This window comes from Danaus plexippus, assembly GCF_018135715.1.
Source record: "Danaus plexippus chromosome 3 unlocalized genomic scaffold, MEX_DaPlex mxdp_25, whole genome shotgun sequence".
Classification (NCBI taxonomy): Eukaryota; Metazoa; Arthropoda; class Insecta; order Lepidoptera; family Nymphalidae; genus Danaus; species Danaus plexippus.
In genome coordinates this window covers 3,195,366-3,267,454 of record NW_026869844.1, presented here as the reverse complement: position 1 = coordinate 3,267,454, position 72,089 = coordinate 3,195,366, and the positions used below count along the sequence as shown (strand labels likewise).

General features: G+C 29.5%; 1 protein-coding gene across 2 annotated transcripts; it reads right to left on the bottom strand.

The window, feature by feature from the left end:
* Positions 1-13,777: 13,777 nt before the first annotated feature.
* Positions 13,778-57,546, bottom strand: LOC116766438 (neuroligin-4, Y-linked-like). Of its 2 annotated transcripts, none has more exons than XM_032656281.2 (11): positions 57,332-57,546; positions 22,031-22,689; positions 21,682-21,899; positions 21,394-21,543; positions 18,961-19,161; positions 17,864-18,356; positions 17,486-17,576; positions 16,544-16,738; positions 15,309-15,460; positions 15,059-15,177; positions 13,778-14,865 (listed from the first exon to the last, which is right to left on the bottom strand). In XM_032656281.2, exons 2-11 carry the CDS (start codon positions 22,618-22,620, stop codon positions 13,907-13,909), a joined length of 3,168 nt encoding a protein of 1,055 aa, XP_032512172.2. In that variant the 5' UTR covers positions 22,621-22,689; positions 57,332-57,546; the 3' UTR covers positions 13,778-13,906. The 2 variants fall into 2 exon arrangements, with proteins under 2 accessions (XP_032512172.2, XP_032512179.2); XM_032656288.2 differs by having other exon boundaries at positions 17,492-17,576.
* Between the last annotated feature and the right edge of the window lie 14,543 nt (positions 57,547-72,089).

Sequence of the window (72,089 nt, the reverse complement as noted above, 5' to 3'; positions counted from 1 at the left end):
ATCCACGCAGAGATGGTTTCGTTGATAACGAATTTTTTGAATTTTTAATTTAATACAATAAGATGTATGGTTGCTTTAGTACGAGTATTTTAAATAGGCTGTCAGTAACACAATAATGACTGATGATATCGTGTCTTTCACTGTAGCGTTACGATAACCCTACTAATATATTAAATGCGAAAGCTTGTGATGATGTATGTTTGGGTGTTTCTTGCTTTTTGAACCAAAAATTATAAACAGATTTTGACGAAACTTTACAAGTATTGTAGTTTAGATATGGAAATAAGACATAGGATATCATTTACCCGAAAATTCCGTTTAGTTCCTATTATTATAACTGTTGTATCGTGCAAGAAGTCACTTGACACATGCTATATCTGGTTATAATAGGTATGATTAATTACCATTTCTATTGTTTCAACAAGGTTTTTTTATTTTCTGTCTGATCCTAATTTCGAAGTACATGAGATGAAATTATAAACAAGAATTTGTTTATGTGTGTTTATTTGTAAAATGTATTTTAAATACATTATCTCAAACGTAAAATGCGAATCGTACAGAAAGGATTCTGTTTAAATCTAGTTAGGTTTACACAATTTTATTAAATAATATACTTTTTTTATATAGTCATTGGTTTAAATTGGAAAAATAAATTCTAAAATTTGTAGTATTTGGTCTACAAATATTTGTTTTTATTTATACAAAAGCGCGATTTTATTATTAAACTTGAAATGGAATAGCTAATTTTATGTGAAAGCTTTCATGCTCCATAGGGAGTATTTTTGAATTTTAAAAGCGAAACACTTACATTAACAAAAAAATTGTTAGTGCATAATTGTTGACAGGTGTGGCAACTGTTACTATTTCATAAATTACTTAAACATTAATATGTTCTCTAACATTTCCGGTTGTAAGAAATATATGCATATTAAAACCTGCAGTTCGCATGGTGCCTGCTTCTTTCACTTATCTTATATTCCAGTTATATAATTTTACTTTAATATGAGAGTCAATATTTAGATTGTTTATCGTTTTTTCGTTCTAGCAAGTTAAGTTCATTGTGCCGTATAAATGATTTCAAAATTCGTTTGAAAATTGCTCAAATTAACTTAACAATTGCTCGAATTAACACAATGTATTTTGTCTATGATACCTTTGGGGATCATATTTCAATAGAAATACAGACAAATAGTCAGATAATGAGATCTAAGAGTTTTGTGAGTGTTCATTGTAATGAAATTAATATTTTTCGGATTACTACTCATATCATAAAACGTACGCGTAGTAATCCGAAATTTTTTCTTTAATTTCAAGTAGTGAGATAATTAAATGGTTATTTGAGATTTCATCTTTTCTTTTATGAGGTATAATTCTATCAGCTGACTGTCATCCTCTCTTTTTTAAAAGTACCTACTGGTAGAACATTTTTTTTTATTTTCATTGCATTGCATTGCATGTTCCAAGGGCTTCGAAAGTATTATTTGTGCAAATACTAAAAAACTTGCTTCCTACACTTATCAGGAAAAAATATTTACATCCACGATAAAATTTTGCTTTCAAAATTTGACAATAATGATTGTAGTTGCTTAAACCGTAAATCTAGTTAAAAAGCAATTTGTTAATATGAGCTTATGTTGGCAGATTACCATTTACCTTATCTCAGGATTAGGTTCGCAAATAAAATACTGAAAAGTGATTTAGTAAATTTCAATTTATCCTTAGGCGGGTTATATTTTATTGTTACCATTAACATCGTAAGTAATTTTACAATATCAAATTAATTCTAATAATACAATAAAAGTATATAAAAGAATAAGCCAATTAATAAAGTATATAAAAATAGACGTGATTGGGACACGAATTGTGAAAAAGTAGAAATAATTATTCACAGACATGAAGAGACACTAAAACGGTTTTTAAAATGATGTCTTATGTCTTTACTTGCTTTATCCATTTGAAACTAAAGTAAAATGATAATGCTAAGGGGCTTCTATCACTTTTATTTATGTTACTAATCGGATTTGTCTTTACTTGTAACTCGTATAAAATATATTTTTGAAGATGAAAGCTGTGTAAGATTAGAATTTGATTGGGAGCTACTTCGTTTCGGAATTTAGAGCTTATAAATATTAATATAGTTGTCTTCGAGCTTCTATAAACCTTAGAAACTCAAAAGTTATTTTTGCTTAAATGCGAAAATCAATACTCATGAACTCTTCAAAGGCTTTAAACCTTTCAGCCTTAATATAAAATGTAAATAAGTATAGCTATATATATTGTTTACTCTAAATTACTATTATTTTAAATTTTGCATATTCCCATACCTTGTTTTCGCATACATACCTAAAGGTAGCTGGTAGAGCAAGTAACTAAACCAGGTGTTAAATAAATGCTAGAAATGCTTTTTGTTAAAAAAAATATAACGAACTTTAAAGTTGGTTGATTTTATTTAGCATGAATTAATTTTGTTTTACACATCAGTTAAAGTGGTCATGCTATTTTTAATATGGCTCGAGTGAGGGCGATGTATGTCAGGTCACTATTTCCTTCAAATGGTGGTTGAATGTGGTGCGGCGTAGCTGGCATATACAGTATAAATTCGACCGTCTGTCACTTCTGAAATTCATTAACTCTTGTTCAAATTTGTAATTTTGATATTTTTATTATGCTGATATCATTAACACAATAACTAAACGATGCTATATATGTAAGATGAAAATTCATTCGTAATTTCTATTTTGAAATGATATTTATTAAGGTAGAATCCGCATTGTCAAAGGATTGTATGTTAAGATTATGCTTTAACTTTTATATTGAATATGAAGATTATTTCATAACTAGTCTGACTGAGTAACTAATTGTAAAGTTCAACAAAAGATTATTTTAGAGATACTTGATTTTTTAATGTCTGAAAAGTTTCATAAAATATATTCTATTTGTAGTAACTCACAGATTGAAATTATTAAATTTAGTCAGTTGTGTAATTTCTTGTTTCTAGGAAAACTATGAAAATTTACTTTAACGGATATTATAAAATAACTACTAACTAACATTCGTAACATATTTGAGTATTTGACTACTTCAATGTTAGGATAACGATGACTTAATATTTCTTATGTGATTCGGGAGTCGTTGATTCTCACCGCCAGGCTATGGTTTAAGCGCCGTCAAACGTAAATGATTTTTAAGCCAAACAATCATGGTAGCCCGGCGAAATTAGTTTCGTTTTATAACAATTTTTTCACTTACATAAATAAATCAAGATCGGCAACGCATCAGCAACATTTCTTATGTTGAGATGTCCATGGGCGACAGTGGCTACCTTCCACCAATTAGGCCGTCAGCTCGTTTGGCGTCTTTGATACAAATAAAAATAATGTAAAATAAAAGAAGTAGTAAAAAATACTTTACTTTACTTTTTACTTCTGCTTTAATGTAAGGCTTAATATAAATTCATTTTCGTGATTCACAACACATTTCGTTACTTACCATATTTTTTTCATATTAACAAAGTCATTCTTCATCGAAGTTCAATAGACATAAAAGTCAATCTTTAAAACATTTACTTTCTGTGTAATAATAATATTGTAATGTTTAAAATCATCCAAAACAACAGATTAGGAAGTGGGTCGAAAAATCCCATTAACCCGTTACAAATTGCTACTCTTAGTATGAGAGGTTTCGATATTCGACATATTCCATTCAAATTCGGACCAACATTAATGTATTGCTATTATCTTTGTAAGCGCTGCCTTGTCCCTGTACAATAAAAATTGTCGATACACTTTATACGTAAACTGATCCACAAAAAAGAGAGGTAGGCAATCATTGCCTACTTCTCTTTTTTGTCTGAATACAAAAATATTGAGACTAATATAATTTTCCTTTTTATACAGCTAGGATTAAGTAAAATGTATGTCTATACAAATGCAAATTCTTCACGCAGGTTAGCTTCTAGCAAAAGATTTTTAGAACCGATTATTACATGTGAGGAATAAACCTTATCTTGTCCTGGGTACTTTCACTGTCTACATAGCGTTTAATAGTAGTTACCCAACACACAATGGTCCTTTATTAACGAAAAGTTTTTAAGAAATTGCAAATTCAACCACTCTAGCTCAAAACCAATTTCTATCAGAATTCTAAAAGTTTACAGAATATGAAACAAAACTAGGAACTAATATCAGGTAATAGTTGATCTTTTAAATAATTTTCCATTGAAACCATATTTTTTCTTTTGCTTCAATAAGATATTGAAGTTGGAGCTGATATTCATTGACCTATTTTTATTGCGACCCATTTAAATTGTTCGCATGTGTACACTGTACATATATTTATCTTATTGTTTGTAGAAGATTGACAGAGAGAAATCCCTTTGTTTTACGTGTTCATACAATAATGTATTTGTTTGACTTACAAAATTTTAAAACCGGATAAATAAATCCAAAAAAGTTTAGTGTAAGTTTTATTTCAGACGTATATTGCTGCTAAAATTTTTTGTAGTTATATGAAAATATATTTCAAATACCAGAATTACTTTATACCTAAAGAACTAATTGAAATAAAGCAGAAAATCTAGATATATGTCATTGCTACTTTGGATCCGAGCTTGCGTATTCCGTTTTGACTAAATGAGTTATTTTTGTGAAATTATTTTAAGTAAAAAATAAAGTTTTTAAACTAAAATGTATATTAAAACACCACAATTAAGAGTAGCTTAACACACGTATAAACTTATACGATGTTTCCTAAATATTCGCATGTATTAAACAAGCAAAACAAAGGGCGCATTACGCGCGCCACGTGAGTAAATGTATGCAGTAATACGAAGCTGGGTTAATCACCAAGCGAGATGAGATCCTTTATCCGAGATATAACAAAGAAAAACTTTTTTAGCAAATATTGTTTTTAAAAAAAAGCTTGCATTGTATAAAAAATTTTGTTCTTCTTGTTATTATTATAAATTTTCATTACTAAGCATAATTTGCTTGTTATTATTACAAAATAATGTAATGCAAATCTTTCTCATCAAATCATTGGCGGTACATAATAAGTACCAAATTCCATCATAAGGAAATATAATTTTCTATCAGGTTAACAATGAAAATGAATATTAATTTTAATTTAAATATTTCAAATTGTTATACTGTTTATTGCATATATTAATTTGTTTTTAAAAATCACAACTAAAGCATTAAGATTCTTTTACAAAAACTTGTTCGTATAACAAATTATGTTTGAGTATTGATTACAAATTTAAATTGGAAAAATAGTTTTGAAGTAACATAATCTCAATGGTAATGGAACAAATGAAAATAGAGTAATTAGTGAACAGAATAAAAAGATTTTTTATTTATATGAAATTTAAATAAAATATATTTTACGATTAACCAAGCTTTTAGTAGTTTAAACTTTGAAGTGTATTTGTCAAACAATTCAAAAATCCTTCAGAGATTATATTCTTAGCCTTTCTCATAATACTACATTGTTGACGAGTAAGGTATACTTTCATAAAATAAATTTTCAAGCAGCATCTTTAATACATAATGAGCTGTCTGATCCGGAGCTAATGGCAACATTACTTCACGAAAGCCGCTGAGACTGCAATTTCATAGGAATTGCTAACATAGTACGAAGTTTTTGCTATCAAAGTCGTTATCATTAATATATAATCACTGAAGAAAAAAAAATATTTTGTTCACAGGTCTGACTTAAGAACAAAATAAATGGAGAAGGTCAACAATTTAAAGAAAAACTTAGAAACAAAATCTTTTCAAATTTGGTCACATATTGATAAGAGCTATATTTGCACAGGACTAGACTTTATCTACTCATTCAAGCATGAAGAAATATTTATTTTAAAATAAGTTAAGCTCAGTCTTTATTTCTTTCAATAAATTAATTTACAAGACTGAGTATAAAACATAACACTATTTAAATTTATGTTGAGAATAAGTGCAGAAAGATAGATTTTTCCATAATGATCCATAAGAATGAAATGAATGTAATGAAAAACCTACACAATCGTGTTACTTTTAGTTTTGCACATACTTTTTTCCCATTGAATCTGTCAGTGACTTATCGGATGATAAAAATGTCATTTGAAATCAAATTTTAAATATAAAACGAATGATTAAATGTGGCGTTTCGAACGGTCGATAATTTACGATACTCTTTATTACGATGAGAACCTCTCTCCCGGATTGGTTAAAGTCTTCTATAGAACACAAAAAATCAATATATAATAAACTCCGAGCTTATAATTATTTCGGATTTCCATTCACTTCATCCATATAAAGTAATGGTACAATAGAATGGAAAACTTCAAATACATATTTAAGAAATAACTTTCGACTTATTTTTTTTTATATTATTTCAAACGTGGCAAACGAGCAGATGACCTAATTGATGGAAGGTAGTCACTGTCGCCCATGGACATCCACAACATAAAGAATGTTGCAGATGCGTTCCTGACCTTGATTGTGGGAGAGGAAGAGGAAAGAATGGGAAAACTGAAAGGGCAGGAAAGGTTTGGAAGGAGGAAAGGGCAACCGGCTCTCTCACCCGTCGGACGAAAGTAGCTATTACAGACTACTTTAAACCGATTTTCGGTGAGAGGTGGGTATTCCCTCGGTCGAGCCAGCCCATGTTCGAGCTGTAATTACTTGACCACGTCTAGCCGTTATCACCTACAATAACCTTCTGTGCTATCGTATATCAAGAATTCAAAAAGGATTCAAAGTATAACAAAAAATATGGTTTGGACGAAATATTTATACATACATTAAGATTCGTAAATCAGGAAACAATTTTTTTATATTAGAATTGGTGGGTTTAATTTGATTGGTATTATTTTTCATTCTGTAACATGGATCTAAAAAATTAAAATTCAATTCATTTGACCATTAAGAGTCTGACATGCTTTGTTGTTGTTGTTTGACATGCTTAAAACACTTTAGTAGAAAAACAGCTAACCACAACTCACTCAGAATAATAAAACTTTAAATGTTAAGCAACAAAAACCCACAGCTCAGAATAATTTATATCTTGCCAAGTTTCAAACATTAGATTTCCAAATTAATGTAAATATTTAATTTATTATATTTTTGAACATAGAAAAATGTAACTAACAAACTTGTAACAGAAAATTTCATTTCTGATTCTGTTGTTTCTAAGAAGCGCATTCATTTCTCATTCATTGTATTGAAATTTTAAATCGATCTATGGTATGAACAATACTTCGAACGAGTTCTAACGAGCTTACAACGAACCATTCCTATGACGTCAATAGACTTTTGTCCTTCAGTTAATGTCTAGAAATGAGGTGCTCATTAACATTATCCGAATGATTACAATATTCAACTACAAATAAAATTCGACCTTCAGACCGCATGATGATGGAAATATAGAATTATTCAATCGCAACTCTTCGCTTTTAATGTACAATCACCATAAAGCTATAATTTAAAAAAGAGGTTGAAGGTTGTAGTGATTACAGAAATTACGAATTAAATCCTGTCGAAATATAAAAGATTAATTTGAAATGTACCAATAAGTTATGATTTTCAAATGAGCATTTTGTTTTATTAAATCATAACAAATGAAAGCGTGCTATAGTATAAATTTTGCTTGAGAAATATAAGAAATCTTATTTAGAATTTAAACTTTTGACCGGATCATAATAAATTAAACATTAATAAGAAATTGGCCTGCTGCTCGTTTTTATCAAAACGCCGGTTTTATTGAATTATCCCCAGCTGAATAATAATTAAACAGGAAGATATCTTTTCCTTAAATTTTTTTCGTCTGCGAATTATTCAATAAGAAAAGAGGCCTCGTAATTTATTTCATACAAATACTTTTAAAAAATTTCTTCATAATTTAAATTACAACATTTCTTTTTTCTTTCACATTCTAGTTGGTAGGAGTTCTTTAAGTCAAAGAAAAGTATAACGCTTAATATTGTTGAATAAAAAATCTTATAAACTTGTATCATTTCAGCAGTTTGTTACAGCAACAACAACAATGAATAAGTTCAAGCTCTATAAAGAAAACTTCCTTTATATTTTGTAAAAATATCAAATTGAACGGCCTTTTGTAAAATCAACTGTATATGCAAATGAAGAAGAACCAAAACCGCCTATGTGTATGTTACAAAATAGCTTTTAGGAATAAAAGCATACTGGCTACATTGCATACGTTATCTTGTTGACAGAAAAAGGTCCTTTATTAACGAAGATATAAGGACCAAGTCAGTAAATCAGTTTGTACATATAACAAGTTTTTAAGAGTAAGTATGTCGGTAACATTATTTTACTTAGTTCAACGGTTTCTTTAAATTTTCAACAAAGCTGCCAACTATTACGCTCTCAGAGAAAGTTTAAATACTCTGTGCACTTTAATAAACAGTGAATACTTCGCGATGTATTTGAATATAAGCATTTAATCTTTCCTCTAAAACAAAGCATGCGTTTTTAAATAAGATTTTTTTAAATTAATATTATATATAGTAATAAATATAATTATTACAAAAATATTTAAATAACTTCAATCTTAGAGTTTACTGATACGTATATGATAGGGTGTTAAATTATTTTTAATATTTTACTTAAAGGTACAGAGTAGATATTTAAATATATGACATCATACAATGGCAATATATTTGATATTGAGCTTTTAGTAATTACTTCTAACTTTGCTTATTAATATAAACTGATTTTATTTATATCACCTGTTATCTTATTGTGATGTGATGTGATGTGTGATGATGCGATGCTCATATTAAAAAAAAAAAAACATCTAAATTAAAATAATTTAGACCATCATTATGTCAATAAAAACTAAAATTAACTTTTAACTTTTAAGAACAATAACATTCACAAATATAAACATTATTAATAATGTGAAATCGAAGGTTCTATATTTCTGTATATTACTTCATAATCTACAGTTAGTGGTTCTATAAATTTTAGTTGCTATATACTCAACAGATTAATTTCCTGTTGTAACTTATATGAATATAAGCTAAAGTTTTAATCAAATAAGCCGTCTCATCCGAGGATGTTCTCGCTTCACATCAGATTCATATTCAGGGAAGCTGCTCGATTATCAATTTTATTTGAATTGCTAAGACAGAAAAATTTTCATTTTTGATATCTCGATCACTGTTATAATATTTTCAAATTAGTTATTATAAAAAAAAAACTACTTTTGACCGGAAACTATATTGTTACAATCAGCACAGTAATTGAATTAAAAAATTTATTATTTTGTAATAAGGATTATTTTTTTTCACTTTTTAGTTTCCTGTTTGAAATTATGTTTTAATACTGCACGAATGCGGATCAGGTTGAAATTCGGCATGGAGATAATTTGAAATCCAGAGAACGGGAAGAAGTGGTAACACAGAGGAGAGCTACTGAAATTATTCGACAATTTTAACTACAATTTTTAAAAGTTCTCATTTATTTGGGATGTAATCTTCAGACCCTGGTGTCCCTTTCTTGGAACCATCCTTTCAAATTCTCCGTTAAAACAAAAAAATCCTCAAACTAAGGTAATAAAGATCGGAGCTATCCGCGAAAAAACTATAAATAATGTTATACGCTTGAATGGAAAAACCTTCTCTAGGTTTGAAATCGGTTAACAATCATAAAGGACCGTCGCTATAGAAACAAAACAAATCCAAATGTATTTGAAATAATATTGTCTCGGTGTCTGTTTAGTCATATGTCTTTCCATCATTTTTATGTTATTTCTGCACAAATTCTTGTTATGATTTTTGTGTCAATAGTAGGATTTTAAACATCTAGCTGAAATGTTTAATTCCATGGTGACAAGTGAAAATGACTTCGCACGTAGTTTTTGCTTTAGAGATTAGAAACATTGTCAAACACAGAAATTTCAGTGTTTGATTTGGAATAGTATTGCATTGAACTTCTTACTTTGAAATAATAAAGTTATTTTTTTTTTAAATAATTTTTTTAAGAATTTATAAAGGACATGAATCAATGTGTTACAAAAATAGCTAGTTTTATTTTAATAAAATTAATAAAAACGTTTTAAATTTAATGAAAACGACATAAAAAATCTTTTTATTAATCTATTTTTAAAAATCTTTATTTATTATAGTTATTAAATTTTTATTTATACCTTTAGTTATTATAAATGCAACATAAAAATCGATTATTACTTTAAAATAAAAAATCAAAATCACGATCTATCGACAAGGTACTAGAATGACTCGGAAAATACTCTTGTCTAAGCCGAATTTATGGAAACCAAATATCATAATTATTTTGTTTCATAAAACTAACTCAATAAAAAAAAATAAGTATCTCCCTTATATAAAATCAATATAACGCATATTATAAATGATTATAATAAATATTTAATGAAGCTGTTAGTGATAAATTCGGTCATTATAAAATATTTATTATGGAAAATAAATTACTGTCTGATTTAAATCAGTGTACCAAATTGACATCAATGAATATGAGATAATTAATGATTATATGGCTTTAGTTGAAACTAATCAGTACGAATGCATAAATATGCTTTAAATCGTAACAATGAGGTTCAAATTTTTAATTATTACACGACCATTAACTTTCTAAATCTCACACAAAAAAAAAATTAATGGCTTGTTATACTATACTCTCTTTTTAGTAAAGTAAAAACCACAATGAAGCAAGTATTTTTTACTTTATAAAAATGTATTTTTCATATAAACTTTTTATGGATTCCGCAGTTAGTTTCTTCAACAACAACAATCACGTTGAACAAGTTGAATGTTTATACAGAAAGATCCTTTATATTTTCTTAGAATAAAAAAACACCTTTTTGTGATGTCAACTATATACGCAAAATGAGGAAAAGCCAAAACCGCTTACATGCACAATAAAAGCATCTAAGATACATATCACAGGTACTCTCGTTGGCGGAAAAATTATTTTTATAATTTAAGATACAGGATCTAAATTAGAGTGCAAATATCAATCTTTTGTAAACATGTCGGTAATAATACTTTATTCAGTCTAAGGCTTCTTTTAATTTTCATCAAGTCTAACAACTATTTTGTACATTGGAAATGTTAAAATATTTTGAGGTCCTTAGTGAAAGGAAACTTTAAATAAAAATGTATATTTCTAAATCTTTTATCTAAAAACAGTCTACAATTATGACTAACTCATTATCTAAAATACACAGACAAATACATAACATGAAATTTCTGTAATAAAATTCTGAAACTTACAGAGTCCTTTGTAAGCAATAATTGGTATGTTCGTCTGTTTTATTAAAAACTAAACGTGTATTAATGCATTTTTTAATATTATTTGTAACTCAAAAACACTAATACTTTCATAGTACAATACGTTAGTTTTATAATACAAGTAATAGTTTTCTCATGTCCATATAAATGTCTTATAATTATAATTTAAAACTCTTGAATGTCAGTCTTGCTCAGTGAGCCTAAAAGCAACAATAACGAACGAGCACTTTAGTGTGAGTGAAGAGGAATGCGACAGGATTTCAGTGCGCCTTACATTTTTAAAACGTTTAGTTATGTTGTGAGAGTGCAATAAAATTTCTTTTACGTAAATACATTTTACATTTTGTTTAAGTTTCTATGGTTGCTATTCATATATGGTAACATTGTTTTTTAATTAAAAATGTTATTTTAAAATTCATGTATTCAAGTACTTAAGTAAATATATTTACAATTCTGAGTGACAAAAAAAAAGTAATATTTTCTTATTGCATATAATAATATTCCTTTTATGAGTTATACTAAAAATAAAATTTTGAAACTTGCAAAAAAAGTTATTCAGACAGTTTTCAACACTTTATTCTTACAATATTATAATTACTCTATTTTTTATATATAATAGTGGGTACATAGATTCTAAATGGCATATAACATAAAGATGTTCAATGTGTTTAACATTTATAACTTCAAGAAAATAAGTTCCATTGTGAGTCCTTCATGAAAACTCTTTAGAAAACTTTCTATATACTCTTAAATGAAATTTCAGCCAGTTCATCGCAAAATGAGCTCTATCTGTATACGTTTAGAAGACATAACCGCATATGAGTTATCAAGTTATTTTAAGGAGCGAAACCATATTGGTTGTGTATAGATAACATTCTCAGGGTGATAAAGGTGTGGGAATATAAACCTTATCTGTTACAGTATAAGAATAAGAGTTCTTTGCTAATAAAAAGCAACTTTAGCGTAAACAAATACGTCAGTAAACATATTTTATTTAGATCAACGACAATCTTAATTTGAACATATACGCGAATGTTACCAGTGTTATAGTAAATTTAAATTCTTTGCTTGAAGATTTTAATGGAGAATGTTTATATGACATGCATATATGGATTCTTCATATATTATACCTCCAATGCAAATATAATGTAAACAGTTACTTTTGTCGTTTAATAAATTAACAAAAATAACTGATGTTGTTTTAAACAAAATGTCGTTGGTTGATAAAGAAATGAAAGGCGAAGTTTTGAATTGACCTTCTTTTCCTATAAAAATTTCATTTCGCTAAAGCCTGGAGCAAAAACAAGTTAGTAGATCCTCCTAAAGTCGCAAAAATAGATAAAACTTAGCAGCTGTCACTAGTTTGCACTTTTTGTTACGAAGGCTTTTCTAGAAACGGGGGCATAGCGATCGTTTTAGCTTCTTTTATTCCACTTGATTTTTCATCTATTCTTACATATGAAGCTTAAATATTACGAGGTTTTTTTATTAGTTTTTAGTTAGTATTTATTATTAGTTTAAACAGACGAAGTAAAATTTTGATATATTTTTAATTTAATCAAAAAAGTATTTATGCGAACCGGATGGTAAATATAAAAATTCTAAAGATCTTACATGCTGCTTTAAAAAATTTAATAACAGTTTCTTATTTCTCTTTATGAAGAATATTTATAAACATTGTTTTATACTTTACCTAGTGCATCTTTTTGTATTTTATGTTACATTATGTAATAAAGAAATAAAACTTTATTAACATATTATGCAGTAGACAAAAGAGTTTTACTTTAATGTTAAGTATGATAGGATCGTCTGTATATATATATCGTAAGTTATTACAATTTAGGTACGATATTATGACATGCGTCGACAGCTATCTTCTATCTTGTTTAAAGACCCAAATAAATTTGTGAAAGAAAATATTGTTATTAAAAACGATACATTTACATAAAAAACCTAACTTTTGTGAGAAAGTTTATATTACAATGTTTGTCATGAAATAGTACAAGTACCAACCTATAAACAGTTCTATCGCAACATAAAAGCCGACGTCTATAGTTGTTTATGACATCTATCGATTCGATAAACTCGTGCTTACCTCGATACCAGTTGATTTGACATCACTTCACCATATTATGTATGTGTGCCGGAAACCAAACAAAGGGTCTTTACTATCTTGTTTATCGCCGACCGCAAGCGGGTTAAGTAAAATATGTTGTCCGTATCCCATCCTCACTATACTTGTTATCAAGTAAATTTCTCATAATAGTTCAATTGCTTTCAACATGATATAGTCCCTGAGCTCTTTAAATGTGTTGCCACATGACCTCTTTAGTACTATATAGGTCGTTGCCAAAATAGCTGGCAAGCACTTGATGCTTACAACAGTTTTGTGAATGTTAATAGATGTAAAGTATACAAATAAAATCGATTTATTAATATTATATTTTAAGGAAAAAAGTTCCATACGCATAGCAGTATTTATCTAGCTACAAATAAAAGACAGTGTCACGTTTGAATTTTAATAGATAACCATTTACATCGAATGAGATAAACATTACGTTCATTTCTAAAACAAAAGAAAACGTTAGACATATATTTACACTTCACATTACGTATACATTGTCTTTTAACTCATCAAACTCTCATTTCATCTATCGCCGCCTGTGGGAGATTTGAAGGATGTAATGATTTTCCACGTCTTAAAGTTGCGTGTGGTATTCGAGTATCTTCTCTTCCTGGGGAATCGGCGGAACCATTTAGAGGATATTTTTGTCTCAAATCTTGTATTGGTGGTGAACTGTTAAGTTGGTTTAAATTTTTTGGCAGTGTTGCGTATCCGCCAACTTGAGGATAGCTAACATTTGGCAGCCTAAAACTACTGTTTCGGCTGCCCAATTTACTTGGCAACATCATGTTATCAATGCTCAATGTTGGACTAGGCGATTTTGGACCATCAAGCGGGCCCTTAAAGTTCAGATTCGTTAAATTTGGATCACCCATCATTTTCTTTCTATTTTGCCGCTCGATGTCCACAACTAAGCTCGGGGCGAGGTTAGGGTCAATATGATAATGGGAGTGTTTCCCCGAAATTGTTTCAAAGTGTTTTTCATTGAATCGCGTCTGTTTCCCGCGAGACCGAGACTTATCCCTTTGGTAATACACTCCGGCAAATATTAAAACGTTTAAAATGAGAAGTGAACAACCGATGGCTATTGTGACGCTTAGAGCAGTTGAATATGCAGCATAACCTGCAGCTTCTAAATTTGCTAAAGTATTATCGGTAGTATTAAAAGGCTGGAGATCTCTTCCACTTGGCATAATTGTGACGCAAGTTGCTAATATAGTGTCAACTGTAGTTAAAGCTGTATCCGAATATACAGAACCATTGCGCCGTATCTGATCATTCTCAATACTTCGTGCTAAAGGATCTGGTCTTATTACACCTTCATAAAGATCCGGCTCATTATGATTTTTAAACAAATTGTGGCGAGAAGCAACATCCTCCATACCAGCTCGATGTAACTCTGGGATTAGTCTAAGCCAAACTGAAAGTTGATGTGCTCGAAAGTGATTTTTTAATCTTGATTTCAAACCTATAAAAAAATATTACATTTTATTTAGACTTACCATTTTTTTTAAAGTTATGGCCTAGAATGTTCAGATAAAATAAACTATACCTATAATAAGACGATATTTGAATTTATTAGTTTAGCGATAAGACATGTTCTGTCGATAGAAAGTTTTCAGAAAAATCGTATCTTTTTCATAACCCTTAAGTGTACTGACCTATTTCGAGATACTTTTGGTGTGTCGAATCGTACTCCTCCCAATTTATGCCACGGAACTTGTTTCTTTCCCTCGAAGCCGGGAGGAAAGCTTCTTGTCGGGCGTTGTCATTGGGATTACTGAAATATATTGGTTATAAACAACGATCATAAGTACAAACAAAACAAGGTTTAAGATCTGTTTTTCTCTTATAACTTTGATAAAAGTATAAAAAATTTATAAGGGAATTAAAAAGTGTCAAAATATTTACCCAGTTCTTGCAAAATTTGAAATAAAAAGCATTATTGACTCCGATAACGCAGTTTCAAATTTTGTGTAGTTTTCAGGAAAATGTCCAAAACCATCAACAAGCGGTGCCCCAAAAATATATGGCAATTCTTCCCCGTGAATTGCTCCCATTCTCTAAAACAAATTTATGTATTTTATTTCACAGTTTTAAGGTTTATAGCTAGTGTTAAATATTTTGGTTCATTTTTAAACAGCGATACGATAACTTTGTGACGTTTATTATTTCTATATTAAAATTATTATTGGTTTAAATGAAACTAGTATTATTCGGATTTACTACGTGGATTTTATTATTTAAAAACTACATAATCCCGACGTTACGGTTGCTTTGCAGCAACCGTGATCACGGGCAGACGAGGTCACCTCGTAATAAAATCCGCGTAGTAAATCCGAATAATACTAGTTTCATTTAAATGAATACTCGCGAAAATCTTAGATCTCATTATTATTGGTTTTCGTTATTACTACGATTATAAATGCAATAATTGTATGTTTTGACAATGCTTATTAATTTGAATATTTAATTTCTTTATATTTTATTTCTCCACGTTGTGAAACAATAAAGTATGGATGTTAGTAGTGTTTACATCTTCAGTAACGTAATTTAGATTATCAATAAATCTGTTGAACAAAATAAGAATAATTAGTATGAATTCATATGTTTTTAGAATATTGTTGAACTGTATTTGTTACTTTTTTAATTATTTTTCACAGTTCTTTTAATTTCCACTTTGCATACTCATCACTCGATTAATGAAAGTAAATGAAGAAATATCCGGTGAAATATATTTTGAATAAACCTTTAGATTGCTATAAAAGTTTACAACCAATTTCAAAATTTAACAATACAGCCACTCAAGGCGTTTAATGCCAGTTTCCAGAACAAAATTATCTCATTACATGAAAATGAATCCCTACACATACTTCTGGAAAACAATGAAGATGTTTTATTAAATTCCATACAAAGTTTATGGCATAAGGATCGTGAGATAAATTGTTACCATTTTTTAGTAAATAATAATTACAAAAATGTATTAAGTACCTTTGGGTCACGAAATTATATATAAGACGATGGTTTTTTAATTAAGTAAGTTATAATACTGACTTCATAGTTTTCCTGTTAAAAAAGTTTTTAAGATTAAAGCAAATAGTCTTTATACATTTATAGTATTTATATATTTTGTGTATTTAGCATACCTGTGGATAATATCCATTTTTAGTCTGATAGTCGAATACATAAAAGAAAGTTTTTGTGGGTCTCCCAGGCCCATCGTCATCGGATGGTGTTATTTTTGGACCACCACTTAGCAAATCTCCACTTTGTATTAAAGGAGCTACATATTGGGCGTCAGATAATGCGGACACAGTTGCGTCTCTTGTGTTTATAGGATTCTGAAACAACACAGAAATGTTAGCGAGACTCGAATAAAAGCTTTCTTTTCAATTTATTAAGTAGAATTGAATAGAAAGTGAAAGTTTACGGCATTTTAACCTTAATGGTGGTAATATTTTATGGATGCGGCTAAATTTGTAATAAGAATACATCTTAAAGTGTACTTATACGTTAATTTCTTTTAAGACAAAAATTATTATTATTTATTATTTAATATTTATTTATTTTATTGAACTGATATTTACCTAAAAATATAGAAAATGGATAACCCTTCTCAGAGAATCACAAGCTATTTGAGTAACTTAAATTACTCCACGTCCAGAAGAAAGGCAGATAAATGTTGATAGCACCGATAAATAACCATAATTCACCTGACGCTTGATAAAGTTCCGGGCCAATATAAACTAATACTGACAATAAGAAATGGAATACATTTCTCATCATGTCTATCTGCTTTCAATTTCATCCGTTTACAAATGGTTATAATATAATGACCACAAATCTTTTTCGCAAAAAGTTCAAGAAAGTAATATGGATCGTATGACAATTTTTTGGTATGAAGTTCATTGTCTTAAGTCTATTGGAGACTAATTCAAAACGTAATGAATAATTGCCAGCAACAATCCAAGCCTTATGTAAGTAGTACAGTAATATTTTACTTATTGTAATAACATAATATTTTATTTAATTATTTATAGTCTTTCGTAACTTCCTTAATTCCTAACCAACCAAATTATAAAACAAACCTCTACCGTTCTTTCCCAGTCCGTATATTCATTGACAATTGTATAGAATATTTCACTCAGATGATACGTATAGGAATTCCTTACGTAGGTCCTGCAAAAAAGTTTGTGTCCTTTTAGAAATGACGGTAAATAAAACATTCTCATGGATGGAATAATTGTATACGTCAAATAAAAGTTACATAAAATACGATTTCCCCCAAATTATCTTATGCGCATTCGACCTCCTACTGTTTTACTATCTCTGACTTTTATGAGGTATAATAAAAATTGAATAATGCGAATAACACTTCCCCTCAACACGTGTTACGTAATAAAACAATTTCGTCTATTTCAGAGACAACAAAATGTCAGTATCTCATCCAATATAATGATATTTACCTTAACATACGATCTCGTTTTTCTGGTTCAATCCCATTTTGAACATCGTGAGCTGAGAATTTCCAAAGCGCTTCACATGTAACGACGCCGAAAAGCAAATCGTATTTATTTTGAAATAGACGTCTACCGCTGTCGCTCCTTTTTATGTGCAAGTTATTCTGATTCATATTATTTAAGGGGCCAAAACTAGGAAAATCAGACATTGAGTGCATCGTCAAAAAGTCTTTAGCAAAATCAGTTTTTATTACAACGCCGTCTACGGAAGGTCCAAAAGCAGTCATAAAATTAGGAGGGGATAAGTCAAATGATAACAGCTCTTCTATAGTTGCATCTCGTAAGCAGTCTACAATGATTTCATGGTCTTTTGCAAGGTCTTCTGGGATAGAACAATTCATATGTTTTGCAAGTTTCAAAGAATAATAAACGGGATCGTCTACTATTGCCCAAGAACTTAAAGCTGATCCTGACAACAGTATGGCTCTATGAAAAAGACCTGAAAACAAAATATTAAATGTAATACTCTTTTGTCTAAAAGCAGTTAAAATGACCTCATACTTATATTTCACAAAAAGCCAAGCAAATGATTTCATGTCGTATCGACCATAATATTGAGAGGTTAGGATTTATTTTAATAAAATATAGTAAAGTCAAAATATGATTAAGTAAATTCCTAAATAAGAGACATGGACAATTTAATTTAATTATTTAAGGAAAACTCTCTCATAATTTAAAGAACCAATTAACTTATACGTTAAAATTGACTCGGAAAGTTAATTTCTTGATGAATTTTCAGTAATTAGATAAACAAAGTATCTAAAGTAGATGGGATAAAGAAAATTTAATAAAGGAACGCTGAGAAGATCTGTTGTTTAACCTAATAACACCACTTAATTTAAGAGATTAAACACTCCATATTTAATAGACGTCTAGTTCTCACTCCAGTGTATCTCTCAAGATTAATTAACTTTAATGAATAGGGACGATGTAATTATTTCAGCGAAGTACATAGTCGAATATTACGAAATAGCACAATAATTAGTTTCAGTAAAAATTAAACCGAAATATTTTGAAAGTTTATAGAAAGTGTAAGAACGAACCTGGCATTACGGTTGGTGATATCATTAAGAAATTTATACAAGCTGCGCCCGAACCGTGACCCATCAGTGTGATGTTGGTTGGATCTCCTCCAAATAAGGCAATATTTTGTTGTACCCAATGTAATGCGGCTATTTGATCCATTAATCCATAATTTGCAACCCTAGCCTTTAAGTGTGGAGCAGGATTTGCGTTAAGAAAACCTGCAAGAAAATCATAATTTTAGTTTAGGCAGCAAGAAATTATAGGCCAAGAAACGAATTTCTCAGTTTCTCGTTTTCCAGAGAATTCGATTTCGTGTTTGGTATGCGATCGTTACAACGAAATATTACTCCATCTTTATTATTGTGGGATCCGAATATCGAATCTGGTAAATTGTTGGCAATTTGTATGCAATGAAATGTGATTTACATTACAAAAGTTATAGTAACAAAAAATCTAAAATATTTTATTATTATATATATAGAAAAAATATATATACATCTTTTTTTATTGTAGTATACATATTACAAATATTTTATGTTAATTTTTGTGAACTAGTGTTTGTACAATTTTATATAGTCGGTTTCATGTTTTCTTCAAATCTTACAATATTTAGTATATATATATATGTGTGTATCTCCGGATAAACTTTACAACGAAAAATTGGTTAGCTCAAAGCAATAAAAAAAGTCTATGAGAAATAGCAGTTTCGTTTAATTCATATTCCCTACTAAAGATTTTATTCTTTCACTCTTTAATACTTAAGAGAAAGCTTTAGTTCCCGTGGCTACAGTTTCTTATATGCATGAATCTAATATCAAAGACAAAAATTTATTTGAGATTTCTTTGTGCATTCTCCATTTTTCTCCATTTTATCATAACTTCTTCGCTATCCGATGAGTAAAACTATTTAAATTCCCCCTTAAAAGTGACGGTTTAACGTCGCCATATAAGTTTGATCCGTTAATTAAATTGTATGTAATTTAAAAATAAATCTCATAGTCTTAAAAATTACACAAAATAAATATTATTTTGTATATACCTTTTAATTATAATAATTACTTTAACTGTTATTAGTATAAAAAGTTTTGCTGGGATCTTACAAATTCTTCCTAGTTTAATTTGCTTGTTGGTGACTGGGTTTATACTTCCCAAATAAATGTCAATCTTTATTTCTGTTATATTTTTGGGAGCATAATTTTTAATAGTTAAAATAATGGTTGTACTAAATATACTCGTTTTATCACATTACCGAGACGTTTAGTTATCGTCTCATATATTATTTAATAAATTAATATTTATAAAAATGTACTTGATGGCACCCGTAACAGAATATTAATGTATTATAGTCTACTAGCTGTTGCCCGCAGCTCCGCTCACGTGTCTGTCGCTTTTCGCATAGCCATATATATATCAAACTTAAAATTGACCATAACCTCTTTTTGCCTTAACCAATTTTGACGAAGTTTTGACAATGCTCCTAATTATATGTAATCCAACTGTGAAAACCGCGTTAAGATCCGTTCAGCAGTTTTGAAATTATAACGTACCAGACAGACAGACAGACAAAAATTCCAAAAATAGTTTTTTTTGTTTCTATGCCTCTTCTTTAATTGTCTGCTATCAGTTTTTCGGAAAAATATTTAACGTACAGACATTCGATTTTTACTGTCTTTTTATATGTATAATATGTATATTGATTAGGTATGGTATATTTATTTCGGACTTATGATAAATTTACCAAAATACAACAACAACAACAACATGTTTTTTAAAGGTTCTATTTACACCTTATCAACATATATAATGTACACTCAAAACTCGTTCCGAGTGTGTCAATTTCAATTATTCCTCCAAATCTTTTTTTAACAAATTTTATGATACTTCTTTTTATTTTTTACTAGGAAAATGTATTTATTTTGTTTTCAAAACTTTAAAAATATGTATTTGTGCATTGATTGATGGTTACTTAATAATAATCTCATTACTAAGTTTTGTTAATAAGCTTGTGGATTTATTTATAAATTTTTTTTTATTATAATATTTTATTCAAGACCATATTTTAATTAAAACAGCACAATAAAATTAACGAGGACCTGCTGTCGTTAACGACGTTAGTAAAAATTATGCGCAAGTTTATTCGACAGCCAGTTTATAATTTAAATAAACTTCTTGCCGTACAGATCGTTGCTCTTTGCCAATATTTTCAACGTATTCCAAGTTAGTACTAATGAGTTTGTACGTTTGCCAAGAAATTACCTTACTTAAATGAAAATAAGGACATTATATACACTAGTAACATCAGATTTATTTTGTTTTAGAAGCTTATTACGTCGTTATTGAATAGATTACTTAATACCCTTCGAGCCGTAGCTAGTCTTTAATATTTTTAAGTTTGTTGTATTTAGTCATATTAATTCGTGAAGTGTATATATTAAAACCATATAACTTACCTAAAACTCCGAGTCTAAAGTTGAGTGTGACCACAATGAGATCAGTGTAGCTAGCAAGCACAGCTCCGTCGTATGGATTGCCAGAGCTTAGTGAATAACTATCACCGTGTACAAAAACTAAAACCGGCAGTGCTAATTTGGTTTCATCCACTAAAATTATTTTAAATCAATAAGTTTTTATACGTACGAACTTCTCCATAGTCATTATTTAAGCCCCGATTTAACTAAAGCTAATTAATTATATTACACTACTATAATTTTCATTATCAGTCTTAGGAAAAAACTTACTCTGTAATGGTGCAAAAATGTTTAAATAGAGACAATCTTCGCTTTGATTCTTAAGATAAGGCATCAGTCTTTTTAAATAATCTAGTCTGCCTTTAGGCATTTTTTCTAACAGAAGCCGCTCGTCGTTAAGATCGGGTAATTTCTGGGGACAAGAAGGCCCGGGTCGATCAGAGACGCGCACACCATCCCAAGGTGACGGCGTCCGAGTTGGACTGAATCTGGGGCAGATAAAACTTTCTTTCATACTAGGATTTAAAATTCATAATTTAGGAATTTAATTTCAGATTTTGAAGAAGTTTAACTTTTCATGTTATAGTGAATAATGTAAAACCATATGTTATACACTCACCTGTTAGATCCAACGGGAGGCGTAGCATAAGGCACACCTAAAAAAACCTCGAGCGGACTGAGATATCTATGTTCGTCCATCGCCAAAATAATCCCCTGTAATTTCCCATACTTAGTCTGCACTATTCTACTGCTTATTTTAAACTTAACGCTATTTTTTGGTATCTGATGTTCTGGATTTAAATAATATCTTTTATAATCCGCAAAGTCACTAAAAGTATTTCTTTCGTGGTTATAAAAATCGCTATGATGACTGAAGTCGTCGATATTATTGAAGGGATTTTTATCCGAATTGACTTTTGTATGTTTTTGGTTTGAATCGTCATCGTAATTCTCATGAGGGGAATCGTGTTGTACACTTTTAATGTTTAACTTTCCCTTAACATTCCTTTTGTCGCTATTCATATTTGTTGCATTTGGGTTTGTTGTTTTTAAGGATAAAAAAAATATCAACAAAAAGAAATACAAATTGAAACATGCTTGTTTGTTAGTGAATATTAAGCGTTTTCTGCTTTCACTATTTCGCTGGCCATTTTGACGCATTGCCTCGTTTTTAGTTCGAGCTTTGTGAAATTGTCCGACCGAACACATATTTCGTCATGTTTTCATCTTTTTATATATCACTTTATCTTGGTCACCTTCACGCACGATATTAATTGTCTGAAACAAAAGAGATAATTTATTTATTTCAATAATTGAATTACTTGCTTAGCAATGAGTTACAAGAAAACTCTATAATTAGTTACTCTCCCATTTAACTTCACTTAATGTATTGTAATTGTGTAATATTAACCAAATATAATTTATTTCAAAAAGTGAAAAAATAAGTTTGAAGAAAAATATATTTCGTTATATATAGTTTGATGGAAAACCAAACTTTAACCCGCTGTTTCAGCTTATTTTCCTTTCATAAATTGGTAATTCTGTGTTCGATGTAATAGTATTTATTTTAAACTTAAATAATGTTATAAAAGAATTTTGGTGAAAGTGCATATTTTTATAAATTAATAACATATAATGACGTTATGTTATATGTATGTTAATGAATAATTTAACTTGCAAACTGTTTACTTATCAAGTAAACAAGTACCTAAACCACAAACACATAACGAGCCGGGGTTAAATTGTTAGTTCTAAGCGAGTAATCTCGACAATGCAATTAGTCGATGATCAGCTATAACGATGCATGGCTATTTGCATACAGCCATAATTAACTGTAACAGCAGTAATGAACTAGATGATATCAGAAACTTCATGAAGTATGTATTGTAACAAGATTCCATGAAAAACAAAATGTAATTTTGATTTAAACATAGCTTAGAAGTAAATTGTCATGTGATAGTAGTTTCTTAAAACAATTGCTGGGAGTATGAATTACTTTAACAAACATTAATAAAAGTTGTATGACAAAAATATAATAATAAAAAATCCAGGAAATACAGTCGGTTAGTTTCATCTGTTACGGTCTCGTAAAGTTTTACGATTCATTTGGCATGATTGACGTCACAGATTGAATGATCCAATCCACCACCAACTTTTTTCATACAGAACATAAATTTCCTACCTTTTATCAATATCTGAACATCTCTGACACATAATATTTTTTATATATTTCCTTTTACAATAGTTTTAAATGACTATCTTAAAATATATAAAAATTCACACCGGTTACTGTTATAAACAGTTGTAGCAAAAATAATGATTTTACTTGAAATAAGAATGAATGACTAAAGTATTTGTATAGTATTAATAGTTATTGGGAAATGTGCAAATAGCAGTTGAAGTCAGACGGTGAACGGAGTTTAAGGGATTTTATAAAAAAAATATAACTTAGTTGTTTCAGCGGTAAATTTACAAAGCTTTGACAGCTGTAAATAATAATAAGTGTATTTTATATAGAAGCTTTAAAATATTTTTGTTATGTGACTATTTGACGTTGCATAACCTTTGATATAATTTACCCAAAAGAGGCATACAAAAGACTTATTCATAAGATAAAAGTTTAATATATCATACATTTGAAAATTTATTTTTAGTAACCTAAAAAACAGGACTTAGACCCTAATTCATATATTTGAAAAAAAAAATGGTTTTCCAAAGTTATTTCTTTCTTACCATAGAAAACATATTCGACCTATTCCTATTTCTATAAAAAACGTTGATTATATATACGTAAATCTTAACTAAAATCTATAGTAGTCTCAGACGCGATCATTATTGTTAGCGACGTTAGTGTCATCGTAACCTATCCCATATTATAATGCCGTCCTATGTTATTGAGCAGCCTACCATAACATTTATATTTTATTATGCTATGTTAACTGACACTTTATAAAACATGTACATTTATTTTGCGGCCCTTTGTTTAAACGCGCAGATTAAAGATATTGGTATAGTCGTAAATACAAACTGAAATCCGTCATAATTTTTCATATATTTTTTAAAGAAACAATTAGACATATAAACTATTTCACTAAATATTACATAAAAAAAAATATTTAACATTCAATGTACATACATGATTTATTTATTATAGCATAGTTTCTTGTCCATTCATGTGTTCTCACATATATTTTGTGAATTTTTTTTTTTATGTTTTTGTTTTATGAATAATTGATCTCTAATAAAATGGTTTAAATGAAATAAATATAAGTGCTACACGGTCGGGGGAGTGCAGGAATGTAATCAAATTTCAAGATAGGATTCATGTCACGCTACACAATCTTTCGTTATACGTGTAATGAATATTTTATATAGGCAACGGGATATCGATTTTGATACCATTGACTTAAATGTTGGTTTCCTTTGCAATAGTTTATGACAAAGAATGCGATATCAAAGGCTAGCCGGAGATAAGTTCAAGGGTACTTTGAGTTTCTCGTTATATGTAGTGGGCGAACGCTTCAATGTTAAAGTTGAACAGTTGGAAATAATTGATTCTGTCTTAACAACTTTGTTAGATCCTCTGTTGTACCTCTGTGTACTCAGCGAAGAACTCCCAACTATGGCATGCTTTGATTTTATGTAAGTAATATTTTAATAACTAAGTATTTAATAATAAATATTTTAATATATACATACATATTAATTTTCTGAATTCGATTTAATATTTTTTACATAAAACAAATACTTCATCCACACAAAGGCTTACTTATAAATTATTGAAACTTCAAAATTATATATTAATTTTTCATATTAAATTTATGTGATAACAAAACAATCATAAAATTATAACGAGATATATTTTATTGACTAAAAGGAAGACACTAGAGCGTTATAATATCATGTTCTAGATTTCTGTCTATTAGTGCACCTTACTTACTCAGATTTAGATAAGACTTTGTCACAATAATAGATAGATTCCGGAACAAGTCATATATATATACTCTTTATATTATATAGTGATTGAAATAAACTTTTTCATTGTTATTATATTGTCCCATCAAACTTCTCAAGAAAAGTTTTGGTTTATCCTTTTTTAATTAATCTCGACCAAAAAAAAAACATTAATAACCAACCAAAGACAAAAATAAAACCTCCCTCACCATACAATACACGTACTTGTTTAAAATTGTATAACAATTTGAATAAGGCATCCGTATTTTAAAGTTTTATTGATTGAAAGTAAAACACAGACCAGCCGGATGCTAGCAAGTTTTATTTTAACTCACAATAATGAAAACAAAACGAATGATTAAAAACTAATATAAAAATACATTTATATATAAATCCCTAGTCACTTAATTTCAGTCCCAATAATTGAAAGGCCTTACAGTATTGGTAACCATTAACTAAAAACTATCATGAAACCTGATACAACGTCTAAAGCCTGTAATCAGTGCGTCTAAGTTAATCATAAATTACAGCCTTGTACACTGGCACCACGCCTTTTGGGTCGCAGCCAAGACAAATTGCGTACAAAAATATATAGCAAGAAGTATCCGATAACAGCGAATAAACATGACGGAATGATGTCTGCAACATGAAAGCGGAAATTAATAAAGTAATTAAGAAATAACATAATTACTATGTGAATCGTATACGTGAATGACTTTGTTAAAGAATTGGTTCTATACTCGACTTTATATTTTGTATACGTACGTGTTGTGAGTCGGTTGTGGCAAGTTCAAATTTTATCCGAATAAATATATCCGAGTAAATGTTTGTATCCTATTACAATACGGACACCATAAGTTTAAAGTATAACATATTGTTTCATATTTCTTTTAAGAATGAACAGATTTTTATAATAAAAACAAATTTGTTTTTATTATAAAAATGGAATATATTATTTTATTTAAATAATAACTTAATACACCGGCCTAAGATTATTATTTTTTTAATTGTTAATATAATCACTGTTAATTTCCACAATATACATATAAATATTTTTTTTTGTGATGAACATTACATTTTATGGAATATTTTTTTTATTTTGCCTACCAACTATTATAGTTTTTTGAAAGTTTTCTCAAATTAGGATCAGTGGTTTTAAAGATTTGATCCCAAAATAATACAGACAGATAGCAGACAGTAAAAATTAAAAAATATATAGGATTTGGCTTCATTTAAACTTTATCAACTTGACAAAATTTAGATTATTTATTAATCTAAAATACATTACTTTCATTTGGATATATATGTATTTCCATGTAATAACACTCACAAGTTCCTTTCAGTTTCCAATAAAATTACACAATTTTTAAATACATTTAATAACGAAAACATGACCTTTAGCAATTAATTTCGATATGTGCAATAATATTAAAGTAATTGATATTTGCGTCGAATTATAAAAGACAAAATGTTAATTTCAGGTCGTTAAAATTAAATTAATTCTAAAATCTACCAGAATTCGCAACTGAAAAGCGAAATAGAATTGTAAATCAGAATTTTCATGCTTAATCTGATCTTGGATATATACTTTTAAAGGATATTGAAAGCTCTCGATCAAATTGATTTTGAAACCAAATGTAGTTTAAACCGTAACGAATAAGAATGAGACCGAATATTAGAATTGTTACAAATTTTTAGACTGTGAGCAGTTTGATACTTTGTATGGTTTATTTTTAAATCTGAAATGCCTTTTAACCTGTGGGTACAATTTTGTAAAACATGTTGGGTTTAAAACACTGACAAACAAAGAATCAATAAGCAAAATTTTACTCGAATGTGCTTTTCATAGAAATTTGTATTTTCATATATGTAAAGAATACCTTCTTCATTGTTATTTTTTTTTTCAAAAATTTCTGAAAAATATAATACATACCTAACAATGTTGATACAATTAAAGTGAAGGACTAATATTTTATATTGACAATTTTACCCTCAGTTCGCTGGCATTTCAAATTCTTTGAATACACTATTCACTGTTTGGTAACAGATACTTCTCGAATGGTGTTTATTTATCCCTATGTAAATGTTTGTGTTGCAATATCGAGCGTTCCCAGTTTCCAGTTCAATTGGTAACTGCTGTTGTTTGAGGGAAAAACTTAAATGAATTCGATGTGATGATTTTATTATGTTCATTTGTTAATTTTTTCACGAAATGAAAATTTTTAATGATATTCAACACCGACAGTAAATGTTAACAGATATTTTGCTCAAAGAAGTTTCGTAGATATTATAGATTTAGATATTATACAAATGTATTCGAAACAAAGAAAGCAAGTATTCCAGGGACGTTTCTCTGTCATTTACATATTTTTACGAATAGGAGGATCGAAAAAAGGCGAATTTGTTTTTGCTGATTTTAATACTTTTGACGTCCTTAGAAATAGTTCTGTAGTATATTTTTAGACATATATCTTTTGTCTTTAAATCAAATTCTTTCCTTGTTTAGGTTTTTGGTAAGTATTATGTTATATTGTTTTTTAAACAACATGTAATGAATTTTAATTTTTTTTTGTACCTTCTGAAATTAATCTTAATTTAATTTAATTAATTTAAGAAGTAATTGCATAGATATGCAATTACACTGACACGAAAAACTTAAACATTTAGGGTAATTTAAAAATTATATTCGTGTTAAATTGACTTTGGGCATTTGAGTTGGTAATATGGAATAGTGTGGAAATTCTTTGAATATATTAAACAAAATTTATATTTGTTGCATTAGCTCTAGGTGTGTTATACATTCCAATATTTTCCTGTCATTTAATTTGTTCATCCATGTCGATTCTACTTTGGGACCTAAGGCGTTAACGATTTTCAGCTTTAATATATCGTGAGTTTAATAAAAGAGAAATAAAATATTATGGCCTTTCTGACTTCACAGCTAAATTTTATAGCGGTTTAGAGATTCAACATTTTATTACGCAGCCTCTATTTATTTATTTTTTGTCTTTTAATTATTTTTTTTCACATCTTTTTCGTTACAAAAAATATGTCTGTCATGATATATATCAAAGCTCCCGAACTGTTGACTTTAATATAAATTGAGATTACTGAAAATAAAAGCAATATTAACGTGGCACGTCCGCGAAACATATATTAAAATTTTATTGATAATCGTCGGGTCAAGAGGGTTACATGGATAATTTATCATATAACGAGTGACGCTGCTGTCTCTCCGGGATAAACACCTGACCGTGTAAATTAGATCATTCCTGATACCAATCATGCAACGTAATGGTATTGCTATGGTAATATCGTGGCAATTGTATACTAAAATAATGTTAATATATTTTTTATAATACATATTTAAGATGTTTTATAGCTTTCCTGGAACATCGGGTTAGCCGTGAACCGTACCCCATTACTATAACTAAGGATTAAATAATTATTTTTTTGAAAAACTTTAAGCCCAAAAAAGCAGAGTCGTGTCTAGTTGACAATATCCAAATTTCGCACCAAGTTTATTTTTTTCTGTAAAAGCTTTTAACACTCCGAATTGTTTTTTGAATGAAACGAACATCCAGATTTTGAAAACGGTTTTTATATAAACCGATTTATCATCGTAGTATTTGTATACAAAGTATTCCTCCTTGTATAAATGTTCTATTTGAATGAGTTATTACTAACACTGGGATACTAAAATCTGTTTAGTGCGTAACAAAATATTTTTGTGAATGAATTTCATAAAACTATTTTGTTGAAAGGAATCCCCTAAGGAGCTTTGTACGTGGAATGGACTTATATATCTTGGCAATATTTCAAAATTTCAAATTCTTATTCCCGTTATTTATTGGAGCCTTTCTATAAAGCAAAACAAGAACGAAAATCTGCATTTTAGTTACTTAAATTTAAAAATAATATTCACTGTTTACTCATAGTTTTTAAACTAAACTGACTTAGGAAAAAAATTATAAATGCTTTTTTTATTCAACACTACATTTTTTCTTGTCATTAAAAGTGAGTAACTTAAGTGAGAAGGAGTTTCCCAATAAAAACTAGCGTATAGTTGTAGTAAAGTCGTAGAATTTATATATTTTTAGGTTTTGACACTTATTTTAGTCCAAATTTTATAGCGCATAAAATGACCTGCTATATAAAAGATGTTGAAAATATACATTTTTATTGCACTTTTACAGCTATTGAAGTGCTCTAGAGCGATAAAGATACTTCAGAATAATAATCAAGTAAATAAACCAGAAGAACAAACATTATGTCGTTAAAAGTATCATAAAAATTTACGTAGAGGTGGGACCGAGTTATCGATATTAAGGCGAGAGATTTTTTTAATGGTTCCCTCCGTATTTGCGTTTGTAATTTTAGGAATGGTATCTCTTTTCCTTTATTTTAACGTCTCCATTCAGATCTCAATAACAACCGTTGTATAAATTTGGCTTCTCGCTGAAAATTTATAGGTTTGTTAAAAATTATGACAAATAGTACATTAATATTTAAACAATATAAAATAAGGCATTTATTAAGATCAATATGCATTGACTTATGTAAGAGTTTTCATTCATATTATTTTGCAACATTTCTGCTTACAGACCTATTTTGGTGATATATTGAGCTGTTTTTTTTTAAATACGATTCTCACTTTGATTGCAAAAAAAAAAAAATCAACATTACATTGCTTTCATAAAAAAAAAATACAAATACAATTGTACGTCATTTAACATCAGCATTTTACGGTTCATGCTTAATTCACAAAGAGGTGTTATCTTTATACCTGTGTCCTAAATAAATTGATATAAATACTGCAAATTATAAAAGTGATTGTTGAATGTAAGATGGTTACTATCTAGCGACTTGATGTATCTACAATTTCTTTAACCCATAGAAGTAAGAATATTCAAAACTACAGTAGGCCTTAATTTAAAACAATCCATGTTTCCCCACCAAAGTTAAAATAAAAACTCACTCACGATGCCGTTGGGAAATAAAAAAAGTGAAGAAATGAAACAAATACCTTTATACCCGATACCCTGAGTCTCTATTTGTATGTAAATTTAACGACTTTTACGAGAGACCTCAAGCAACGGTTCCCTTTCGCGATTTCAAGCAAAGATATATATCTCTTAAATTTTATCTCGTATTTGCCTTATCTTAATAATGTGTTTTTTTCATTACATCGATCTTTTGTTTGCAGTTCTATTTTTAAAATAATAGGATTAATTTCGCTTCATATATTGTTCTTTTATAAAAAAATATCACCTTTCCTTAAAAAAATTTATCGCAACCAAATAATATATCTTAATTTCGAAATCCACTATGTTGTTATAAACTGAAGTAAGTTTTTAATAATATTATAATATTATTTGTCACGAGTTGTAAATTTTTAATCATAAGTATTTTTAAATATCTGGCTGAAAGTAAGAAGCTAGTTAAAACAGAAATAATATATAACAATATGACTGTCACCTAGCTGATATCACAGCTTAACACAATATGATAAAAAAATATTTTAAATTATATTACTTATTAATACATCTCAAATCTCAACTACATCTGATTTTTATTTTTAAATATCATGTACCTCGACATTGATTCTTAATATTAAAACAATACTTTAGTGTTACAACCAACAGTAATTGATAAAAAAACAATATATTGTGTGGTCACTAAAGGTTTACTTTTAAATAAACAGTAAAACATCATAGCACGCAAAAAGGTCTAAACCATCTCAAATATCCGGAAAAGAGGTCGAGGGGAAAATGAGTAATTTATTCATCGCTAGGTTTCAAAACCCGTTTATCTAGCGAATGGATGATGAGAAAAACCTGACCACTGTAGACATTTCTCATGACACAATTTTTATATAAAAACAAGTATTATAAATCTATATACCGATTTGTACTTTGTGTACGATAGTTAACCTGTGTGGTAACAAACGATATGTTAAATGAAAAATATAAAATTCAAAAACTACGCAAATTGAGTTAAAATTTATCAAACGTGAAACTTTAATAAAACTTTTTTCATGCCAGTTAAAGTGTTGCAGATATTTGAGGCAAATTTATTTATAAGTTAAATTGCTCCTGCGGGATATAACGAAGCGAGACTTGTGGAATATTTATTAAAGCATTAAAGTAGAACAAAATTGATAGAAACTTCCAACCAATTAATAGACTATCATAATTCTTTTATTTTATATGCTTTTCTAAAAATACATCAACTTAAGTATGACAAAAATAAATCAGTGTCTAATTGGAGACTATATTATAGGAAATTATTTTCATTTTATCGTAATATTCAATTTCTTTCTTAGCTTGTCTAGTAATAAAACGTCTTTGGAGCCAAATAAATTTACCGTAAAAACAATATATTAAGTAAATAAAATGTCTTTTAATCGCCAAGTCTATGAATGAACATCAACATATGAATCATTAGATATATATAGAGCATATCTTAAACCAAACGAAATATTTAAATAACTGCTTATTGAATTATAGTTTTCTTGCATGTTCTTATAATTTAAAAATGAAAATACCCTTTTTTAAAAAATCAAAGGAAAAAGTTCCTACTAGTTGAAAATAAAACAAACTGATTTACTATAATAGGAAATATTGGATTTCTTCAGGGCCTTGCGGTGGTGCGATGCGTGATCCGATACAGTGGTAATTGTATTTACAAGTCTTTAATACATTCCGCGTCTCTAATTTGTTGTCAATTTGCCATGTTGATTACAATTTCGATTGAAATGAAGAAAATTTCTGTACTATATATTCGTAATTTTTTTTAAGTATGTATTCTTACGACTCCTAAATGACTTAAATAATTAAAACTGATCATATATTATAATATTTCTTGTTATTCATTGCTGAAAGTTATTTCAAATATTTTTAAATAATTTCATAACTATATGTGTATTTCTCTTAAAACGGAAAAAAGTGCGCAACTGAAAATAAAAGTTATGGTGGTGTAACTTCATATTATATTATACAATAATCACCTCAATTATTAAATAGTAGATTTCAATACAGTAAATTTATATTCTAGTCACAAAATAAAAATATGTATTATTTCATAAATTATGAAGTAAAAAATTTATACTTACAAATTAATATTTACAATGTCAGCGTATCAGTGAGTAACGATTTTATCTTGGCATCTCTGACAATGCGCACCTAATGACTTCGGCAGCAGGAATAAAAAATAAATTGCCAACGTCAGTACTTCTGAGTCTTTTGGGATATACTCTTGACAGTTTAATATAACTGATGATATTCATTTACAAGAGTTTTAGTTTTCAGTCTATCCATTTCGTTTCATTTCATAGTTGTACTTTTTTCAATTATTTGATGAACATGAATCAATAAACGTTGTTGAAACGTTTAGCAAGTTGCAAAATTTTTTTTTCGGTCTTATATAACATGTCCTCTCGCTGGAAGACCATAAAATAGACCGCAGACATGGTTACCATCCATTGGACAAGATTATGCCGCCAAACAATTTGTTGGGTTTCGGGATATTGTCAAATCAAGCCGTATGGAGGATGGCTCTGAAAAGCTGCTTTATAATTTGAGAAGAGCACACAACGCCATGATTTTTGTTTTGAGGGATTCATGGTCATGGAGGGTTGTGGGATTTGAAGACGGGTGCTCCTCTTGATTCGTGTAGACAGTAGAGGAAACTATTAGTGAGTTAGCCGCCCATGAAAGGTCACCCCGCCAACTGTGTATATTTTCAGGTTGACCCCCAGTCTGCCGGTTGTTGACCAGATGAGAGGCCCCCATGGTGATCTCTTGGAAGTCAAGTTCTCCACCTTTTCTTGCCCTTTCCGTTTTTCTACCCTTTCCTCTCCCTTTCCGCAATCAATATCGGCAATGCATGTTCAACATTCCTTATGTTGGAGATGTCCATGGGCCACAGTGTCTATCATCCATCAGGTAGGTTTTCTGCTCGGTTGCCAACTTTAGCATAAAAAAAAAAATAATCTGGCAGAGGTTCCCAATGAAGATGAAACTTCGTTGGTGTATCTGTCTGGATCTGTTGTCTAGTAGAAGATCCAGCCAATTGGTTGTTTCGCCATTTACCTCTTTCACCTTTTGTAGCTTCCTTTACCACCTGAGAAAGTTTTAAGGATAAGATGAAATTCTTTTATTTTATTTTTTTCGAATTCCGAGCTTCGAGTTCCGGTGCCAGTGCCATCGCCCATCGACATCCACAACACAGTTTTATGGATGCGCTGCCACCCCTGATTAGGGAAGAGGGAGAGGAAAAAGTAGGAAAGGGAGGCAAAAGTGAAGTGAAAGGCTGGGCAAAGGTGGGAAAAGGGAAAAAGTAACCGGCTCTCTCACTCATCGGACGAAACGCTGCCATTAAAAACTACTTCACGCCGATCATCTGTGAGAGGGTGGTACTTCCCCATTCGAGCCAGCCCATGATGGAACTGTATTAACTAGACCGCAGCTAGGCTCTATAACCTACAAAGTCTTTATCGAATTATCCTCGGTAGTAAAAAGTGGCGAAAGTGACGGTAAAATCGCAAATTGGGATAAGACGCATCATTTTTTGACATCTTATCTTGACGGCATGTTTGCTTCTCTAAACGACATACATCGATTTGCGCGGGCGCTATAACTGATGTGATATACCAGGCTATGAAATATTTCATATTCCTTACCAAGCAGTTAATCTCACAGCAAAAATACTTCTTCGGTATGGTATCCAAATGTAATGAGACTGAAAATCATAAGTATTTGTCGTAAATTTCATACACTGGATGGACGTATTCTTTCAAAATGAAAAACTTTGGATGTTAATTCCAAAAAGAGAGTCTTTAACTAAACCACCAAAGATGTGTAAGATAAGGAATTTTTAGATCGTATTAGTTGTATTAGCTTTCTAATCTCTAACGAAAGTGGTCCACAAAAAATTCTGTAAGTTCTCATTACCACCTTTGACTAAACTTGATATATTAGTTTGTTAGATTGATATCATAAGGCAAAGGAAAAACATTGCTCGCTTCTCTTTTAGCCCAAAATTTACGTCTTGTCAAAGGCAATACAAGGCATAGGCAAGTCATACCTAGAAGACAATAATCTCCTCAGTGACCATCACTATGGGATTTCACCGAAATCGGTCAACTGGCTATCTCCTAAACGACTTCATTTCTACTGTATCTAGAGTGAAATGACAGTCAAGAATTATCCAGGGGAAAATTTAAATAGTGTCCTATTACAGTCAGTCGCTAAGTAAGGGTAAATTAGTAAACTATTAAATAGATCTTCGATATGGACCAGAAGTTAACATGAGGATTTTTTCTTGAAATATTGTTGGATATGACGAAAAATATTGATTTATAATTATAATTTCTATAAAATTATAAAAATGCGGTTGGAAAAACCTAAATCTTAAAAAATCAGTAAAATTGTTTTGATTCCAAAAAAGTTTCACCCTCGTCAATGTCCCGTAAAACCGCTCATTATATCATCTTTATATATCAGTATGTATTATAATTAGATGTCAAAAGCCTTGACATACATAGAGTAACTTCAAATTGTGAGAGTATTTATGATTAAACTTAAATAATATTGAGGTTAAGTTTTTATTCAAATTAAATATTTTTTTACGATTTATACTGTAGACACCACTATTCAAACAAAAAAGAAATGGCATGATAATTTTTACATGTTAAACTCAAATTTACTTTTAATTTTATATTTTATTATTTATTTATTTATGTACCAAAAAAAATATATAATCATTAGAATATTATAAGAGAAATATGATGCACAAAAGAATAATTTATCTTTTAATAGAGATCTCTGCTCAAGTGTAGTAATTGCGGTTTATGTTTTAACAGGAGAAAAAAGAGACATATTTAAATATACATACGAATAAATATTAAAAGATTACTCATGTATGCGTAGACACACATAAACGAGTAATATTTTAGTATTTATTATGTATGTAGATACACAAATATGTACATGTTAACTCAATGCGGAGTAGTATAGAAACAATACTTATCAGAAGACAATGGTGAGAGAAGATGTTTCTTAAGTGGAGATGTAAAGGAAAGTGCACTTGGATACTTTTGTAAATAGAAAACGGAAGCGAGTTCTAAACTTAGGTTAGATAGGCAGTTTAAGTAGCGGAATAATGTAAGCCAACTTCCAGGCTATAGAAAATGTTTCTGATACAAAAAAAATCTTCAAAATTAGTTATAACAGGCAAGAATGCTAAGCAGTGGTACAAGGTATCACTGATTTTGTCAACTCCTATAGCTTTAGAAGTAATGTATAAAAGATATTTCTCAATATCTTCTTCTGATACTATGAGAAATAAAAAGGTGGAACAAGCAGATAGGGAAATAGTTACCAGATTCGTTAAAGAATACTTATTATTGCAAAATGGAGGAGAACATATAGCGACGATTTGCATCCCTTTACGTTTCATTACTGAGATAACGCAAATTTTGTAGACTACGTGGTTTTCACGCGACTGACCCTTTCTGAATTTTCGTTTGGGTTTATCACATTTGGCCATAAAAGATTTGAATTTTCAGATTGAGACACAATTATAAGATAAAAAAGAAAAGCCTTTGGAAGAAAGTGACTTGCAGACAATGGAACTATGGAAAGATTAAAAGACGAAATCAAGGATTTTTATTTTTGGGCATTAAGATAATTTATGGCAGGCGTTCCATCCTATAATTATTAAGTAACCATAGACGAAAAAAGTTTATGGAGCAGGGAATGTAAAGTAGAAAAATAGTTAACATATTAACAGGAACTATAAAGAACGCTTTTCAAAGATTGGTATGAAGGACATCAATTTTGTTAACAGGATCTAAAGTGGGATTAGACACAGATTGAAAAATAGCATAAATGGACAAGTCATTTCGGAGGTATATACATAATCCTCCACTTTGTAAAACCCGGAATGTTGTAAACAGAAGAGGTAAGAGAAAGTTTCTTCCATCACTCAGAAACCAGAATGCAGTCAACCCGTCTCTTGTTAACAGATGCGAGAAGATCGTAATAATGCGACAGAAAACTCGTGTACGTTAATATGTACAATATCAAAGGAATTACAAGTATCAGGAAAAATATTATTAATTTGTTAACCAGAACAATGACACAGGCTATCATTACTTATGCTACTGACTTTACAAGTATTAGAAAATAACTCGTTCACAATGTGAGTATTTAATATGCTGTCACACATAACATATATAAAAGATATATAAAATAAATTTAAATATGAAATTAAAATATATTGAAACTAATAATAACCTTAATTTAATTCGATTAAAGTTATCTTTCATACATGGGTTCTTAATTTTATGAAAAAAAGACATAATATAATATACACAATCACAATGACAAGATTTTATTTATGAATATCCCAACGCAACTTGAAAGAACTGTCACATAGGAATCATGCTATAAATATCACCAAAATAGACAGTAGTACAAACATCACAATATTTTTTATTAGATAAGAAGGTGCTGGAACCATTACTATTTAAATATTTGGTTGTTTCAATGTTTTCAGCAATCAGTGCACCAGATAACGAAGATGCTTTAATGTAAACAGGATTAGAGACAGCAGCTCGTAATTGTATTTACTAGACTTCAAAACGATTTCGCTTTTCAAGTTTGTCTTTAATTCTAAAGTGAATTGCATCAATTATGTAAACACTGCCAAGTAAAATAAAAGGTTTATCTCCGAAAATTTTAAATACTGCTAGCAATAACAAATATAAGTCGTTTCAATAAACTTATCAATACATTATTTGTATTCTTACTTATATTTTTATGATTAAACTTAACTATATTTAAATAAAATGCTTTAAGTTATTTCTCATTACGTCAGCCACCTGCCTCAGAATGTCCGGCCAAAACATTCCAGCCATTTTAAAGACCTGATGGAACAAACTAAGAGGCGGACAAACACGAATTGCGTGCAATGATATTTTAGTACATTTATATCTTATATTAATACGTCGGTTGCGTAAAAACAGTTAACGTTATTATAACACACTAAAATTGCTAAGCACTCAACCGTTATTTATTTGTTCAGATAAAAGATTATAATATTTATTTTCTAAGCAAACAAAAAATGGCTAAATGTTATTTCATGAATATGTCTACTTAACATTTATACTAAGAGCTTAGGTTTACAGTCAAATTAGTTCCATATTTCGACACAATCACATTTTTGGTCCCATCTGACAGTTTTCCCATTTGCCCGAGGCAGCATTTCAAATATTTAACCGATACATACATTTCTGTTCTCGTTCACTTTAAATCATTTTTACTCTTTTACGATCTGACTGATTTATACCGTATTTTTTCAAGATCTACTACCGTTAAATAATGTTTTGAAAAAACTTGATTGGAACAAGAAAATAAGCTTATAAATTTTATATAATACAACATGTAAATTATAAAATATTTTCGTTTAAAAAATTCAAAAATAGTTTTCTGGCAGTTTAAAAAACTCCTTGATGCATAGAAACACTAAGAATTTTGCTTTTTTATTGAATCATGTGTAAATTACGATTGAAATAAAAATTAAACATCAAATTAAGTTTATTATTTATAGTTCTTTTTATACACGAAAATATTAATGACTAGAAAAAATATATTTTTTTAAAGAAGTTCGATTTTTTATATTTAATATACATATATTAAATTATAAACAGTCACGTTATTTACAGGTAAAATCATAAACTGAGAAAGATTTCTGACATTGTAAACATAAATTATGAGATGCCTCGACGACTATCTAAATAGGAAATAATATTGGTACTTCGAATGCACAATATTTTGAATTTTGAAAAATGCTGTGAAACTAGCCGACGTAGAGAGCTGGCAATTTGGTGCTTCAACGATTTCATTTGAACGATAGCAAAATTTAACGATCGACAAATTGATTTTGCTAGTTTCTGTACATTCAGTAAATATTTTACTCAATTCAATAAATTCACATAATTTCCCTCCTACTTACGGAGAAGTGTAACTTTTATGCAAGTTATTATATAAGTTTTTTCAATATTATCATAAATAGTTTTCGATACATTTTATTATAAATAATTTTAGATAATTTTCAATTTGAATATAAAATCAGTTAAGTTTCCATGAATATTGTATTCGTATCAAAAAATGTTAGACATAAAAATTTCATGTACCGTTTTACTAAAACAATCCCTCTAAATGTATTTTTTGTACTGATATTGAGTTTACTAAAGCTATAGCATTTAGTATTCATATCTTTCTATGATATCAACGAGCGGATAAAGCAAACATTTCTATGTAAACTACACTGGAAACGATACACCAGATGTACTATATAGGTCATCGAATAGGTTATTTTGATTTTATGGTGAATAGATGCTGCTACTTCGTCATTCAAAATAATGTAGGTTTAAATCTTAATAGACACATTTACTGGGAATTTCTTTTATTTAACTGTACCATATAATATAAGAGGATATTTATTCTATGTAACTATATATTACCAGGCTTAAGGATATTTTTGCCTATAGTAAATGGTAGGTCTATACATTGTTATATACCACTTATATTTATTACCTCATAATTCCTTTAAGACGTTAAAATTGAGAAAAAAATAAAAACCTCCTCTATCTCTTTACGTGTACATATAATCACAGTGGTAGTAAGGCAGTCTTAATTGTAGTGATTTTATTGAAGCTCGAACGACCGGGCTAGAACCGCGACATTTACCTTTTTACATAAGATTGCCGTGAATGCTACAGTGAGCTATGTTTCACTAAATTCGGTTTGCAGTATTTCAGGAAGTCTATACAATAAAAGACCTAGTCAAATAAGAAGTTTTTTTTCTTATAAATTAATGAAAATAGTTTGATAAGTGAAATCCTTATACAATAAAAATAAATTTATTAGACAAAATTGCAATACAAAATCTTAAAGAAATATTACAGATATATTTTGAAATGCACAAGTTATTTTTGGATTATTTATAAATTAAATTACTTCAATCTAAGCTTACAAGAAATTCAACTGTATTATTAAGGTCAAATAACCTTAAGGGTCGAGGTAGAATGTTTAGGGCAATTTGCGAAATAGCCTCTAGGGTGCACTCAGTTACCCATCTTAATTTTGCTGCAGCCAAAATGGTGTAGGGAAGTTTCTGAATGTACTGTAATTGAGTATACCGACTTATATCTTTTTTATGTCCTAATACTTTTAAAGCTCCTTTTCAGTTGCAGAGCTTTTTTTTAACTCAAACATTTTGAATGAAAATTTTAAGCGACAGCATTTTGCTATGTATCTAGTTTATTCCCGTTTATGAGAAGAACACTTTGCCACCTGTGCCAAACATTTTGAACTTTGAAAGCGTTAAAATTTTATTTTAAAAAAATGTCAGAAATGTTATATACTTTACTTTTATATTTTACTGTTTGAAAATAATCTAACAAAAATTTTACAGTGAAATTGTTATAAAACCGGTTATTTTTACAGCTTATGCTAGTTATAAGATAGGAATTTGTCAACAGTCAGATATGTAATATATCATAAATTATTTTTAAAATGGAAATAATAATTATTTAATTTATTAAATAAACTTACCGTTACTAGTTTGGTATATACCAAGACATATGAGTTCCACGTAGTTTTCAGGGTTTAAACTTAATTTATGTGGTTTAAGCATTGTTAACTTTAATATTTTACTAAACTAAAAATATTTTATTTTGGGTCCTATAACGTGTTCTAGTAATATTTGCTTTTCAGTCCCCGCGCAAAAAAGGGGTATTATAAGACTTCAATGTCTCTATCGCTGAGTGTGTGTGTGAATCTGTATATGTTTGTGCGTGTGTACGTATTTCTGTGGCATCTCAGGTGTCAAACGGATATATTGACTTCCATGTGTCTTTTTTCATCTGAAAGTCAGTTGCGGTGATTGTTAGCAATTTTTGCTTGGTAGCAATCTGCAATGTAAAAGTTTCAACTTTACAAAATGATGTAAAGCATTTTTTGCCATGACTTTTAGATTAAGTACTTCGCCGTAATGCTATAATCGTGAAATGACAAATAATGCGTAGTAGATTTTTTAAAATTTAATTACATTTAGATGTATTAAGCCAAAGTTACGCGCTACTATCATAAATGCGAACTTGTGTATGTATGTATGGGTCTTTATTGCTTGTCGTTGAAGTCGAACCAAAACGTAGGTAAGCGGTTATGAGAGTTTAAATAAAAAAAACTCTTCTTATCCAAGAAGCCCCTTTGGCGGCAACTCAGGTTGAAAACCAAATCAAAATAAATCTTAGCTTATATCCAACTTAATTCGGCACCATAAAATTTCCTTTTCTCATATTAAGAAAAATTTATCTGTTGTTTTCCCATTTTTTTGTAATTTCTTCATTTTCGTTTTTTGAGTTGCAAATTGATTGCAAATAAATGTGGTTGTAAATAATAAAATGCACTTAATTCTACACTAGAGGCTTAAATAAGGTAATCTTGCTGTTCCTTTCGCCAAAAAAGCACGAGTCTTTATTTTCAAATTTGTTTACATTTTCTTATATAAATGGTGATAATTCATTTATTTTATCACTTTTAATAATACTTTATGCCTTAATATATATGTATATAACTTTACAGAATAATAAAGCAGCCTTAAATTATGCATGTAATTCCGTACAGAAAGTAATTTTGTACTCCCTTTTAGTGTGTACTCCTACATTTAGGTTTATTCGAGAAGATTTAATGTAAATAATGGGATAGGTATATGGGAAACGTTAAAGCATTTGAAGCTATTTTAAAATTAAATTGCACTCGTATTATTTTTTGAAATTGATGAAATGTTAAATACTTTACACACATTATCATATATTTATGTAAGGATAATTCTTAAATACTTAATAAAGGGAATGGGGAAAGTGGGGAATATTCATCTAAAAGTTGGAAAATTTTTGAGACCACTAGGATTCAATATAAACGCAAATTCGATTGGTTACTGGCCGCGTCGGTACTACAATTGAATTTAATGGATGATCGTGACCACCGTCACATGTAGACCATCCGAATGTAACTGAAGCTGATTTTTTGTAATAAAAATCTCTACGTAATTTCAATATTCTCTAAAGCTTTGAGGTATACTTTTGAAAATTAATAATTTCAAAACTCACATATTTTTTCATTATTTTCCATTCCAAAAAATCATTAAATAATATTAATCAGTTTATTGAATATTTAATTATTTAAAGGGCTGCATAGAATAGATGTCTAGAAAAGGTTTTAAGTAGGCTGATAAATCCTATTATTCTAATTCAATTTACCTAATCTCATGATTTGATATGGAAGCTAATAGTGAGGATATTAAATGGGTTGTAAAGGTCAAAACGGATAAATCCGTAAAATCTAGGTCAGCATAAACACTTGTAACTTTGTAATTAGTCAAGTGTAGACTGGTCAGATTAAAAAAATGAAATCAAATTAAGATAGCAGTAAAATTTATATGTTCAGAATATAAATGGGTTTTAGATGAAAAGAAATGGTTGTTATCAGTATAGGAGAATTTTAACGATAATAATTTTCGAATTTTATTTTAATTTTAAACCGTCTTGATCGTTTTAACTCAATGAAGTAAACTATAATGTCGTGGTATAAAACGTAACAATCACGAACCAATATAATTGTAAAATCTGTTACTATTTTTATATATTGTGTTTCCCGATTCTTTTTATTGTTTTAAGAGATAACAAATCAACTTACGACAACAAATTACAAAATGTTGGATGAGACTGATATGGCTAATTCTGTACCAGAATAGAAAAGGGAAGTGAGACTAAACCCTCGTTACCATTCAAGCTGTCAAAATTTATAACATGTTTTCACAGTCACTCTAAAGCAACGTAGAGAGAAAACCTGCTCAATTTCCCTCACGTTCTAAAATATTTGCATGATTTTTCAATTCACGTTTGAGTATAACTGAGATTGGTATTTTCCTTAATGCCTTAATAATTTTGCAGTAAAGGCGGCAATAACAGCTTAATTTTGACATCTTATTACATATCTCAACCTTACAATTTACTTCCGATCTATATAATAAAGAGTCACGAAATTCAAAAATTACAACATAAAACATTTTACGTAGCATTACTTCAACATCATTCTAAAATATAATACGGGATTCATGTTCTTATCAAACATCTGGTTCACAAATCATGTCTACATTATTAAATCAGGATACTTACTCTGTGGTACGAAGCGTACAATATACATTTCATATAAGAAACAGATTTGAATGAATTAACGAGTATCTTATTCGTATTTTTTTTAAAACAAAAATTGGCTACTGTAGTAAATATTGTGCATTTAAGCACAAATTATTTATAATATTGCATTAAGTAGAGCTTCCATTAATAAAGTTCAGTTGGGATTAAATTTTAAAAGATTTTAGTGCTCATTTATTTCTAGTGCAAAACCAATCAGAAAAAGAATGCTAGATTAAATTCTGCACAGAATTTCGTTACGTTCGTTATTTAGCGAGCGACTTAAAATTTCCAGGGCTATCCGTAATTAAAAGAACACAAAATAAAAAAAACCTTGCTTAGTGTAATTTTTAAAAATATGTCTTTCATATTGTAAGTTAAATATTTTGTTTTTAATTACATAATACTTATTTCCTTAAATCAGCATTAGTAATCTCAAGTTCTGCCTTTTGATATTCAATATACTCTGAATAGCATGATAAGTAAGTTTTAAGGAAATTTAAATAAAAGGCAGATAAAATCATGAAAATCATCGTTACTCATAGTATTGTAAACCAAATAAAAGTCTTAAGATTAGAATATGTTATGACAACAAACGAAGAAATAAGCTCTTTGTACATTATGATTACATATTTGTTACTGTTAAATTTACATCTTTGTGTCTTTCTCTTATTAGAGATTTTTAGATAGAGATACTCTTATTACAGGCCAAAGTGCGAGCATAATGAATGTAAAATATACACTACAAAATAAAATTTAGAAGAAGTAATACATATATAATACCCTCTAATAGCAACTACGGTAAGTAACAATTCTTAATCTTTTGCTTTCTCGGAAAGAATGAAGGGAAACACGTTAGGAGAATGTTTAGGCCAGTGCATTATAGTCACACATATATATATGTATGGTAAAATAAAAAATGACACATCAAAACAGATTAAAAATGGGTACTGAAAACATAAAAGGACGAAAAGAAACCTGAAAACCGTATCCCCTGTAATCCTTTATAAAAAAATCTATATGAATGGCGCACGTGATAGTAATAAAGCCCACTGTATAGAGAAAATGGACTAGGCGTGTCAGTGAGAAGTGTGTCAAAAAGGTCATGGCCCGAATTTCTTTCCACATACTTTCAACTTTCAATAGCAGGAACTATTCTTTGGTAACCTTTACAACTTGCTACTACTGTATCTAATATAATCTATGAAAAGAACTTGAACGGCGTTTTGGATCATAGCGAACTGATTAAAGGTGAATCTATATTCATCACACTCGCAAATGAAACGAAAATAACAATCTGGCACATTGGATATATTATTAGTTTTTAATTTATTATTATAAAATGACTATTTATACAAATGATATGATAGGATATGATATGTGTTGAAAGAAACGACAATATTTTATCATTACCCATTTACGGATTACAAAATCGGTTGGACACAAAATATGACAAATTATTTCCTTTAAAGAAATATGTAAAAAGCCTCTTAGCGTCTGAATTTCAACATCAGGTTGATTTCTTAACTACATAAATTTGTTACGCGATTTAAGACGTTCAGATCTCAAGCAAAATCTTATATACTCGGAAGGAAAAAACATCAAATTTATTACACTCATCTCTCAGGTAAAACTACTAGTACTTCTGAAATTCTTACTTAGACATTTAATATATATAACATCTCATAACATGAAATTTGTTTAGATTAACATGTTGTGATTTTTTTTTTAATAATTGTATATACAATGGACATTATAAGCTTATTTTCATATTTGGAATTATCACATCATAACCCGTTACTATATAAAGCTTCCTCTATATTCAGTTTATATTCAGCATAGATGATATATAATACCTTTAACATAAAATTTTATCGATATATCTATTCTACATAATATTTGTAATGGTGGCAGGTGACATTAATTTATTTATTATATAGACTACAATTCTGACCGGTAGATTTTTTGTATAAATAGTTTAAACTATATTTTCATTAGTAATCATAAGAAAATATGGCATTTTTAAAATCTAGGTTGAAAATTATATGTTAAATTAGAAGTACAATAAATAATACCATAGATATAGGGAAAAAACATCTAAGCTGACTTGGATGACAGGTGACCTGCGTCAACCGCAGGTGGTGACGGCAAAAATATTAAATCTTGAATAATCCTATTTGCTAAGCCCCTTAACCTGTCACCGTGGACTGATTACACGCGGGTAAGCTGCTGGCGGGTTATTTATATGAATTGGTTTTTTTTTTAATTTTCAAATCTGCAAGTTAAATAATAATTGCAAAGTTAAAAATGAATGAGAGGTATATATTAATTACCGTTAATAAACAAATCATTTACCGAAAATTATAATGTCATTCTGTTGAACAATACAGCATGTAATGACAGTTTTAGGATCTTAATAAGCTAAATGCTCGCTTCGAATTATTACTTTAACAAAACAACTTTATTATGGACATGTCACTGGAGTAATAGTAAAATATTTTACGTCAATTAAAAAATAACTGACATTTTAGTACTGAAATGATGTAAGCATTTTTTAATTTTTTATAAAAACGACCCCAATAATGTTTATAAGTTCTGTTGACTATTGTGCTTTTAGTTTATTAAATAACTATGTTACACACTACATTTGGTATAACATAAGTTGGTAAAACGATAAAAAATAATTGAATACGTGAGAAATATTTTATAAAACGTTCAACAAACATTACCTATTAAACTCTCTTAGCATCATCAACTGAGTAGAGAAATTGGAATGTCTCGTTTAAGAATATGAAATCGTAACTTAATATATTCCTAAAACTTAAGACTCAAAAAAATGTTGAACTTTAATCTTTTCAAGCATCTGCCATACCAATCAATTTGATCCGTCAAGAAGAAATCCAATACCTTTAAATGAACGACCCTTTTGATTTTTCACTAGATTTAATTGAACGTGACTGAGTTTTAAAATTTTTGTTATAAGATTATTTTTAAAATATAACATTTTATATTTAATTGTAAAATAAATCGATGTAGATTTTATGATTAGGTACATATATATAAAAAAAATCAAGAATTATCAAATTGTTGTCGACTTAAACTTGACCCATAAACAGACATTATTCGCATAAAAAAATCTTCTTTAACCCGAAGAAAAAAAATTCGCATTCATTACCGCTAACTCAATTACCATTAAGGTAGAATAAAGAAATCTACTTTCACAATCCAAGCCTTACACGAACAAGGTATCCGTTATCTGGTTTTGAAATGAAAGGACAATTATGAAACTTATTCTCACGCAATTCACCACAATATTTTAAGCGAACCAGAGAACAATGTTGAGGAAGCAAGCGCTTATACCTTTTTCATGAGGCGCTCCGAGTAGAAAATTGGTTCCGTTGTGCAAACATTGTGGTCTTAGAAAACACCTGGTACCTGTCATCGAATTTATTAAAATGTTGTGCACGAGAGTATAGCGATTTGCCTTTCAAAACGTTGAGTTTTCATCTATTTTATTAAACAGGTGCCTAACCAAAGATATATTATATACATTTTTTTTCTCCACCTTAAGAAAACTATTGGATTATACCCGTATTTTACAGTAACAATAGCTGTTAGTTTTCAAAATCTGCTGGTGGTTAGTTTCCATATTATATAAGAAAATTCGTTATGTGGTAGATCCCAGCTGTGGTCAAGTTACTACAGCGCGAACATGGGCTGGTTCGACCGGGTAAGTACCACCCTCTCACAGAAGATTGGCGTGAAGTAGTCTTTAGTGGCTGCGTTTCGTCAGATGTGTGAGAGACCCGGTTGTCCTTTCCCTGTTCCCACCCTTTCCTGCTATTTCCTTATTCCCACCCCTACCTTATCCTCAACAATCAAGATACATATGTAGATGTTACGGATGCAACCAAGTATGTGGCGACGGACACTACTGACCATCTGCTCGTTTGCCAGCTTTCTCATAAAAAATAAATAAATAAATCAATGGGTCTGGAAACATATCAAAAGTGAAATATATGAAAAGAAAATCAATCGGAAGTGCCTAGGACAGCTTTTTTAATATTTGTTTAGGTGCAGATGCAATTCTCAATATAAAGGCGTGACACTGAAGGTAAAACACTACTTAAAATAAATAAAAATCAAAATTATTAGAATTAAAGGTCAAATACTAAATTTATAAAGAAAATTTTGATTCAAGTTTTATCTCGAAATTTATTTTATGTTAAAAACATTATTCTTCAACTTATAATGTAGCAAAAATATTTCAATTAAGTCTAATTTTTTTTTGCTTAACACTGTACAAAAATCTTTCTGGTGGTATTTTTTTTATATTCCTTATTCGAATATTTAATGTCTGTGTTTTCTATTTATAATTATTATTATTTTTCAATAAGAAGAAATCTCTTCACATGGGTAAAAGGCTCCTCCAATTTTGTTCATTATAGGAGACAATAATTAAAAAAAATACCCATGATTTAATTTTTAATAACAAGAAATTGATTGTAACAAGGTTCATCCCATGTTCATTATATAATAAATGGTGGGTTACAATTTATATATCTTTTTTACTGGTCGTAAATCTATTTATTTTTTTGTAATACGCGACATCTCTTACAAGTGATTTCGATATGACTATTTTAAATAAGTTCTTTCGAACTTTTTTCTAAGAGTTTTAGTTAAAAGATGTTATGTAATACTGGGTTTTATGACGAGATTAACCTTTGTCTCATGAGTACACGCGAAAATAATTCATATCATTATTGGGAGTGTATTATCTTTATTGATTGGGAAACATTTGTATATTAAAAATTAAAATGTAAGATATATTTGCTATTTATAACATACAGATCTAGCTTGGAAAAGATGACAAGCCAAAAATTCACGGAGGAATATATAAAAAATAAAATATAAATTGAACTGAGGCAATTTTAATTACAAGAAAAGAGGGTATTCCTTTTAAAAAAGTAGTGTCAAATATAGTTATTAATTACCATGTTCAAAATTGTTCCACTAGACGTAATTAGTATAAAAAATTTCCGGCATTTGTTTCACTGGCATTGTATGGAATTATTGTATTCCGTGCAATTTTTATTTTAATCAAATTGCTATTATGTTGAGAGTTAATAGAACTTCGACCTTAATAAGCTTTAACTAGTTCAAATGTAATTTTGATTATTTTTATTTATAAGATAATAATTATTTATTGATACAAATATAAACATTTCTATGGTATAAAATAAGTACGATAAACATGCCTAGGAACAGGTGTATGAAAGAATCAAGTGCCGCTCACTCCCTGCTCATTTTTTTTGTTATTGTCACGCGTTTATTACTTATTTAATGCGGTTTTTGAAAACATTATAATTTCTCTTTCAATATTCTTGCTACTTGTTTTTAAACACTTAACTATGGAGATTCAAAAGCCAACAAACAATATATACGGTACTCAAAGAAACGAAGAAATATTTACGACTGCAAATATCTTTTTAAACAAGGGATAATTTGAAAAACAAATTGAACTGAAATAAATTATATGATGAATATAAGGTACAATAAAACGACAAACTGATCATCATAAATAAGTTTTGTAAAAATAATGAGCATGTACATATTTCGTCCGCAATGAGGAATTTGTAGAAGAAAATACATTTTTATGCTTCAAACTATTGTTCATTCTAATTTTTATACACATTTTAAATATCTGTAGTCTGAAGCGATTATATAATAATTTTTGTGTCAATATATCATAGTGAATTATGATAATGATTAATTTTAAAGAATTTAAAGTGTTTTAAATAATAAATAGGTATGATAATTATTTATGATACTAGCTTTTGCCCGCGACTGCTTCCGCGTTTCTGTCGTTTTTCTCAAAAAGTAGAAGTAGTAGTAGTAATATTCGTAAATGTCCTTCCTCAGAGTTTAGTGATTTTTATGTAACATATAGATTAACTTTCGTATTTTAGTAAGGCAATATAATAAGTCAATCCACAATACTGTTGAAAAATATAAGGAACAGCTGAATATTATTATTAATAGCTGTGCCCGCAACTCCGGCAGCGTGTAACTCCTCTTTGTTATTAAGTTAATGTATTGCTTATATTGTTTAGATCACTTTCGCATGAGGCTTAAGTATTTATGGAACGAAAATACTTCAATCCAGCTTCCGGTTAAACTGTGTTGGAAGTTGACCCGTCCGGCACTTAACATAAAGATTTCTAGAACGGCTAACCCGGGAAAGACTGACGTATAACTGACCATGCGGGAAACAACTGACACCGAGATCTACTCTAGCAACACGAAAAGTCTGCCCTTAGCCTTATTAATTGTCATTGCATAACACATCGATACCGGGAATAGGGGGAAATCAAAGTTTATAGTTCAACTAGAAACTTTGCTTTTCCCCTGTATATTAGACGGTATTTTATTAAAAATCTCAGATGACTGGTCTTTGCGAGGATTTGAAATGGAACTTTCTTATAGCCAAGAATTATCACTATTTGCATTTGAAGGCAAATTTATTTTACATTCAAAACAACAGAAATCAGCAGACTCCCAACTCCATTTTGAAGCATTACAAAAACAACACACTGCTTTCATATCGCCTATTACGTAAGATGATCTGTAATTAGTTGAGAGGTTATAAGCAAACTGACTTTTATATTTGTCAGACCACGCCACCGAATTTGTAGATTAATGTCCTATGTGAACATCTTAGTCGAAATCTGTCTGCAGTAAGACGGGCCTCTTGCTGTTCATCTGTTTCAAGAGACCGAATGTTTGCAATTCTTAATCTTTCATTAGGCAAAGTTATTAATCGTTCCTGACTCAAAGAATTGTAATAATCGCGTCCCAACTCTAGTCGTTGCTCATGCTCATGTTTATCTTCAAGAGATCGAATAATGTTATGGTGCACCCTATCATTTGTCAAACCGTCTTCATATAGAGTAAAAGTTTCAGATTCTCCAGATAAAATATGACGTTCAAGATCAGCTGTAAGTCGTTATTCTCTCTCAGTGAAGGTTTCGGACTCGCGAGATAATGTATGCTGTTTGCGGTCAGCCGTGAGCCGCAATTCTTTTTGTGAAGCAGTTTCAGCTTCTCGGGATAACACATGTTGGTCTCTGTCAATGGTTCGCCTGAGCTCTCATTGAGAAGAGCTTTGAGATGCCCGCGATATAGCTAGTCTCGCTCTGTCAACTGCTAATCACATCTCTCTGGAGAGCTTTCATGGGTCGAGAAGTTAAGGCACTAACTCTCATAGAGTTTAACCAATGTGTTCTTTCCTCTGCGAATTCTTGAGAACTCTTTACTCTCATTCTCTTAGCTTGGCTTGAAGTTAGAGATAAAGATAAGTTTTTTTAGGTGGCATTGTGTATTTAATTTTTAATAGACGGTAACTGAAAGGCTGTCAGTTACCTAACAAAATAACTTACGTTAGAGGGCCTTATTATAGCTACCTTACACTAAAAATCTAAGTCCCTATTTAAACTTAAATATTCTAATAGAACTAGACCCAGAAATATGTACAACTTACAACAGAAAAAGAAATGAAATTAGGCATCTACGCTTTTACCTACTCATCACAAAAAAAAAATGAACATAAATTAGCCAAAACTAACCTATCGGTATCTAAAAATCTATGCCTACTACTTCACCTTAAATAAAATAAAATGGAAACTATTAATAATTTGGGATTTGAACGCATACTTAAACACAAACAAAACAACTAACGACTATTTTATAAAAAAAAAAAAAAACACAAAAAATTAAAATAAACTATTTAAAGACTAAAAGTCACGCTGATAAGCACGGTTTATAATATCAATAATTGTCTGTCAATAAAGTCGAATACTCTGAAAGATTCAAAAGCCAAATATTAAATGAAGCTTGCGCTCGCCTCCTGCCTTTTTACCCTACCGTCGCGAACCGTAGTGAGCGCGGTAACCGTAACGCAAAATTAATTCTTATAGCATGATTCAGTATTCCTGCGCGATGGCTAATTAGCGTATTTCATGTACAAGTTTGGTGTTCTATACCGATTTCTATGATTATTTTTTTATTGAATAGGTAATTATGTCATTTTTTTAATTAGGAATTAGTTAGAATATTATAAAGGTGAGAAAGCTGCGAACTGTTAAGCTATCGGCAGTTACTAGTGTTTTTGTGAGTCAACCATAAAAGATAGACTTAATGCTGTTTTGGGATATTTATTGTATAATTTTTTGTAAAATATTACCATTATACATGATTTCTATGTAGCTTAACCATTAAGGCTGCCTACGCGACGGAAGCTTCAAAAATGAAGTAATTTATCCTGTTTTCCTAACATTTCCCTTCACTGTTCTGCTCCTATTGATTGTAGCGTAATGAAAAGTATACTATAACCCGCCCAAGAGTATGAAAAATTATCGTACCAAGTTTCGTTAAAATCCGTCGAGTAGTTTTTGTTTCTATAAAGGACATACATACAGACAGACAGACAAAAAATTTACTGATTGCATTATTGGCATCAGTATCGATGACTAATCACCCCCTGATAGTTATTTTAAAAATATCTTTCATGTACAGAATTGACCTCTCTACAAATTTAATATAAGTAAGATGAAAAAGTACTTCTTATTATCGTTATATAGGTGTTTATTCTGCAAAACCATATTGTTTATAAAATTATTACAGAAATTAATATGCTGTGGAAATACTTCTGATTTATTGGTACGGAAAATTGAATTAAATTACAATACTGAAACAAAATTCTAATTAAGTTAACATTATAAACTTTTAGGTTGCTACTTTATTTTACAAATTAAAATGGATTTCAATAGGACGGATTCCAATTGAAATTTATAAAGGTAATTAATTTAGTTATGTTATTATCATTCAAATTGAGTGGAGTTTCACTTCAAGTATTTCTATAGACTATTCACGTACAATTTGATATTCTAAAACTCTTATAAAATTCGTATCGCATGCTAATGGAATTGTATTTATTATTTATATACATGAACTCGCTTTTTTATGTAAAATATTTATTTATTTATATACATATGTATACATTTGTACAAGCACCTTTGATATCTTTTAATTGAAATTGGGAAAGGCACCTATCAATCCTTTTACATTCATAACAAGTAAAGTAATTGATATTTTTCATTTTAATGAACACATGATTCCTTGACGAAATACAAAATAAAGTTATCTTTATGCAAATATATGCATTATTTAACATAGTAAGTTTAAAATTATTGTTCATTAATGTTCATAATAAACTCCTACGTGTCCAGCATAGACAAAAATGTATATGTGAGAGCGAGGGGATCCTCATGGAACCTTGGCCAAGACCCTAGTCCTTTAAAAGGCTTTCGAGTCTGGGCGTTAAGTACCGATGACGATGGACAGGCTTCCATTTTGAAGCAAAGATAGTCTTTACTCAAAATGATACTTGTTTATTGCTAACAAATTCTTACAATGAATGTCAAGAATTGTATAGCGGAGATTCTACCACTGTGGCTCCTAAGAGCGACCAATGTAGAATGAATTCAGTACGATTATGCTTTGACTTTTATATGGTAAATTCTGTATTACAATTGTGGGTACTTGGAAAAAACTAATCACCTGATGTATTAATAAAATTATTAACATCGGTGAAGTGGGTAGTTTGAAAACAATTATAATGAACGAAAACACGAAAAGGAATATTTTCGATACGAGAAAGCTGTCGGCGCGACATATATAAGTTGAGTATAAATCTTTATTTTTCTCCTACTCCAAGAGACTGCAAAGGTCTCAAGAAGTCCCAAACCCAAAGATTCCAATCCACTATTAAAGGACGCATTTAAGTGGCCTTAATTCGCTAGGGTTTCAATATTTTATCCAGTTTATAGATTTGCCTTGGCAAAGAAAAATATGAGTATGGCGAGAAACAATAATTTGCTTAACTGTCTTTAGTAAATTTCTCTGATTCCGTTTGTTTCTTAGTCGTGGTGGCCTGGAGGTTAAAAGGCCCGCCTCTCATACGTGAGGGCGCGGGTTCGAAACCTGGCAAGTACCAATGTGATCTTTTCCGAATCATATGTCCTTTCTAAGAGTATTTAGACACCACTGACAAACAGTGAAGGAAAACATCGTGAGGTAACCTGGTCTTATAATTTCTAATTCAATTGGCGATTTCAATCTTATAATTAGAAAGTATAAGATTGAAATCGCCAACCTATCTTGAGCAAGCGTGGCGATTAATGCTCTAGCCTTCTCCATGTGAGAAGAGGCCTTTGCTCAGCAGTGGGCTTCGATAGGCTGATGATGATAATGATGATGATGGTTTGTTTCTTCAGCTGGCTTACTAATGTAGTTCTCTTCCAAAAACATCCGAGTGAAGTGATTGTTACACCCGTGTTTCGTTCTATAAATGCAATCCCTCTTCCTCTTCCGTTGCAGTCCTATGGTTTCTTTTTTTCTTTCCCGAAATACTATGATTCCTGAGACAAAAATCATGCAGGACAACCACATAAATATCACAGACCATTTCGTACTTTCAACTTTCTCATCCTATAAAAATTTTCTATTGAAACTTCCATTGCAACAAATTAATTCCAATTTAAAACTTTTTAGATCGTTTTTCAAGTCTAAATTTAAGTCACACGTAATTAACAAAACAATCTACATTGCCTACACGTGAAAATTAAAGTAAGTAAAGATATTAAATTATTCATATCAGATTATTCGAATAACTCAAATGGAATTATACTTTATTAATTATTCTGGATAGATTCAGATATAATATTATAGCGACCGTATTTAAATTTATAGGGAGTACTTTTTAATACTATTTTAAATTAAACCCTGAGTCTTATCATACAAGAACGAATAAAAAAGCTACAAAACCATAAGAAAAATACGATTTAGCCTTAATTATGAAATGGTATTATAAGAAAACAAATTTAGAAACAATATTCTGTATTCTAAAACTCAATCTAAATTAAAGTTGTCGAGGCCCCCAAGGTACTATTTACCCTATTTGACCCGTTATGGCATGACCCAAAAAGCCTCAATTTTAGTTTGTAGCTGTGGCGTAATAAACAAAGTTAATTAAGTGTAATAGAATTATTAACTTCGAGATTAGAACTTTAAAGATATTATCGAACAAATAAACAAAGTAACGAATACGACTGTAAATGAGAATGGATATTAGAATGGGCTACGCTTTTAATACCAACCCTTCTTGAGAGTAATATGCTATTATAATTGGTTTCACTTATTGTATACACTTTTAACTCTGTTGATAATTGTGATTATTGATTAATCTGAATTTAATTCTCTGCTATAAGTTTAGGAAGACAACTTTATCATCAACTCTGACGATTTCAGCCACCATATTGAGTTAGCAGCGTTATATATCATACAGCGTACTAGGAATAAATTTAGCTGAAAAGCATTGTAGCGGGGGACAATAGATCGCGATTCATTTCAAAATTTCAACTCCGCAACTTCGGTTCGAGCGCAATTAGGGTGACACAATAGCATTATTATATGTAATGTGACGCTTCCAATATGTGGGTTCTAATATTTGAACCTCACAACTCAAATATTAAACGAAATCTTATGACTAAAATATGATATTAATACGGAATAAGTCATTGACAATTTAAATAAGATACGTTTAAGTAGAAATTTAATTATCGATTGTCAATGAATATAAACATTTTATAATAATTATATTATTTGAAAATTGTCGCGTATTGTATTTTAAGAGCAGTTGTGGAAATATTATATATGTATATAGTCATTATTTATTGATTTTACTGTATCTTAAACTGATTTATGAATATAAAAACGTTTTTTATTGACTTGCAAATCTTGAAAAGTGTGAAAGAAAAAAAATTACTTGAAAGATGAAGCTTATCTCTATGACTACCTTCTCCAAAGACGTAAATACTACAAATGTAGTTGTCATTACTACCTTGGAAGTATATATATTTTTTTTATTCTTAGAGTAATTTCGTTCCTTATCAAAATCCAAAAAGAAAAGAGATCTCATAAAGTGTTCGCTGGAATTTATATTAAACTCAAAAGCCAATAAAACAATTGTCTTGCTTCCGAAGAATTTGGATCTTTTTAAGGCGACTTATATGGTCAGTGAAATACTAAAACCTTTACTTTTAACGAAACGCTACAATTGTACTGAAAAAATTAGGAACACATAACTTTTTCAAATATGAAAAGATCTTTCTAAATATTATTTTAAAACAAAACCTTTTTAGTGGAATAGGCATTGTTTGAAATATCAAATAAAAAAGAACTTCGATTCAAGTTTTTAAATATAAAACTGTATCTTTTTAAAAATATGTTTTGTTCAATGTAATGGTCAAAGTTGTATAGAGTTTATATGAATATTTTTTGTGATTTCTTTGAGTTAATTTAAAAATAAGATATATTTGTAATTTGATACTTTAAATATTTTTAAATCTGTACTAAAATTAATAAAGATTTTCTAATATATTCCAATCTCTGTAATAAATTCGAGAGCTTTATGATCTTGAATCATGTCATCTCTTAGCTATTTATATTTTTACTTTAGAAGAAAATATTTTAAGTTATTTTGGATTCGTTAACCGCAATGTAATTAACATACTATTTCTTAATTATATGACATATAATGAAATATATATATATATATATATTGTATGATTTATGAAAAATTGCTCCCAGAACTCAATATTCGTTAAGAAAAAGTACATAAAAAACACAAACGTTTGACTTTTAATTAAATCCATTACATTTATTTACTAGGAATAAAATTAATTATATAAATTGACAGTGCTCATATAAACTATACGTTATATGACCGTCTTTTTTTATATTTCTATTCCACTCTGTTTGACCTTTTATCCTATTGAAAGCCCCATATTCCGGGAAGCTGGTATTTTATATAAAATAAGACTGGCATTTTCGTACGATAGTTTCCACTTACAATGGGTTGCCTAGTTTCGTGTGGTTGTCTGACTAATAGTTAAAAATATTTTTTAATACTCAAAACAAGTGGTGATTCTAACAAATTGCATTACTTTATAGAAAGAATTTTATTATGTGATAAATAAATATTACATAACAGTTAATATTAAGTTGTATAAAATAATTGAAGGAAAAAAAACTTTAATTGCCATGAAATTAGTTTGGATATTTTAAATTCATATCAAAAAAATAGTTTCTGTATTTTAAAATCCCAGCACATTTGTTTTACAATTTAAATTTGATTTCCAGGCATTTTCTTATTATGTTTCTACTATACAGCAAAATGTTTGTGGCCCACTACGTAAAAGTGACTTTCCCTTGGGCAAGCGCTTTTTAGATTATACGAAAACGGAACCTGTCAGCGAAAGTAAAGTCAAACGCTTTGTATATTTTTGATTCCGAAAGTTTTGCCCGGATTTTTTTGATATTTAACCTCTATTTATAAAGTCAAGATAGAAATTTCAGATATTTATGGAAGAAAACGATATACGAAAATATTTTCATTAAAATGAGTAATTTTGTTGGTCAAATCTTTAAATAATAATTTGCTTATTTTTGCTTTTAACAACTGTGCTTAGAATTTCTTTTTTCTGTAATTATATAAGGACGGAATTACACATGTAATTTAATACAAATTTAATACGCTTTGATTTACCTATGCTGTTTTTTTTTACTTTGTGATGCCTTTGTATATGTTGAAATAATTCCTATATCTTATTTTACTTTTAATTTACCATATTTTTTTTGAAAACAGCAAGTTAAAGATTCACTCATTAATGAAGTGAAAATAAACCTCATATAAATCATGAAATTATCGTCTTACGTACAACATGTAACAAATTTATAATAAGACCTGCAAGTACTTACCAGTTTCCTATTTAATTGAGATTTCATACAATGAGTCTATATTTTTATTTCCTGGCATGCATTAACAAAAATATATTTTGCTATTCTATATTTTATGTCATAATATATTTAAAATACTTTTTAAGTACAAGAAAATAGATAGCAAGCCCAATTTAAATGTAGGATAATCTTAAAATTAATATGGAATATAAAACTAATATTTTAAAACATTAATTATTTTGACATGTGTAGACAACTAGAGGCCTACAATTGTTCGCACGAAATATGCTGTACGAATAAAAGGTTACACCCCATCTTCCAACGTATTGTTAGAAACACAATGCACTTTGTGAAGATAATGGAAAACAAACACAACATATTATATGATTTTAAGGTATATATTTGTTACAAAAAAAAAAGCTTAATTTTATTTCATTGATAGTATTTAATGCCATTGGATCCTACAGCCCTATCAATATGTATATACACACTTAAGTGTACATATATGTGTATATACCCATGTGTATGTGTATATGTACCCATGTACAAGTGGACCCTGCTACAATCATAGTCGTACCTAAAAAAAATTACATCTACTCGATGTACACAAATGGTATAATATTTTTGTATAATTAATGATTTTAGAAACTTCCTATTCAAATCTGTTCTTTAATAAATATGACGCTTAAAAATCTTTTCAATCTTTAGATTCAATTCCTTCAAACCAGTATTCACAAATTAAAAAGTCAGATACCTAATTAAGTTTTTCTAAAGATACTTATCCCTTATACAAACACTTCTTGGAAAAAAATCTTAAAACATTTTTTAAACAAAACATACCTTTAGAAGAGCTTTTTGATGTCTCACTTAGCCACTTAACACGTATCAACATTTTGCACTTTAAGACACTTTTTAATCATAGCTGCAACAAATACGATAAAGGGATAAACAAATAAATCAATTCACTCTTTTTAGAGTAATTGCCTGAGTCGTCTTTGCAAATATATGCCGAAATAAATCATGCCGAAAATTTCAATCGTGGCCTCAACATCCATTCACTTTGGAGTCTGAGCGGCAACTGAAGCTGAAATGTGATACGATATACGAACCTAATTTCACGGAGGGAGTTGGTGACTCCGTCGCGGACTTCAAAGCTGATACTTTTAGGAGTAGACAGATGGCGTTGTTTACCAATGTAGGGACTAAATTAATATTAAAACTGTGACATAAAATGTAAGCATTAAGATGAAATTTTACTATACTATGTTATGATATGCAATGCTAATATTTACAATACTAGAAAGTAAAAAAATTTAAATCAACTTCAAGTATGCAAATTTTTAATTTAAACATTGTTTACTTTTATGCATTCTTTTATGTCCAAATGTTCAGTATTCCTTTTTGAAATTCATTTGTTTGTTTTGAAATTTACCGTGTGTCTGATTTTTGTTCTACAAAGAAACAAGATAGACATGAAACCAAAAAACTCGTTATGTTCTTAGCCGCCATACTTAAGATGTCTTGAGGTCATTAAAACGTCAGCTGATTTCATATATTATTAATATTCTTGCTTGTTTATCCGGAAATACTTCTATATTATATATGTCCTCAAATATGTCGTGCACTTTTATTTAATCGTGCCTTTCCTCGTTTCTCCGCTCAAACGTCGTAGGAGGTTATAATAATAGTACGAAAATTAAGTATCCACTGTAAATTGTGAGAGTCATAAACTAAGTCAAAAGGTTGAATAAGTATTGAATACTGTAAGTATTCCTGAAAATTTTAATAATGTTTTGGTTTTATATTTTAAAAAAATTAAAGTTTTGGAATAGTTACAATAGTATGTGCTCGTGAATAAATTATTATTTTGAAATATAAAAGATTTAAGTTGCTTTAAGACTTCTATTATTAATACAAAACAAGTATTATATGAGGGACCCATATGAAGTAAGCGCACAGGAGCGAATGTTTTTATAGGATTATATTTGGTCTCCGTTAGATATTTTCTTGACTTTTCGGGTACAAGTTAGGCAAAAAGTTTGATTAAATTTTCTATTTTATTTTATTTTTTTAGTTTCACGTAAACTTTACTCAACACAAATAAACCTCGCAAGAAGCTTATTTTAAATATATATATATTATGTACAAGCTTTTTTGTCGTATAAATTAAATTGATAATTTATATGATAAAAAAAGCTCAAAAGTAGGATGTAAGATTACTTATTTCGGTTCAGTTTCTTATCGAATTATATTAAATATAGAATTAGCACTGTTACTATGAAGATATTATTAACGTATCTATTAACTAACTATATTCTTAACGTATCTGTTGTCAACTTGAGGCCATATAATAAACGGTATAATAAAAACAATGAATTGTTTGTTCAACGTACATATGAATATTTCTTTAAATACCCTTTGATATCTTTCTGTTATATCAAGGGATTTGCTGAAGGTTACGAAAGTAGAAGGTTTTTTTTATATATTAGTTTATTTCAATATATGAGTGCTATGAACAATTATAATATAAATTTCATATTATATAAGGAAAAATGGAAGTCTGATCCATAGAAAAGACTTCTGAGTTAATTCACTCTTTCAATATTTTTTATGAATACACCAATGCCAACACAAATACTATATTCCTCATTTACGTCTTCTTTAATGAAACTTGTTTAAACATTTTTACAGGGCAAAGTTAATTGATCTTAAAATTCAGAAAAATAAAAGTCTAGGATGTGTTAAACATCTTGGTATCATAGGATTCATCCCTCGTTAGGTTTCTCGATATGTTTAATCCCTTGTTATTCATCATTAAAATTTGTTCTTGCAATCGTTTCACCAAGCAATAATTCTAGACAATAATACATTTTTAGGATGCTGTTAATATTACCAAGTGTATCAATAATTAAAAATAAAAAACAGTAAATTTACTTACATTAGAAAACTTTTATTGTGCTTTCAACAATTTTATATAAGTAACAACGCATGATTAGTTGTAAAATAAATATATTTATAAAAATCTAATCTGCAATACATTATTCGTTGTCCAATACATCGTTATGTAATATAAATAAAAATATGATAAAGTTAAAAGCAAGTGTTCGTGAATGTCATTAATAAAATTTCAAAATTGATAGCAAACTTCTTTGGCCTTTTGGTTTTATGTCGTGTTTTTGATGTTAGTATCTATACTGAAATATAAATTGCCTTTTGAACTAAGTTTATGCTTTTAAGATTTATTTACTAAGATTATACTTCCTCTCCTGCCAAGTGCACCTGATCCGAATAATTTAACGTCAGTTTACTTTTAACTCAAGAGTTGTTATTTAATCACTTCAAGAAATTAATGACTATTAGATTTAACGTAAATATTATTCTGCTTTAGCTTATTACATTTCGTAAGATAAGAAATGCCTTTTAGAATGTTTTTTATATAAACCAGAAAAGCATTTGCAGTACAAATTTAATTGTTATGTACATTTACAAAATGAAAAATAACTATTCTAAATCTTTTTTTTACCAAATATGTAAGTTAATTTAGTCACTTTACAAAATCTTTCCGTAGTTCAATATTTAGAATGCGAACGTTATTAAGTCCTAGCGTTAATGTTAGTCACCTTCTCAGGTTTGTCAGTCATCGGTCGGTTGAGGTAAACATATGAAAATATAACTTAATCTGTCATTATTCAATAGTTCGGGTTATCTTATTTACAATGATCAAAATATAAATATCCTGAGATGGATCTGAAGATACAAATATATAGAAATAATTAATAATGTCATTTTTTCTCGCAATACAAAGCTATAAGCATATAAAACTCATATATGATATGGAAACAGACATAATAATAAATAAAGTTCAGTTATATTAAATATTTGTAAATTTGTACGCAGTAGAAGTAGGAGCGAGAGGTATAACAGCCAAATCTCTCGACAACCTACTAAAAGACTTGGGCCTGCCAAGAAATAACATCAGTTCATTCTTGAAACGTGCGTCGAAGGTAGCCCTAGTCGGTTCGTGTAAAATTTGGTTACGCAGAGAGAGAAGCTTGGGCGGCGGAGGTGAGCGTTTAACGCGCGTTAGATAGGGGCCCTTTAAACCTACACCTGGGTCGCAACTCCCAGGCACTGTTGAAGCTCCTCTCCCTGCAACGCGACGGACCCGGCACCCGCACGGTGAATCCATGCAATGCTGAGAGGTGTCGTCTCTATAAAGTTGTATCATATTTGAAATATAAATGCAAATGTAAAATCCAATTTTTATTTTCCATCTCAAATACGATTTTCTAAAATGTATTTGGTATTTTATTTGAAATACTTTTTATAAATACGTAGCATTTGTAAAATACCTATAGTTCTGTTATATTTTTAATTTCCTCTTTTCTATCTATCAATCTTTAATCTTTCATTTGAAGGAATTATTATAAGATGCTAGAAACGGAACTCGAAGGATGAACTCTTTGAACTAGTATTAAGATTAGTTTGAAACATCTTTCAAAAGGTTGTATCTCACCTTATGTTTAAAAACTTGTTTTTTAAAAGTTTTGTATTTCTATATCGAATAGTATAGTGGCAAAATATTTCTTAAAACTAATATATTTTTCTACGTTATTCATATAACTTAACCTTGCTCACGGCAGACTTAAGGACTTAAAATCACAGGTAAAGTCGAATTATATTATTATAAAAACACAAACTAATTTAATCATTTTTTTTTTTAATTATATTATTGATTAGTTCAATAAATGTGAATCTAATTCAGTAATTCGTATGTGTGAGATTTACGAAAAATAAACAATTTTAGTTTCGTGTAAACGAATTTATGTACAAAAGTTATTATTTGCTTGGCCTGTTGCCCAACAAACCATAATTTACTCAAAGCACGTTTATTTAGGCCATAGTCTTCCCCAAGGACGTCAATGTTAATCGGTTTTGAATCAGTGGATTTCGGGGACTTTGACCATGACTTTGGTTCACCTCGTGGGAGTACTACCCTCACTTTCTTCTGTTACACGTGGCCACTATTCGAGAAATTTTCCTACGTAACATTTTGATTTTGATAAAATATTTAATCACAGATGAATGTAGTAAAATAAGAAATATAAAATGTTAGGGTTATAAAAACTGGCATCATTGTAATACGATAAATACTTTGTAAGATAAATTAATAAAACTCAAGATTGAGAATTTTAAACAAGATATTTAATCAAAGTAATTCTAAAGTTTAAAGCATTATCATTATGAAGTCAGAGAAATAACAAACGGTACATTAAACTTAATTAAACATAACGTATTCGAATTGAACTTTCTCAGTTGTTAACAATAGAACAATCTTGCAGAATCGAGTAGTGAGTTGCTGTATTCAGAAAATGTAAGGAATTTTAAACATGGATCTTATTGACTTATTCGCTATTAGAATAATTTAATGCCAATCTGAAAGATTTCAATTTGTTTTTTTAATCTACAAAATAAGAATACGTTATGGAATTATGAATGTCCGAGCATTAATGACGTATACGTATATAGTCCTAAAATTTAAATTTGTGTTTTTACACGAAACGTTTGTTATCTCTGAGTGGCGTAATAGTAAATATGTAAATGAATGACGAAGTGAAGGTTTATCTAGAATCAAAATTTTTCTCCCATTTCATGTTGCATTGCAATGGCAGTGGTGTAGGGAAAATGACAGGCGCTCGGCAGTGCAGCGTAGGTCAATATAGCGACACCATTGGCATATTTAGCTGGCCATGAAGCGTTTATAGTATTACTTAATCGTGCACATCCACTATTATTTATATATATTGAACATTGATTTGAATATGCATTATATTTGAGTTTTTGTCATATTTCAATGATTTATTAGAAATTTCGTAAACTTATACTCAAATTAAAATTAAAATTAAAGTAATATTTTTGGATGTACTACGCGTATTTTACTATTTTTAAAAACTACATACTCCTCACGGAGAGACGACATATGAATGATTACATTAAAAAATAAATTTAATCACCTAAAACATTTTTAAAATTAAAACTATATAATAAAATTAATACTTTCCTAGCTTTTAGTGATTGAATTTGATAAATAACACAGTCTCATATAAAGGTGATTAATAGAAATACTAATCACGGACGCGAAAATTTAAACTAGGGATTTTGCAATGGAGTCTTGACTTCTGATAATATTTCGTGCAATTTAAGGTCGTTACCATGTTAATTAACTATTTTGTTGAATAAAAAAGAATTTTATTTAAAAAGACAAATGATTTATAACTAAAATATATAGTAAAAATTATTATTATGCAGATTTGAATTGTTTCTGAAACATTTTATTAACATGTTTTCGTTAGTATAAATATGGCTCCCATTATTATTTCACCTTGGTCTGTTGATAAATGCTATAATGAATAGTGATATTTTCAACCGTTTTCTTTTCTTTTACATCTTTACGGTCGTAGACGCATTTATAACACCCTTTATGTTACAGATGTCCATGAGCGATAGTGACTACTTTCCATCAGGTAGACCGTCTGCCCGTTTGCCCCTTTAGGTCATATAAAAAAATCTTCAAATATAAATAATTCAGTTATCTTAATTTGCGTGTATTTGTAAAAAAAATATATTATTAAATTACAAACTAGCAGTCGGTCCATCTGAAAGGTGATTACGGTCGCACATGAACACCTGTAGGCTAAGCCACACGTGGTTTGTCACCCAAAGGAGTATGAAACGCACTTATATTATTTGATTGGCTCAAAATAATAAAGAATTTTTTATTTCATTCCGTAAAATATTATATATTTTCTATAATTTTTATTCTTTATTAATTTGGTTGCGTATGCGATGTTGAATTAAATTCTGAAATTATAACTAATATTATATTGAGTAAAATCGTCGTGAAAAACATTTCTGGATGAGAAGACTAACACGATAGGAAACACAAGTTTATTGAAACTTTTTGATGATTTATGATTTTTGAGTGCGATTACTTTGCTTGTGATTTTTTTATTTATACTTAAGAAAGTGTAACTGTACAAAAAGAGGTCGTATCAAATCTATCACGTTAAAAATAATAACAACATGTTTTATTATGAGACCCAAATATGGGAAAAAAAATTGCCAAAGAGTCCATTCCATTCTAACAAAACTAAATTTCTCGATATGGAATGCTCGTAAAATTTATATGTAAACGGATAAGTGACAATGGAAAAACAATATTAGAGTGTGCAAATCACAGTGACGAAAAAGCATCAACACCCAGAACCCACTCCACTCAAATAAAGGAATTAACGTACAAGTTCGACGTGTATAAGCTTTTTCGATTTTTAATCTTCTCACAAGGGAAAATATGACATATATATTTCTAAGATATACATCTTTCAGTTTTGAAGTCAAGAATAATATTGTATAGATAACTTATAATGATTTAATAATAATTAAAATCCGTATTTAACCTTTGTACTAAAATAAGATGTGTCAACATATGTACATATGTATATGTATGTTATGTAATTAGTATGAATATTTTAATCATCACATAGATTTGAGTTTTTAGTTAAATTGTAAAATATATTCTGTTTTTTTATACGTAGTATCTTTATTGCAATACTTATCGATCAAAATTTTAGCCATATCGATTACTCGACTCGCAAAATAAAACTGTAAAGACAAAGTACTTCCTTTTGCTTGCCTTGCTTTAAGTTGAGCAAATAAATGCCAATTAAAAGTTCTTTCTAGATACTGAGTGCAATGTACTCTGAAAGTATTTTTTTTACAATGTACACTCTGTCTGTTAAATGTTCAATGTTAGCTCCAAAAAAAAGTATTTATAAAAATCGTCGTGTAAGAAGTTGTATTCTCAACTAACTAAATTTAATTTATTACTTTCTTTGTCAGAAAAATTGCACGTTTTTCGCCACTGCGAAGTAACCAAAACTTTTCTATTTATTAAATAATTTACAAGAACAATATTTTCTGCCGTAAATAAATTTTAAATACATAGCTGTAGTTTTTATAACAAAAAATGTCTACCTCATCTTGTTGTCGTATTAGAGTTGCTAAGTAATAATCGGACTATAGGATATTCTCAGTTACGAACCAAAGTGCAGACCCAACTAAAAAACTTTAATTTAAAGTCACATTAATTTGTTTATAAATTTTATAGAACGTAATTTCCGATAAGAATGGTGATGCGCTTTTATAACAACCCTGAATAATTTTGTGGCGACGACTTAAAATCCAGGTGTTGAAATTATTAGACTCTCATTTTGAATACTAAGTCGGTGGATAACAAGAGTATAGCCCTTCTGATTCCATAGTGGTTGCCAATGCCTATGGCCACCTGCAACCCCAAGGGTAACATTCGCAACATCAGGGGTGCCTACTCTTCAAGTACCTTTTCACTCGTTTTTTGATTACCAACCCACTTTGTAGTCTCTCCGAAAAATCTCAGCAGGGAGTTATTCCAAAATAAAAGCATTCGTTGGTGGATATTTCTTTAAAACCGCATTGTTCGCGATTAATGTGAGTCAGCAGTGTGGGAAGAGGTAATGTGGGAGGCGTAATAACTATAGTTAGCCATTGACATCATGTTAAATAATTCCTCCGAAGACATCCCGTTAAGGTTGAAGAGAAGAAATTGAAAGGAAATGTCTTTCCTTAAACTTAATGGTGTCTTATCATCTGTGAGCACCAGATCATCAAAAAAATTCACAGCTCGCTGTTCGCTGTAAAAATATATATTAGTACCCGTATGCCCCAACTGCTTGCGCTTTTTATAGCTCTTATATATAGTCGAGCTGACGAAATGACTGAAGAAAATATTCAGCACATTAATTTCCCGGACCCCCAACTTGATATTATTAGCAAAGGGACCCCAGAATTGGACGTTACTGAATATTTCGAGATCCAATATTGGAAGATTTTTTTTATATGGTAAAGGGATATCCTGGAGTTTTGGGACCTTAATAAATGCGTTTTATTATGGATGAGCACACAAATTTCTGTCTTGTTTGAGCCAAGTCAGTGAAAAAATTCTTTGAGTCTTGTGGGACGTCACCATTTAAGACCATGCTTCCAGAGCAACTTCCATCAACAACAACTTCATCTGGTAAGAAAGTATGCGTTACGACAGCACACAACTCTAAAGCATATATTAGGTACCCAACTACTAGTACACCAACAGGCCCCCTCTACTTATGGAATTTAAGACAAGTCCTAAAGATAATATATTAAAAGAAGTCTCCGATAGGCATGCCTGCATTATGAAGTTAAGTCTCCCGGGGTGGAGATCAGGTGATCCAAAGGTTTGGAATTCCAACTACGAGGCGAGTGACCAGTGGGTGACGTTTTACCAAGTCTGGTCACCACTCCCCACATTCCTCGGAGACCAGTACTAATGTGAATGTTATTATTATTCTAACGCTCGGTCTAACCACAGGAAAACTATATTCAACTCAGGTAACATCATTTGACTAAGTTATTCTATGAGACGGAGGTGCTTTCGGACAGACTGCTCCAATTCAAACAAAATAAATCTAAAAGATTATTCAACCACGCATAATTTTTACACTGGAATGTATATTATTTTGTATTAAAACCAGATTGTTAGATTTGACAACTAGTTATGTTTTATACATTTTGATAACTTTAGGTGTAAAGAATCGTTTTCATTTTAGAGAAAATATTAATTAGTATGCAATTGAGAAAATACAATGACAATAACTATTATGTATAGTATATATAGCTGAAAAAACTTACAAACCGCTCTAAAGAGAATATTTCATTAAACTTAGAAGCTCTTATAAGAAAGTTTGACAAAGAGATGCCAAGAAGTAACAAGTAGGTGCATTCTATCTTACAGTTAGATTGAAAAGTTACAACACTATAGAAGTTTATATACTTAGGTTTGATTATATGCACATTTATTTAAAAACTGGAATTCCATACTGGTGCTTAATATTGAGATAATAATTATATTTACATATATATAAATAAAGCATCGCAGGAATGTTTTAAGTAAAGATCAAATTAAGCCACAAAATATCTAATCACAACTTCACCCAACTTCGGATTCTAACTGCAATGTTGTTAGCACACATATCCTAGTCCTGTTATCGATTTTTCCTACCACAAGTAAACTAAGAGCATAATAGACTTGGATATATGATATATGTGTTAGTGATGCTAATATTTTACTCCCGAGATGGCCCGGTGGCTAAAGATTATGCCGTAGTTTCGAGCAAGAACTAATATCACTGTCCTAAACATGAATTTTACTAATATCGTATTTGAAACTTCGTCATATTTTATAACTATTTTATCGGAGAATACTTTATCTTACATTTAATGACAACCCAGATAAATCAGTGTAATGGTCAGGCTTAGAGGTACCGTACCGTATTAAATATGGTTAAAGTAGAAATAAAACTCAAATCCACATTGGGCACAAGCCACATGAAAGGTTCAATTAACGTTACTAGCTAACTAACAAGCGTCGACTTCATATTGAGTACGCAAACACACCGTTTATCAATGCTCTTATGAGGGATGTTACGTAGCATGGCGTGAAATAAGAAGGCAAACGGCTAAAAAAATAGATTAACACCGAAAATCCCTAGGTAATATGTAGAGGTAATATAAGGTAAAAGTAATTTTAAGTTTCTTTATAGCAACCGTCATCACAGGTAGACGAGATAAATGGCTATCGGTTAGTCTTGTTATTTGTAATCTACTGCTAATGATTTCTTAATTTTCTTGTGTACCGTTCTGGATGTACGAAAAATGGGCTTATTCTATCTTGAGATCTCACAGTGTGATCACGGGCATGGAATTTGATATTTTTGTCTGTCTGAGATATATTCCAGCCATCTTGTCTGTTGGATTTTTGATGTTTTTTAATTTTAATAGCCTCGCTGATTAATCTTCGGTATGTACCTGTTTTCATGAGGGAGGATCTGTGGTTAGCCAAACCGAATATAGCGGCTTGGTTGGTCGTTGCTGACCTCAACGCACGCCTATTTTAAACGTCCGAGATATGTTCTTTAACCTCTTTACCGATACTGCTCTTCATTTGTCCAATGTATTCTATAGACTCGCTTGTGGTAAAGGAGTGGTACTCTTAACTGGTTTCATAAATTGACCTCGACGTTTTAGTTCAAATTAACCAAGAACAGACTCATGTTAATCTTCATAATACATATACAGCTTTGGAGGACTCAAAGAAACTTGTATCAGTCCCTCAATATTGATGTAGGAAGTCACTTGTATAAGATTCCGTTAACACCAGGGTATCACGCTAGATTTAAAATTAGTACACAAAATATACCATTAACTCTCGTATTCATTAAATTTCACGGCAATAGTTTTGTTATAATCATTACAGCGTTATAAAATCTCATTTAAGCTTTAAATATTACGATTGAAACGTTTAAAGGAAAAGTGAGTAATGAATAAGCTGAAATGAAACTAATTGGATATCACATCTCATCTTCATGTGATGACGGTTGCTGTAAAGTAATCGGAAAGTCGGGAATATGTCGTTTTTTAAAAATAATAAAATAACGTATAGTAATCCAAAAATATTAGTTTTATTTAAATGAATACTCGCGAAAGTCTTAGATCTCAATAAATAAGTTTTAATTCTTAAGTAACCTGCTAAGGGTTGTTTTTCCAGTTATATATTATAGATCACAGGTTGGGATTCCAATAGTGCGCATAAATTACCGACAGAGAGGACAAGCAGCGGCTAGGATGCTACGCCGTCAGGAGAGGCCATCACAGCCACCAATTTCTGCTACCATGACCCAACTAATATTAAAAAAGACCTGTCAATTTGACAGTGAAGTGTTCAAGTGATTAAATCATCTCTATAAGCTTAAACATTGTATCTTTTTACCATCATATTATATTTGAAAATGTGTTTATTCGGAGTAAGAAATTCTGGATGATTTAATAAATTTATTTTTACACTACGAAAAATTCCGATCTAAGAATCATTTGCGAACAAAATTAAGATGCCGTCAGTGTCGAACATTATAATTATATTTCATTTAGCTTTCAGTTATCTCATAATTTGAAAATTTACATCAACTATACGTATACTTCATAGTTTGGCAAAATCTAGCTTTTTGATTAAAAGTAGCAAAAAATAATTGAATTTGTTTAATGAGCCGTTAAAGTTACATTATCTATCGAATTATTTAAAAAAAACATGCTGTTTATTTGAATTACATATGAACAATTTCTTGTTTAGTTATTGATGCACAAACTATTCACACAAATCTGGCGCAAAGTTTTTATTAAAATTGCTGCGTAACAAACACTGCCAACCCTTCAAAATGTTTTAATGATGATAGTGTTTTAAAGATATATAAATTACAAATAATACAGATAGTTTATTATTTTCTTTGAATAATTCACTAAATTTATCCACACATATTTTAGGATCATCTTAAAAGTTTTCTTAAACAGCACTTATTCCTGTATTCACCAAAATAGCGACAGTCCTTGAATGCATTTGCTTTGTTTTCATTCTTTAGAGAATACTTCTTGTAAATAATTGTTTTGTGATTGCTTTATTTCATTGTCGATTGGTTTATTGACTTCCAATAACGTTTGCCGGGAACTACCAAAAGTATTTTACAATAAAATTGTCTCTTTTATCGTAACAACTTTGTACAGATAGATTAAAAGATTCGTTATTTTCAATACCAACTTGAACTTTGTTTTTAATGCATCAAGGTTACAATATTTTCAATTGAAAATATGGAGTGACATGCTTGATTTTGAATTGGGAACATTTCCAGAATTAAAGCATTGCAAATGCAATTGTCTTAATGGTTTGCACCTAGCTATGTCTAACATTTGTAATTTATACTTCAGTGTCGCTATAACCGATTCGTGTTGTTGTGATTTGTTGTGTTGTTTATCTCTTTGGTCCACTAAACTGATGTTATATATGAAAACATAATATGTTTTTCTATCCCTAACTTTCAACAGACAAAGTTTGGTTAATGTATGGACCACAATAAACATAAATATTTTCTATAAGTTAATTTAATTCACTACAGTATAATTTTTAGTTTTTTTATTATTATTATTTATTAAATATTTTATTCGAGCTCATTTACGATCTAATATCACATTAAAACTGTTACATAACAGGTTCATCAGAGTAATGTACAGTAATGTTTGACAACCAGGCCAAGATATTTTATTTTTGTCCTGTGAGTTTTATGTTAAAAAGTTAAGCTTTAAAGAGACATTTAGGACTTTTCATTGTATACTATTAATATAAACAATAACGCTTCAACATAGAACATCAAAACGGTAAATTCACTATTTCATAGAAATAGAAGACAGCAAACTTTATTGTAACAAACTGTATTGTCGCTGAACTCTCGGAGAGTTGTTAGGGATTTCCCATTTTAACAGTCGTCAGCAAAAGTTACTGCATGACGAAAAACAAGAGAATTTTTAACTATGTTCCTCATTAAAGATATACTTCACTTATTTTAAATTTGTCACATTTTTATTTCCAAAAGAATTTATGAATTTTTAATATCTTTTTTATTAGAACGTCTTTAAAGCTTCCTGCCATAAGAACGGAATTAAAAATGCTATAAAAAAATTCTAATATAAATATAAATTCAAAAACTTTATAACTTGAAATATTTCGACGTAGCAACGCTTAAAATATTGAAATGATAATAACGCTTAAAATATTTCATAAATATTCTGGAATACCAAATAATAAATTGCAAAATTTCACATCACTATTTTTAATTGTTAAACAAGAAGAGGAACTCGGCGTCAAGGTCATATTGTAACCACTTAAAAAGTAAATTTTAACTTTGACAAACGACTGAAAAAACTTTACCTTTTATTATACTCCATCAGAACGTTTTACGCTGAACTTTTTCAGTTGTTAGCAGTATAACAACAGTACACTTATTGTTTGCAGTAATGAGATGCCGAACTCTTTAGACTAAAGATAATTGAACAACTTGATAGACATCCTACTTAAAGCATTTCTTTTGTATTTCATTAGAAAGCATTACATTATATTATATGTTCTCATTAATTTATTCCTGATATTCATAAATTAAAAAACAATAAAGACAAGAAGATGAGATAATCAAATATATTATCTAAATATTTTTTTGTTGTTTGAATTTTAATTCTTTCAAATGTGTTATGCTTTTAATGTGACTGTTGTGGTATTTAGAAATAACTATGTTTGCTGCAGATATATCATAGTTACGATACTTTAAATTGCCTAAAATCAAATAATATTGATACTCGTTTGCTTCTGGTTGTAACCAAAGAGAATATTTTGTTGCCTTAAATTTAAATTCATTTAGTGAACCCCTAGGCATGACTAGAAACCACAAGCTAAAATCCTGAGATACTCCCTTACATTAAAAATACAATTACTTTTATAACCGTCAGGTTTTAGTTAGTTTAAGGTTCTGGGACTTTAGCCGCCCTTTTCCAACACTTTGGGCGTATAATACAGCTTTTAACATGCTATAACGTTGTAAGGTTGTATCCCTAAACGTGTCAAATTAAGTTAAAAGTAATTTTTTGGATTCTCTTGACTTTAACGTTTAAAACAAAGGTAACCAAAGATGAAAGAAGGTAACATGTGTAATGAATATAAATGAAGCCTGAAGTACTAATTGATATATTTTTTCACATTAGATTGTTTCAAAATTAAAATTACTTAACAACTGCTAGGAAGTATTATCTTTTAATAATAAAGATTATTTTGCTTTTAATTAACTATCATAGTAACGCAATCTATAAAAGTTAAGGTTTAACAAAAACACTAAGGTTTGGTTTCATCTCAGTTGCAAACAATAACCTCTATTTTAATGATTTTTAACTCGGATTTAATATATAGGGTTAACATTTAAAATATTTTTGAGAATGATAAAATAATAATAAATCTTTAATAAAGAGACTAGCTATATAAAGCCTCACATAAGTATTTCCAGAAATCAAAAATATAGCAATAGTTTCTGCTCTTTAAGGCTGTGTGATGAACTCTTTGTTGCAAACGCACCTTAAACCCTACAAAAAACTTAGTAATAACATAGTTGCTATCCAAAAACCGTCTTTATTCATAAAATAAATATCTCATTTTTCTACAACAATGTACTCTCAGCGTCAAGTAAAACTTTGATCTACAGTTTTCAATAGGTTCATAACTCCTAACAGGTTCAAAGTTTTCTTACTATATGTCTTTTCAAAATTAATCCAAATAGTTTATGTGCTATCGTAAATAAATATTGAATATTTCCTAGAAATAAAATATATAGTCAGACATTGACTTTAAAAGTAAGCACTCAATGCAGAAACTGAAGTGAGCACTCCTGATGCATTTGTAAATTAACTGAAATAAATTGGTGAAAACTACTTAATTTTTTTTTATTTATTCATAAGATTTTTTGGTTACCTTGTAAGTTGCCTTCAATATTTCCTGGTAGGTACCCACAAAATCAAACGCCAAATGAGTCTGTATTTAATAATCCGTTGAGTACAATCACAGTCCCAAATATAAAAACAAAACCAGTCATATTTAATTCATACA

Excerpts from the sequence above, each read along its gene's own strand:
- LOC116766438 (XM_032656281.2), bottom strand. The coding sequence starts at position 22,620 with ATGTGTTCGGTCGGACAATTTCACAAAGCTCGAACTAAAAACGAGGCA. Across the intron at positions 15,461-16,543 it reads AAAATGGATATTATCCACAG|AGAATGGGAGCAATTCACGG; the intron begins GTATGCTAAATA and ends AATTTGTTTTAG. Across the intron at positions 15,178-15,308 it reads TCAAATTTTGCAAGAACTGG|TAATCCCAATGACAACGCCC; the intron begins GTAAATATTTTG and ends AATATATTTCAG.